This window comes from Camelus dromedarius, chromosome 13 (assembly GCF_036321535.1).
Source record: "Camelus dromedarius isolate mCamDro1 chromosome 13, mCamDro1.pat, whole genome shotgun sequence".
NCBI classification, from domain to species: domain Eukaryota; kingdom Metazoa; phylum Chordata; class Mammalia; order Artiodactyla; family Camelidae; genus Camelus; species Camelus dromedarius.
This window is the reverse complement of record NC_087448.1, coordinates 41,504,073-41,576,161: the sequence shown is the minus strand read 5'-3', so window position 1 is coordinate 41,576,161 and position 72,089 is coordinate 41,504,073. Positions and strand designations below refer to the sequence as shown.

General features: G+C 33.5%; 1 non-coding gene and 2 pseudogenes across 1 annotated transcript; 2 read left to right on the top strand and 1 right to left on the bottom strand.

Annotated features, from left to right (window-relative positions):
• The first annotated feature begins 31,757 nt into the window (after positions 1-31,757).
• Positions 31,758-32,633, top strand: LOC105086660 (repressor of RNA polymerase III transcription MAF1 homolog; annotated as a pseudogene).
• Positions 32,634-34,059: 1,426 nt separating this feature from the next.
• On the bottom strand, positions 34,060-65,665 carry LOC105086659 (vasculin-like; annotated as a pseudogene).
• LOC116157315 (U6 spliceosomal RNA) lies at positions 38,841-38,945 on the top strand. The gene has a single exon (XR_004141342.1). It is a non-coding gene; the product is annotated as a U6 spliceosomal RNA (small nuclear RNA).
• Positions 65,666-72,089: the final 6,424 nt, after the last annotated feature.

Sequence of the window (72,089 nt, the reverse complement as noted above, 5' to 3'; positions counted from 1 at the left end):
TTCATCTTTATCTTTAGTGATCTATGAGTTCTGAATAGGTTCTGCCTGTTTTAATTCACTGATTTCTACCTATTTCTACTTAGAAGTCAGTGAACATTTTGCATGAATTATTTTATTCACTTTATTGATATTATCTACTTTAAAATTATTCACATTTTTAAAGCTAGCAATGTATTGGTTATATAAACTATAGAATAGTAAATTTCTAGTGTATTACATCAAATAGATTGAATGTACATTATAAATGCATATATACATAAAAAACTAAAAATCAATTTAAATTCATTGTAAAATAAAAAAGTCACATCAGAAGTCAAATACCATTGGAATAATTCCATTCACAAGCCCTAATTTGCCAGTGCAGTCAAGAAAGAAATGAACACCCTATCCACCAACACACTGACACCAGACCTGGGTCCCCTGGCCCTGGCAGATCCCACACTGGGATTCAGATCCACCCACCATCAGGCATGAACCATCCTTCAGGACCTTCAGGTTCCTGCAGCCAGCCATGCCAGGACCTGCCCCCATCCACAAGCAGGTGGGCAGCCACCACATAAAGCAGAGCAACCTTCTAGTGTTCCAAGACTAGTCACTCTTACCACAACAGAAGGATCGGCATAACCTACATAAGTGTCTTCCCTAGAGTGTATAGTTCTGATACTCAGCTGGTAGTATGCTGCTTTGCCACATACGATGTCTCCTACATAAGTCTGCTTCTCCAAGATTGGGAAAGGTAACTGATCCACCCAATACATAGATATAAAAAAAGATGATTAGGTACAATAAGAAGGTAGAGGAATATGTTCCAAATAAAGGAACAAGAAAAAGCCCCAGAAGAAGAAATGAACAAAGTAGAGATAAGCAATCAACTAGATAAAGAGTTCAAGGTAATGATCATATAGATACTCACTGAACTATGGAGAAGAATGGATAAACAGTGAGATGTTTAACAAAGAGAAAATATAAAGATGAACCAAACAAAGCTGAAGAATAAAGCAACTGAAATTTTTTTAAAATACTCTGAAAAGAATCAACTGCAGATTAGATGATACAGAGGAGTGGAACAGCAAAATACAAGACAGAGTGGTGGAAATTATCAAAGTTGAAGAAAGAAAAAAAAGAATTTTAAAGCTTAAGAATAACTTAAGAAACAACTGGGACAACATCCAACATACTAATATTTGCATTAATTGAGTCTCAGAAGATGAGAAAACAAAAGTGTCACAGAACCTATTTGAACAAACAATAACTGGAAACTTCTCTAACCTAGGGATGGAAACCAGGCATTTGGGGCCAGTAAGTATAAAAAGTTTTAAACAAAATGAATCTAAAGAGGTCCACAATATGACAAATTATAAATAAAGTGACAAAAGTTAAAGATAAATAGATAAAAGCAGCAAGAGAAAAACAAATGACAGGGTATGTACAGGGTAATTCCCATAAGACTATGAGCTGACTTTTTAACAGAAACTTTGCAGGCCAGAAGGAAGTGGCATGATATATTCAAAGAGATTAATTCAAAACCTACAACAAAGAACACTCAACCCAAAAAGGTTATTATTCATATTTGAAGGAGAGATAAAGAGATTTACTGACAAACAAAAGAAAAAGTTATCAGAACCATTAAACTGGTTTTACAAGAAATGTTAACTGGATATCTCTAAGTGGAAAAGAAAAGGCCACAACAAGAAATATGAAAATGACAAAAGGAAAAAAATCTCTTTGGTAAAGACAATAGAGTAAAGGATCAACCACTTATAAAGCTATTAGAAAGGTTAAAAGACAATAAATAGTATAATCATCTATATCTACAGTAAGTAGTTAAAGAATATACAAAACAGAAAAATAAAATTATAATATCAAAAATATTAAATCTGGAGTGATTAGGAGTACAAATGCAGGGTTGTTACAATACATTTGAACTTAACAGATCACCAACTTAAAAGAATCCTATAAATGTATTGATTATTGTATAAGAAACACCTGGTAACCACAAACCAAAAATATAATACTGTATATAAAAATGAGAAACTATAATAAATACACACACAACAAAAGAGAAAGGAATCTAAACACAATGCCAAACATAGTCATCAAATCATGATAAGAGAGCAAAAGAAGAATGGAACAAAAAAGAATTACAAAAATCAACCAGAAAACTTTTCACAAAATGAAAATAAGTACATATTTATCAAGTATTACTTTAAACATAAATGTACAAAATGCTCCAATCAAAGACATACAGTGGCAGAATTGATTAAAAAAAAAAGATTCATCTATATGCTCTCTGCAAAATACTCACTTCTGATCTAAATGCACAAACCAATTGAGAGTGAGGGGATAGAGAAAGATATTTCATGCAAATAGAAATAAAAAGAAAGATGGATTAGCAATGCTTAGATGAACTAGTCTTTAAAACAAAGACTGTAACAAGAGACAATTAAGGAGAATACAAAACAAAGAGGATTCAATTCAATGAGAGGTTATGACAATTGTAAATATATATGCATCCAACATAGGAGCACCAAAATACATAATACATAAAGCAAATATTAACAAATATAAAGAAAAAAGTTGACAGGAACACAATAATAGTAGTGTACTTCAGAACCCCACTTACATCAATGGACAGATCACTGAGACAGAAAGTCAATCAGGAAACATTGACTTTAAATGACACAAGATCAGATGATCTTAATAGATATATAGACAGCATTTCATTCAAAATCAGAAGAATACACATTTTTATATTATGCATTAAACATTCTCCAGGATACATTACATACTAGGCCACAAAATAAGTTTCAATAAATTTAGGATGATTTTAAGTGCATTAAGCATATATTCTGACTACAGTGGTAGGAGACTGGAAATCAAATACAGTACAAAAAACTGCAAAAAATACAAACAAGTAGGGGCTAAAACACTATGCTACTCAACAATTAATGGGTAGCTGAAAACAAAATCAAAGAAGAAATCCAAAAATACCTAGAGACACATGAAAATGGATGCACAATTATTTAAAATTTATGGAATCAGTCTAAGAGGGGAGTTAATCATGATACAAACCTACCTTAGGAAACAAGAAAAATCTCAACTATTCAACCTAATCTGACAATTTATAGGAACCTATATAAAACCTGTAGGAACTCAAAAAGGAAGAACAATCAAAACCAAATTTAAGAAAGAAGGAAAGGTATAATTAAGAACAGAGCAGAAATAAATGAAATAGAGACCAAGAAAACAATCAAAAATATAAATGAAGAAATGGTTCTTTGAAAAGATAAGCAAAATTGACAAACTTTAGGACAGACTCATTAAGGAAAAAAAAAAAAAAAAAAAAAGAGAGAGGACCTAAATCACTAAAGTCAGAAATTAAAGAGTAGAAAAATAAAAGATCATAAAAGATTACTATGAATAATTATTCACCAATAAAATGGCCAACCTAGATGACATGGATATATTTCTAGAAATATACAATCTCCCAGGAAAGAATCAGGAAGAAATAGAAAATAGGATCAGATTACTGTAATGAAATTGAATCAGTAATCAGAAAATTCCATTATACGAAAGTCCAGGACCAAATGTCTTCACAGGAGAATTCTACCAAGCATTTAAAGAAGTGTTGACACCTATCCACAAACTGGTTCATAAAAACTAAAGAGGAATTAATGCATCTGAACTCATTCACCCTAATATTAAACCAGACAAAAACAACACAAAGAAAGAAAATTACAAGCCAATATCACTGATAAACATAGATGTAAAAATCCTCAAGAAAATATTAGCAAACCAAATCCAACATTACATTAAAATAATCATATAGCATTACCAAAAAGATGCAAGGATGATTCAATATCCACAAATCAATTAATATAATAAAACACATTAACAAATTAAAGAATAAAATGAATATAATCATCTTAATAGATGCAGTAAAAGCTTTTGACCAATTTCAACATTTATTTATGATAAAAATATCTCTCAACAAAGTGGGTACTGAGGTAACATATCTTAACATAATTAAGGCAATATATGACAAACCTACACATAACATCATAATCAATGGTGAAAATCTGAAAACTTTTTCTCTAAGACCAGGAACAAGACAAGGATGCCAACTCTTGCCACTTCTATTCAACATAGTATTGGAAGTTCTAGCCAAATGAATTAGGCAAGAAAAACAAATGAAAATAATTCAAATTGGAAAGAAAGAAGTAGAGCTGTCACTGTTTGCAGAAGGCAAAGTTAAAGACTTGTACTCAGAAAAGTATAATACATTGAGGAGAGAATTTGATGATGACACCAACAAATGGAAAGATATACTCTGCTCATGGATTGGAATAATTAATATTTTTAAAACAATCACACAGTCCAAGGCAATCTATAGATTCAATGCAATCCCTATCAAAATAACAATGACAGCTTTTATGTTACTAAAACAAATAGTGCTATAATTTGCAGGGAGAAAAAAGACCCTGAATATCCAAAACTAAGTTACAAAAGAAAAACAAAGCTGAAGGTATTCATGCACCCTGATTTCAAACTATACTACAAAGCTACAGTAATCAAAACAGTATGGTACAGACACAAAAACAGACATGTAGATCAATGGAATAAAAAAATAGCCCCAAAATAAACCCAGGCACACACAGTAAATCAATCTATGTCACAAGATATAAGAATAAACAATAAGGAGAAGACAGCATCTTCAAAAATGGTGCTTGGAAACCAGATAGTTGCATGCAAAATAATCAAACTGGACTACTTTCCCACAACATATACATAAATAAACTCAAAATGGATACTTAGATATAAGACATGAAACCATAAAACTCCTAGAAGAAAACACAGACAGTATACCTTTGACATCTGTCTTAGATTCTTTTTGGATCTGTCTCCTCTGGCAAGAGAAACAAAAGCAAAAATAACCAAATGGGACTACATTAAACTAAAAAGATTTTATACAGGAAAGGAAACTATTAACAAAATGAAAAGGCAGCCTACTGAATGGGATAAGATATTTGCAATGGATATATCCAATAAGAGGCCAATATCCCAAATATATAAAGAACACATACATCTCAACATCAAACAAACAAACAAACTAACTAATTAAGAAATGTGAAGAGGATCTGAATAGACTTTTTTTTCAAAGAATACATGCAGATGACCAGCAGACGTAAAAATATATTCAACATGGCTAATCATAATGGAAACACAAATCAAACCACAGTGAGATACTACCTCACACCTGTGAGAATGGCTACCGTTCTAAAGAAAACAAACAGCAAGTGTGGGTGATATTGTGAAGAAAGGAAGCTTCATGCACTCTTGGAAGGAATGTAAAATGGTGCAGCCACTATGGAAATCAATATGGAAGGGTCCCAAAAAATCAAAAGTAGAGCTGCCATACATTCATTTCTTGGTATAACCAAGGAACAAAAAAACAGAATTCAAAAAGATATGCACACTCCAATGTTTATTTCAGCATTACTTACAATAGCCAAGATATAGAAATAACCTAAGTGTTCATAGATAGATGAATGGATAAAGAAGATGTGGGATATAATGAAAACAGACTCATGGATACAGAGGACAAATGTGGTTGATATAAGAGCAGTGGATGGGGACATGGGCAAAAAAGGAAAGGGCATTAAGAGATAATCAACCTCCAGTTATATAATAGTCACAGAGTTGTAATATACAGCATAAGGAATATGGTAAATAATAATGTAATTACTTTGCATTGGGACAGATGGTCACTAGATTCATAGAGCTGATCATTTCCTAATGTATGCAAATGTCAAATCATTATGCAGTGCACATGAAACTAACATAATATTGTATATTGTCAACTGCATTTCAATATAAAAAATAGAAAACAAATATATAAGTAAATATCTTATTATGTAAATAGAAGTTTTGGTATTCAAAGATGTGAATGAAAGAATACAAAATAATTTTTAAAAATTGTATTTTTATTTATGTGTTATAGCAAAAATTATACAATATTTTGGTCAAATTATGGATTGATATAATTTTCATTTTATTTTCTCAATTAATTGCCATGCATTTGAAAAATAATATATTTTATTATATTAAAGCTAAAACAATGGTTAGACAATGGTTTCAATCTTACTTAGTCATAGAGTTTGTTAGTGTGTATATGTGTCTGTCTGTCTTCTAGAAGCACTGCTTTAAATTCTCTAATCTAATCTGTTTCTTATAATAATTTTGGAGGAGCTTGATGGCCTTTTCATATAAAGGTTATATTAACACTAAAAATGATTTAAAACCAGGAGTATGTGAGAAGAGCATTTTTTAAACATTGACTTTCAATGTGTGATGTGTTTATGACTTAAGAAAACCACTCCTGAGCGGTTCACATGGTGTGAGACATTGTTAAAAATCATACTTAGAAAATATTTTAAGCCCTTTAGTAAAAATTAAATTCTTGCTTCCTCTTCCATGTGATAAATCGCTGCTTGTCTAGAAGTTTAAAGCGAAAGGCATACTTAAATTAACAGGTATATGACCCTTGAAATTGGCAGTTGATAGTTTTTCTACTTACTATAATTATTTACAATGCCTAGACTTATTTAATCATGAAAACTTGTTTATATATATTTTCTTTTTAATATTTACTCTTGTAAGAGCTTCAGGGCAATGCATAATTATTTCCTGTAGAAACAATTAGATAGCTTATTTACTGTATTGCCCTAAATCATGTAAAATGTGTAAGTTAGAGACTTAATTTGTCATATTCTGGGAAATACATGTATATAACCCCTTAGATGACAATATGTGTTGTAGTAGCAATGATTGGCCATTTAAATATATATTATTAATTCTATGTTCTCTTTATTAGTTATGGCCTATCTTGATTTTAAAAATCAGTTTTTTATTTTTCAAATCTTGTTCCTGTAATTTAAGAAATTTATTTGTAGCCAATAGCAAATCACTGTGTTTGAAAAATTGGAGTAATTGTAACTTCTGTGGTTAAATTCTGTGACTAAACTCCAAAGACTACCATAGCTGGCAGAAACAATAATGTATGTGTTGTAAATGACAAATAGAATAAACTAACGGTGAAATCCTAATTGAATAAAATTACTCTTTGAACTAATTCACTTATATGTATTTCTTATATAATATCTAAACATAAAGGTGACATATTACTTACTTTCGTATCATATTATCTATTCATTATTTGTGATTGCCAAAATGATCCCAACGGCTAAGTGTGAATTTTTTTTTTCCAAAAATCTCCAACAACAATTAATCACCCTCATTGTAGTTTTGATTTGCATTTCTCTGATAATTAGTGATATTGAGCATTTTTTCATATGCCTATTGATCATTTGTATTTCTTCCTTGGAGAATTGTTTGTTTAGGTCTTCTGCCAATTTTTGGATTGCGTTATTTGTCTTTTTTTATTAAGTCATATGAGCTCCTTATATGTTCTGGAGATCAAACCTTTGTCAGTTTCATCATTTGCAAAAATTTTCTCCCATTCTGTAGGTTGTCTTTGTGTTTTACTTATGGTTTCCTTTGCTGTGCAGAAGCTTGTAAGTTTAATTAGGTCCCATGTGTTTATTCTTGCTTTTATTTCTATTACTTGGGTACACTGCCCTAGAGAACATTTTTGAGATGTCTGTCAGATAATGTTTTGCCTATATTTTCTTCTAGGAGTTTTATTGTATCTTGTCTTATGTTTAAGTCTTTGATCCATTTTGAGTTTACTTTTGTGTATGGTGTAAGGGAGTGTTCTAACTTCATTGATTTACATGCTGCCGTCCAATTTTTCCAACACCATTTGCTGAAGAGACTGTCTTGATTCCATTGTATATTCTTGCCTCCTTTGTCAAAGACTAGTTGACCAAAAGTTTGTGGGTTCATTTCTGGGCTCTCTATTCTATCCCGTTGGTCCATATGTCTGTTTTTGTACCAGTACCATGCTGTTTTGATTACTGTAGCTGTATAGTATTGTCTGAAGTCTGGAAGAGTTATTCCTCCAGCCTCTTTCTTTCTCTTCAGTAATGCTTTGGCAATTCTAGGTCTTTTGTGGTTGCATATAAATTTTATTATGGTTTGTTCTAGTTCTGTGAAATCTGTCCTGGGTAATTTGATAAGAATTGCATTAAATCTGTAGATTTCCTTGGGCAGTATGACAATTTTAACAGTATTGATTCTTCCAACCCAGGAGCATGGGATATCTTTCCTTTTTTTTTTTTTTTAAGTCTTCTTTAATTTCCTTAATCAGTGTTTTATAGTTTTCCATGTATAAGTCTTTAACCTCCTTGGTTAGATTTATTCCTAGGTATTTTATTACTTTGGGTGTATTTTAAAAGGGATTATTTCTTTACTTTCTTTTCCTGTTGATTCATCATTAGTGTAAAGAAATGCAACTGATTTTTGTACATTAATCTTGTTACCTGCTACCTTGCTGAATTCTTCGATTAGTTCTGGTAGTTATGAGATTCAGTTATTTAGAGGAAAAAATTAATGTTTAAAACTAAAAGATTGCAGAACATTTAATTACAACAGTACTGATTTTGAAAAAAATCTCAAAAATCAACAGTGACATTTAGGTATGCCTCTTTTTAAAATAAGATTTTGTTAAATATCTTTTAAATAAGATGTACTCTTTACAGCAGTAACTGAAGTATATTAATTTATAAAGTGATCTGCTACCTCCTTTAAATCTAAAAGAAATTTATCATAAATTCTAATAAAGTTGATAATCTTCATAACAAATTATATCAACTGGTATCTGTTTCCACAACCATACAAGCAAATAAGCCATGATTGACAATTCCAACATTAAATGCCTGGCAGTAGCCAAGATTTATTAGACAGTTTGGAGACAGCTAACAGAATGGGCCAAATAGTAAGGAGAGAAAAATCCAAAAGTTTAATGTTTCACTGGAAAAAATAGAACTGGTCAATAAGTACAAATTTAGGATTTTGGCCTAGATTCTCTGATTTCAAATTATGATTCCTTTCTCTAGAATACATAATTTGGTTTTAAGCTTCTTAAATTTTTTTTAAGTATAAAGTATGATAATAATAGCTTTTAATTGTATGGTACTATTGAGTTTCTTACAATTTAAATGTATTATTATTAATTTTCAAACCAACTCTGTAATGTATGTACTATTATTTTTATTTACAGAGGAAGAGAGGTTAAATTTATGTATTGGTTGTAATTGGCTAGGAATGTATCAAAATCTAGATCTATGCAAATACATGCTATGAAATTCTGTAATATCTTGTAATAATAATATATAAACAATATAACTTTTTGTGATATTTTGGTACAACATGAAAAATAAATTGTTTACATATTAACATCTCTGTAATATTCTAAGATCCTTAAAATTCTTGAGGTCATATATGGTATCTTATTTATATTTTACAACACCATCACCTAACATAATTTTTGTACATAAATTAACTTTGTGAGAATTTTGACATGAATTAAAAAGGAAAGAAAAAAGAAATAATCTTTTCAAGTTATTAAGAATATACTTATTGATATTTGACTATTGCATTTTGTTTCTCTGGGGATTCCTCAGTGTTCTACATAGAAAGAAAACTAATAGAATACACACACACACACACACACATTTTTTTTGTTGTTGTACTACTTATCTGGACATCCCTTAGCCCAGGTGACACATAAAATTAATCATCACAACTATGTGTGGTGTTGCACATTTAAAAATGCAGGATGTAAGAGATAATCATCTCTGATACTATGGAATCATTAATTTACTGTCCTGGAGAAATGGAAGATCTAATAAAAAATTAGAATAATATGCAAAGAAAGTAGGATTCAAGGAATACAATGGGGACTCAGATAAAGTGCTTACAATTTAGACTCAATGTGACGGCTAGAAATCTCTTCCTATAGAAGTTGTGTTGGTGAGTGAAACAACTTCTGTTATATTTTTAACAGATGGAGGTTTTGGGAGTTGGGTTAAATCCATATGTTGGAGTAAGTACCTTGGCTTAATCACAGAACATGAGGATCAATTATATACCTCTAAATCGTCAGCCATCCAACATATATTTTTGTCTGAAATTAGAAATAATGAGGGTAGTGATAATTCCACCAAAATTATTTCTTGCAAAATGCTCATATTAATTGTTCATCTTATTTAGTTATCATAATATTTTTATGAGGCAGAAGTAAAAGGTGCAATTCAACTTTATCACATGAACTAATTTTAAAAGATTGAACACTAAATTGTATGTATTTTATTTTATAATACTCTAATTTTGACAAAACGAAATGGCATTTATATTTCCATCTCAGTATAAACTTGTTAATAATGTTTATAAGTCATTTTGGTGTTCACTCATCTAATAAGAATCATACAGTAATTTCATATTTATTCCCCTTTACAAAAAATGCTTTTCACATAGCCAAGCATTTTCCTAGTGATATTCAGGTGGTTTCTTTATATTAAAAAACAATCCAATGGATTATGAGATAATCATGATAAAATAATTCTTGAAATCTTATTTTATTGGCCAGGTGTCATATTACATTCATGTATTTCTTGTAAAAATTGGAAGAGAATAGTCCTAGTGATTGTAGGCCATAAATGTACTTGACAGACAGAAGCAGTTTACCAATTGTGTTGGGGTGATTTGAAGAAATAATCTGAAAGAGAAGAATCCTACTAGAGTAAGAAGAAACACAGTCTTTGAAAAAGATTAATGAAACATAATTTATATATTTATGCCTATAAAAGAAGATTAAAAGCCACAGTGAAAAAAGTGATAAAATACAAGGAACTAAAATAGGAAATTCAAAGAAAGAAGTGAAAATGGAAAAGTTTAAATAAAATAATGTGTCTTCATTTGATACAGAATGAAGAAAAAATTAACATTGTTTACTTGAGCAAATACGGCATTTGTGCCTGACACTCTATAGGGTGAACTCCAATAAATCATTGCAAAACCCTTATAGAATTCTCTCCTTTTGAGTGTCCTGAAAACTGAAATTTGTTTCTAGCCAATAGGAGGTGAAAATGTGATGGGACTGTCACTTTTCTTATTAGGTTCATTACACATTGTGATTAGAAGGCTCTGTCTTAGAAGACTGGAAAAATTCTCCTGCTGACCTGGAAGAAGTAAGCTATAGGGTTTCAAGAAGCTCTATGAGACAGCTGCATGGCAGGGAACTGTGGGTGGCTTTAGGATCTGAGGGTGGTATCCAGTAAAAGCCAACAAGAGGTAGGCTTTCAGTCATACAACAAGGAAATAAATTTTGCCAACAATCTGAATGAGTTTAAAGGCATATTCTACCTCCAGATGTAAATGTAGCTTGGCTGAAACCTTATTTTCTACTTTGTGAAACCCTGAGTGGTAAACCTAGCAAAACCATGCCCAGACTTCTAAACCACAAAAAAAAACAAGGTAATTGTGTGTTGTTAAACTGTTAAGTTTATGATCATTTGTTACACAATAATTGAAAAATAATACTGCATTTATGTGTAAGTGACTAATATGTGAGGAAAGCAAGTCATTTGTCCACAGCCTATTTTCCTCTGCTGGCAATTACTGTTTAAAATAGAAATATCAAAGTAGTTTTCTTATTTCTGTTTAAAAGGTTGCAGTCTCAGTGAAGCTTGTCCTGATGAGTAGAATGTAAACATAGCAATAGAAGAGTAAATATTTGAAGTATTTACACCTCTTGATATTGTACTTGTTTCATTTTTAGTGTAGTATAGCAGATTTAACTGCCTGATGCGATTTAGCCATAATGAGAATTATGGAACTAAAAGGATGTACCACACTGAAATTCACCTCATTGGGATTCTTACTGACTTTATGCTTTTTGTTGAAGGACATATAAACTTTGTTAAATGTTTCTTTTTCCTACCTAAGAAACATTATTTACCTTTACTTGAAACTCAAACTAATGTTAACTATATGTAATTTAAAAATTCATTTTCCATCTCTTCACCAGGGAAAAGCTGAATTTAGTTTAAATTTTGATGCCTGCATTTAATTAGCACAAATATGCAAAATATTCTAAACAGGTTCCTTTTTTCAGGATTCATAGTATGTAAATGATCAATTCTGAATATATACTTCTCAAATATGTGTAGCAGAGTACTGATACAGAATTACAGGGAGTTTAAAAATGAATAGTATATAAAACTTCATCGTAGATGTTAACTGATCATTGACTTCAAATAAGAATCCCAGAAATATGAATGTATCCTCTGATACATTATTTTGAATAATGATAAGATTTTGATATTAAACTAAAAATCTAAAATAATACATTTGGAAAAATCAAATCTGAAGAAATAATCAAAATACACATGCAAACATATAAACATACACTCACAAATGGAATTGCTCTCCTACAAAACTCAGAACTCCAAATTGAATCCTCAGAAATACTTCCTTCCCAAACCACAGAATGTAAACTAAATAGCTGCTTTTTTATATTTCAGATAAAATACAAAATGCTTCTCACATTATATTCACTTGACAAACACTTACATAGCACTGACATTGGATCACACACAGTTATAAGTACCTCAACAAATAAGATCATTAATCCTTATGACAACTTTCTACTAATTTGGAACTTTTTTTTTTGAATTGTAGTTGATTTAAAATATTAGTTTCTGGTGTACATCATACTGATTCAGTTATACATATATGTACGTATATGTGTGTGTGTGTGTGTGTGTGTGTGTGTGTGTATTCTTTTTTGAATTATTTGTCATTATGGGTTATTCCAAGACACTGAATATAACTACCTGTGCTAAACAGTAAGGCCCTGTTTTTTTTAATCTATTTTATGTATAATAGTGTGTATCTGCAAACCCCAAACTTCTAACTTATCCCTCCTCTCACCCTTTCCCCTTGGTAATTATGAGTTTATTTTCTATGTCTATGAGACTGTTTCTGTTTTGTAAATAAGTTCAATTGTATCATTTTTCAGATCCCATATATAAACTGATGTCATATGATATTTGTCTTTATTTCTATGAGTTACTTCACTTGGTATGATAATCTCTAGGTTCTTCCATGTTGCTGCAAATGGCATTGTTTTACTTTTTTATGGTGGAGTAATATTCCATTGTATAAATATAACACAACGTCTTTATCCAATCATCTGTCAATGGACACTTAGGTTGCTTCCATATCTTGGCTATTTGTAAATAATGCCGCTATGAACATTGGTGTGCTTATACCTTTTTGAAATAGTTTCCTACAGATATATGCCCAAAACTGTGATTGCTGGATCATACGCTAAGTCTATGTTTAGCTTTTTAAGGAGTCTCCATATTTTTTCCATAGTGACTGCACCAAATTAAATTCCCACCAACAGTGTAAGATGGTTCATGTTTTTCCATTCCCTCTCCAACATTTATCATTTGTGGAATTTTTAATGATATAATTTTCATTTGCATTTCTCTGAGCATCATTTCATGTGCCTAAAGGCCATCTGTATGTCTTCACTGGAGGAATGTCTGTTTAGATCTGCCCATTTAAAAATTTTTTTTTATTGTTGTTATGGAGTTGTATGAGCTAATTGTATATTCTAGAAATTATGTCATTTTTAGTTGCATCATTTGCAAACATTTTCTCCCATTCCATAGGTTGTCTTTTCATTTTGTTTGTGCTTTCCTTTGCTGTGCACAAACTTTTAAGCTTAATTAGGTCCGATTTGTTTATTTTTCCTTTTTTATCTATTATCTTGATAGATGACTTAGTAGAACATTGCTACAATTTATATCAGATAATGGTTTGCCTATGTTTTCCTCTAGGAGATTTATAGTGTCCAATCTTATTTTTAAGTCTTTAAACCACTATAAATTTAATTTTGTGTATGGTGTGAGGGAGTGTCCTAAGTGCTTTGATTTACATATGGCTGTGCAGCTTTCCTAACACAGCACTTGCTGAAAAGACTGTCTTTTCCCCATTGTATATTATTGGTTCCTTTGTCAAAGATTAACAGATATGTGGGAAATTTTTTTAATTAAATGTAATTTTTATTGATTTTTAAAGAATCTGCCCATATTTATCAATGATCATAATGCAGTTGGAACTAAAGTTGGAAAAATCGTTCTCTTTAGCTTTGTCTGATTTTGGATTAGTATGCACTTAGTTTATTGGCAGAGTAGAAGGATTTGGTTAAGTGAAATCATGTGAAGAAATCTTACTCTTTACAAAAATAAACATTCTGAAAATAACTCATGAGCTGACTTTGAAGTTATTTCCTATATATACAATAACAATTAAGTGCTCTAAGTTGTGTGCATAATACAGCAACACACTTTTATCCATTAAGTTTCCTGCCTAGGATACTGCTCTTGTTAGTCTTCACTGTCACAAAACCTCATCATCCAGTCTTAAAAAGGAATCTCATTTTCTCAGAGTACAGTAGGATCTGGCTAGGATTTCCTTTGAATTATAGACAATTATAGGCAAGACCAGTTCTGAGTTCTTTTACCTTAGAAATCGGTGTCTGTTTTCACTACAAAGTCAGGATTCAGATAGACTATGAAACTGTCTGAGACATATTTAAGGTCACAGTAATTTCTCAGTAACATTCCATTTGCCATGATTAATTATGTCATAGAAACTTTCTGTATCAGTTCCTGTTGAAAATTTGAATGTAGCTTATTTGATGGCATCTCATATCTGGGACACTTTCAGTAACCATCTACATTTAACCTCCTCCCAAGGTCATTTATTCCATCTTATAGTCTCACTCCCATACTCTTTTGTGTTTCCTCTATTCTTAACCAAAGCATTTCATTCTGACCTTCACAGTCACTAAGTTATATTCTTACTTATCTTTGATTTGATATTGTTCTCCCATATCTAACAGGTCATAAGTAAAGCCTGGCATTCCCCAGTTATACTGATATAAGTTTCTTAATATATACTTAATATAATATATGCAATGCTCACATGAGTTTTCTCTATTGGGCAGATAAATTATTAATACTTACATAATAATTATGCCATCTTACCTTTCCTCAGATCTTATTCCAGGGGCAATTTGCTGAGAACCATGTTACCCTGCACATACTATGGTCTGTACTAGACATAAGGATCAAAGAAACAGAATGTTAACTACTTATATATATGCTTCATCCTTCCCCTCTTGAAAGAAAGAAGAAAAACCTTTGCTCCAAAGGAGAAGTCCCATGTTTGTGCTCTAATTGATAATGTAAATAAATATCTCCAGGGGAAAGATAAGTCTTGAGTATCAGCTCTACTCCCTTTGAAATGAAAGTGTATCTCTGAGAAGTAAATCTTTATGGAGTTTTCTTCCTGTTTAATCAGTCATAAAGTACATTCTGAGACTTATAATTTTTAGTTCTGGTCCCACGTGTCAGTAAATATCTTTCAGAAAGCCTTAACATGGCAGAAACACACATACAATTCACAATTCCACAACTTTTATTTTTCCTCCAGGCTTTGGAAGTAGAAATTCTTTATTAGGTCACCATTCCATGATTTTCCACTATAATTCAGAGATCATCAATCAACTTAAAGTGAACAATTTCTTCTTTGAGGCTCATAACAAATTTCTCTTTCTTAATCACTTTTTCACATCATTAGAAATATGTACTTTTAGTCTTATCATTTCCTACCTCTATTAAAATTGGGCATTCTATATGTAAAAAAACTTCCTATTCAAGTCTTAGAATAACCTTGAATTATTTCAATATGTATAGGTCTGACCTACACTGTCTTGTAACATTTTTATATATACATATATTCTTATATATATACATATATATAAAATCTTTCCTGGCACTCCACTTCAGCCCAATTCACTCACTTAGTGATAGGGATAGTTGGAAGAACTTATCATCATCTACAATTTTACCACCACTAAAATAATTTTGTGGCCTCAAATACTTATCTCTTCTATTTTTTCCACTTGATTAATCCCATTGGACATGATACTTTACCTCACTGATAATTTTATAACTTTATTACTCCTTGTTACTAATCTCTGTGCTCCTTGTTTTTATTATTTTTTCTATGACAAGTCATGCCATCATAGACATGATCTCCTAATTCTCTAGGAAATGCAGTTCTCTCACTTGTTCCTTGAATATTCCACATAATTTTCCAAAAACACAACTTTGGTTCAATGACATAATCTTTTTTTTTTTTTTCTTAAAGTGTCCATGGCTTAAACAGAATTTTTCCTGAGAGAACTGTTTGTTGCCATTATAAAATTGTAATCTACAATTACAACTGAATTCCAGAAAAGTCTCCAAATTTAGTTTTCATTCATTCTACCAAAGATTTATTTCAAATTAATAATCTTTTCCCCATAACTTTTACTTTGATATCTATACAATTACAGTGTGTATATACCCTTGCTTCCTCTATTATGGAAAATACTATAGTGCTTATGTTTCTACCTTATTGTGGAAAGTGATAATTTTTTTCTCTTCTTCAGGTGCACTGTTAGACTATTTTCTGAGCTTCTTAGTAGTTGTTTGTAACCTTATTGATCAAATTCTGTCCAATGGATATGGGCAAAAGATCTATGCTACATTCATATATGGTTCTTAAAATATTTCCCTTATGATTTCCCATATCTTTATTCCCTCATCTCTTACCTAGGTATAGGAAACTCTTAAAAGGACACCACATTTCTAGAGGATAGCAGAGCAACAAAATGGAAGGAAGCCTGGGTCCTTGAAATAATGTGTTTTGCCTCATGTATTATGGTGTAATAAAAGTGCCTCAAAATAACAAAAGTTTATTATATTTCATATTTAATGGATTGACTTGACAGTGATTTTGCTTTATATGGTATTACTTGAAGGACTGGCATGGCTAAACACTCCAAAATATCTTAATTCACTGACTGGTAGCTAGGACCTCAGATGGGCCTGCCGGCCAGGAGCCTCATTTCTCCTCCACAAAGGCCTTTGCACATGAGTACTTAGACTTTCTTTCAGCATTGGTGTTTGAGTTCCAAAAAGGAGAATTTCAAATGGTAAAGACAGAACATGCAGAACACTTAAGACCCTATCTCATAATTTAATGATACTTCTTATTTTATTAGTCAAAATAAATCACTGGGCAAGGCCAGATTCAAGGGAAGAGAAAAAAGCCTCACATTTCAATGAGGAAAGAGCAAAGGATTTTTAGGCATCTCTAACTGAACACAGCCCTCTCTGGTTAAAATTACTTATTCTTATTTATGCTCATCTCACATGTAAAGTATATTTAATTTTCTCCCAAATTTTAGTAGACTGTTTCCAATGTGAAGTTCATTTAAATGTTATTAGATGCAGATAAGGCTCTGTTGGGTTGTTCCATGAATGCAGTGAACCCAAACCTAAAGTGATATTGTATTTGTAACCTAAGAACCAAACTTACTAACAGATAACATTTATTATTATAATTAATGTAGAATTAATATAGAAGAGGTGACTTATCCCTCCTCCTTTGCTGGCAGATGTGCAACAGATTTTTCATCTTCTGCCTATTGATACTAATTAGTGCTACAGGAAACAATCAATTCAGAAAAAGTGATAGAAAGTGCTATATATGTATTTGTATTTGTATGTCTGATATGGAGTACTTTGATGAAAATTTCGATAAAGTTACCAGAAAAGACATCACCATCATGATAGATTTTGAGTAAAGAACTGAAGAAAATATGACAGCAAATCATGCAGTAATTTGTCAATGACAGAAGTTTAAGAGACTTTTTTAAGTCTCTTACAGTAATCTAGGAAAGGGACATAAGGGGTTCAAACTGGAGGATAACTTTTGAGGGGCCAAGACATGATAAAATTATGAATGTTTTTAAAAATGGTGCCAAGAACATTTCTGATAAATGGCTGGGCCAAGATAGAGAAAGGAGTCAACAAAGACTGACCTCAATAATTTTTGCCTGAGAAGAATAGGAGGAATAGGATTACCATTATCTGATTTGGAAGAATATCTGCAGAATAAAAAGGTTTAGGGAAAAATTCAAAATATGTTTTAGATAAGTTAATTTTACAATTCCTAATTGATCCCCAATGGAAATTGTCAACAAGAGTAAGAATTTGGACATTAGAGCCTAGAATTCTGGTTCAAATGTAAGTGACCACTGAAATAAGGTTAGGACTAAGATATGGCAAATGATTATTGCAATATGAAAGTCATTTGCATACTTGACAGTGCCATTTTAGTGGTTGTGTGGAGAGCTATTTTCCAAATCATACAACTTTTTTTTATCAATGACTGAAGTTGACAACTGTATTTACTCACCTCTGTTCTGCACATATATTTAACTTAGTGAAAATCATGTTCAATATATTTTCACAAAACCATTTAATATTCATTTTCTTGCTATTGGATATTGTGAAATACTAACATAAAACAAACACCCCTAAAAGGGTTCCCCTCAAAGTGTAAAGACATTGATTCTTCTTATACCCAAAAGTCAAGTTTATACTTGGGAGATGGTGCATTGTGTAGCAAAAGATTTTTAAAGATTTATTTAAAAATAAAGAAAAAATTGTACCCTTAAGAACAGGAGGTAGGCTGATCCAAGGGAGGAAAAGTGGTGTTTTTTCCCTCCCCTTTCTCTTATACCCTTGCTTTGAGGTGGTCTCTTGATTGATTGATGGTTCTTGTCCCTGGAATGCTTAGTCATGTTTGGCCCCTTTAGACATGTTCTTATCCATGGTGTACAAAGGAAAACCCATGGTGGGGGTGCTAAAGTGCAATGTTAATTATAATTCAATGAATATTCATTGTGTCCAGTTAAGTCCTTTCTGCTACTGTGCAGTCATGGTTGTCAGGTTTTAACCATTATGTTTTTTTTTAAACTTTTTTTTTTATTGAGTTATAGTCATTCTACAATTTTGTCAAATTCCAGTGTAGAGCACAATTTTTCAGTTATACATGAACATACATATATTCATTGTCACATTATGTTTGCTGGCACTTATTTAGAAGAAGTAAAGTATCTTTATGCTGGAGGTGAGCATAATATCATCTCCCAGAGAATTTCCTTCTCCTCCACTTATCTGCCTAGTGCCCCAGCTTATATAACTAACTAACAAAAGGGTAATGGAAATTAAAATATCTTTGAGTAATAGGTGGACTTAAAATACACTGCATTAAGGGCTACAATAGAGATATGCATAAAAGTTGGGTACAAAATTAAGATTGGGGTAAGGAGTCATGAGGAGATACATTAAGAGAAAATTTCCTATGTAAAGAGATGACTTGGTTGAGATCTCAAGGACAAAAAATTAATAGTCCAGACTGAGTGTGTTCAAAATCTTTGAGTTGAGATAGAGTATAACCCATTAAGGGACGTGAAGATAATTGCATGCAGATATAGCCTATCGTTTGTAACAAACCTGGTAGCAAGAATTAAGGAGGGAAAAAATAAACAGGGTGAAGATATTTAAGGCTATCCTTGTTAAACTAGTCAAAGGAGCTTGATTTTATCCTAAAAGAAACATATGCAACAGAAGTATTTTAAGCAGAAGAATGTCATATTGAGTTTAAATATAGACTCTTCTACAGGAATGCTTAAATGACAAAACATATTTTGTTTAGCTTGTGTTAAATGGCCCTATATACTGGCTTAAAGAATCCAAAATATAGATTATTTGAGGTATAGATAGATAGAAAGATAAATAGATAGATATACACCTATCTGTAAATCTATATAGGTATCCACCATGATTATAGTTAAAATAGTATCATTAATACTTAACACTGTACAACTTGGATACAAGGAAGGTCAAGAAAGAGTCAAGGATTGCTTAGCACAGTAACTCCAAATCTATCTCTCTGAAAGGTCACACTGAAATTTAAACTAAAGAATTTACATTGTTTTATAACAGAGAGAAGGATTGAACAAGGAATAGATTAGCCTTATTTTTAAGGGGTAGGTCTGCACTACTTTCTTACTTTTAGTTTTTATTTTATTGAGTTATAGTTGGTTTAAAATCTTGTCAATTTCCAGTGTAGAACACAATTTTCAGTTTTACATGAATATACATATATTCATAGTCACACACTTTTCCACCATGAGCTACCACAAGATATTGTATATATTCCCCTGTGCTATACAGTATAATCTTGTTTATCTATTCTATATATAACTATCCATATCTACAAATTTAGAACATCTAGTCTATCCCTTCCCAAACCCCTCCCCCTGAAAATCACAAGTTTATATTCTAAGTCTATCAGTCTGTTTCTGTTTTGTATTTATGTTCATTTGTCTTTTTCTTTTTTTTTTTTTTTAGATTCCATATATGAGCAACCTCATATGGTATTCTTCTTTCTCTTTCTGACTTAATTCACTTAGAATGACATTCTCCAGGGACATTCATGTTGCTACAAATGGCGTTAAGTTGTCATTATTTATGGCTTAATAGTATTCCATTGTATAAATATACCACCTCTTCTTTATCCAGTCATCTGTCAATGGACATTTAGGATTTTTCCATGTCTTGCCTATTGTAAATAGTGCTGCTATGAACATTGGGGTGCAGGTCTTTTTGACATAGGATTTCTTCTTGATATATGCCCAGGAGTGGGATTACTGGGTCACATGGTAAGTCTATTCCTAGTCTTTTGAGGAATCGCCATACTGTTTTCCACAGTGGCTGCACCAAACTGCATTCCCACCAACAGTGTAGGAAGGTTCTCTTTTCTCCACAGCCTCTCCAGCATTTGTCATTTGTGGATTTTTGAATGAAGGTCATTCTGACTGATGTGAGGCGATACCTCTTTGTAGTTTTGATTTGCATTTCCCTGATTATTAGTGATATTGGACATTTTTTCATGTGCCTATTGATCATTCATAATTCTTCCTTGGAATTCCTTGTTTAGGTCTTCTGCCCATTTTGGATTGGGTTGTTTGTTTTTTCTTTATTAAGTCATATGAGCTGCTTATCTATTCTGGAGATCAAGCCTCTGTCAGTTTCATCTTTTACAAAAATTTTCTCCCATTCTATAGATTGTCATTTTGTTTTGACTATAGTTTCCTTTGCTGTGAAAAAGCTTGTAAGTTTCATTAGGTCCCATGTGTTTATTCTTGCTTTTATTTCTATTGCTTCGCTAGATTGCCCTAGGAGAATATTTTTGAGATGTATATGAGGTGATGTTTTGCCTATGTTTTCTTCTTGGAGTTTTATTGTATCTTGTCTTATGTTTAAGTCTTTTATCCATTTTGAGTTTATTTTTGTGTATTCTGTAAGGGACTGTTCTAGCTTCATTGATTTATATGCTGCTGTCCAGTTTTCCCAACAACACTTGCTGAAGAAACTGTCTTTATTTCATTGTATATTCTTGCCTCCTTTGTCAAAGACTAGTTGACCAAAAGTTTGTGGGTTCATTTCTGGGCTCTCTATTTGGTTCCATTGGTCTGTATATCTATTTTAGTACCAATATCATGCTGTTTTGATTACTGTAGCTCTGCAGTATTGTTTGAAGACTGGGAGCATTATTCCTTCAGCCTCTTTCTTTTTCCTTATTAATGTCTTGGCAATTCTAGGTCTTTTGTGATTCCATATAATTTTTATTGTGATTTGTTCTAGTTCTGTGAAATCAGTCCTGGATAATTTGATAGGGACTGCATTAAATCTGTAGAATGCCTTGGGCAGTGTGAACATTTAACAATATTGATTCTTTCAATCTGGAGCATGGGATATCTTTCCATTTTTTAAAGTCTTCTTTAATTTTCTTAAACATTTATAGTTTTCTGTGTATAATTCTTTCATCTCCTTAGTTAGATTTATTCCTAGTCATTTTATTACTTTGGGTGCTATTTTAAAGAGGATTGTTTCTTTACCTCTTTTCCTGTGGACTCATCGTTAGTGTAAATAAATGCAGGTGATTTTTGTACATTAATCTTGTAACTTGCTACCCTGCTGAATACTTCAATTATTTCTAGAATATTGTGGGGACCTTTTAGGGTTTTCTATGCATAGTATCATGTCATCTGCATATAGGGACATTTTACCTCTTCTTTTCCAATTTGGATTCCTTTTATTTCTCTCTCTTGCCTGATTGCTGTGTCTAGAACTTCCAGGACTATGTTGAATAAAAGTGGTGAAAGTGGAGAGCCTTGTCTTGTCCTAGATTTTAGTGGGAAGCTTTCGAGTTTTTCACCGTTGAGTACTATGCTGGCTGTAGGTTTGTCATATATAGCTTTTATTATGTTGAGATATGTTCCCTCTATACACACTTTGGTGAGAGTTTTTACCATAAATGTGTGTTAAAACTTATCAAATGCTTTTTCTGCATCTTTTGAGATGATCATGTGATTTTTGTCCTTTCTTTTGTTGATGTGATGTATTACATTGATTGATTTACATATGTTGAAACATCCTTGTGTCCCTGGGATGAATCCTACTTGATTATGGTGTATAATCTTTTTTATGTGCTGTTGGATTCTATTTGATAATATTTTGGTAAGGATTTTTGCATCTATGTTCATCAGTGATATTGGTTTGTAATTCTTTTTTTTGGTAGTATCTTTGCCTGGTTTTGGTATCAGGGTGATGGTGGTTATGTAGAATGAGTTTGGGAGTATTCCCTCCTTTTCAATCTTCTGGAGGAGTTTGAGGACTGGTATGAGTTCTTATTTGTATGTTTGGTAGAATTCCCCAATGAAGCCGTCCAGTCCTGGACTTTTATTTCTAGGGTTTTTTTTTTTTACTGCTAATTTGATTTTATTTCTAGTGATTGGTTTGTTGAAGTGGTCAGTTTAGTTCTTCTTTATTCAGTCTTGGTAGACTGTATGTTTCCAAAAACTTGTCCATCTCCTCTAGGTTATCCATTTTGCTTCCATATATTCATTTTGTTTTTATTATATTCATAATGTTTTTGTATGATATTCTGTATTTCTGTTAATGATTGTAATTTCTCCATTTTCCTTTCTTATTTTGCTCATTTGTCCTCTCTCTTTTCTCTCCTTTGTGAGCTTGGCCAAAGGTTTTTGGATTTTATTTACTCTTTCATAAAACTAGTTCCTGGTTTGATTCATTTTTTCTATTTTTTTTATCTCTATTTCATTTATTTCCTGCCTGATCATTGTTATTTCCTTCTGCTGATTTTTTTTTTTTGCTCTTTTTTTTTTCTAATTCTTTTAGCTGGTGGGTTAGATTGTTTATTTGAGATTGTTCTTCTTTTTTGAGGAATGCCTGTATCACTATAAACTTCCCTCTTAGCCTTGTCTTTGCTGTGTCCCATAAATTTTGTTTGGTTGTGTTTTCATTGTCATTTGTCTAAATGAAATTTTTAATTTCACTTTGATTTCATCATTGACCTTTTTTTTTTTTTTTTTTTAGTAGCATGCCATTCAATCCCCATGCTGTCAGTTTCTTATCCTTTGTTTTTCTGTAGTTGATTTCTAGTTTCATGGCATTGTGGTTTGAAAAGATGCTTGAGATAATTTCTATCTTCTTAAAATTGTTAAGGCTTCTTTCGTGCCTAAGTACATGATCAATCCTAGAAAATGTTCCATGTGCACTTGAAAAAAAATGTATATTCTATTTTTGAGGGGTGTAATGTTCTGAAAATATATGCCAAATCTAAATTTTCTATTGTCTCATTTAATTTCTCTGTTGCCTTACATATTTTCTGTCTGGAAGATCTGTCCAGTGATGTTAATGCAGTGTTAAAGTCTCCCAAAATGATTGTATTCCCATAAATTTCCCCCTTTATCTCTGTTAGTAGTTACTTTATATACTTAAGTGATCCTATATTGGAAGCATATATATTAATGTGTGTAATATTCTCATCTTTTATTACTCCTTTAATCATTATAAAATGTCCTTCTTTATCTTTCTTTATGGCATTTGTTTTAAAGTCTATTTTTACTGAAATCAGTATTGCTACACCTGCTTTTTTGGCTTTTCCATTTGCATGGAATATCCTTTTCCATACTCTCACTCTCAATCTATATGTGTCCTTCTCCCTAAAGTGGGTTTCTTGTATGAAACATATTGAAGGTTATTGCTTTATTATCCAGTCTGCCACTTTACGTCTTTTGATTGGAACATTTAGTCCTTTGACATTTACAGTAATTAATGAAAGATGTGTGTTTATTGCCATTTTGAACTTGTATTTGCAGTTGATTTGGTATTTCCTCTTTGTTCCTTTCTTCTTCCTTTTGTGGTTTGATAATTTTCCTTTGTATTATCTTGGATTTTATTTAGTTTTTCTGACTCATCTGTAAGATTTTGGCTTGTCATTACCCTTTTTTGTCAGTCTATTAACCCATTACTATGACAGTTTGTATTAAACAGATAGTTCATCCTACAGAGAACAAAAAAATTTTAAAAGAGAGAGAAAAAAAAAAAAACACTCTGTATTTTCTTGCTTCCCTCTCCCACCCTTAATTATTTAGATGTCTTCTTTTACAATTTCATGTTTTTTCCATTTGTTTTTCATGGTAGTTGCCACCTTACCATTTATGGTTTTCTTGTTTCTGTAGCATCCTGCTTCTTTTCTTTTTAGAGTAGACCATTCTATATTTCTTTTAGTATGAGTTTAATGTTGCTAAACACTTCTAGTTTTTGCTTGTCTGTGAAGTTCTTTAGCTCTCCTTCTATTCTAAAGTATAACCTTGCTGGATAAAGTATCCTAGGCTGCATCTTTTCTTCATTCAGGACTTTGAATATATCTTGCCACTCCCTTCTGACCTCTAGTGTTTGTGTAGAGAAATCAGCTGAAAGCCTTATGGGGTTTCCCTGTAACTGACTATTTGTTTTTCTCTGCTGCCTTTAGGATCATTTCTTTATCATTAACCCTGGCCATCTTGGTTGTAATATGTCTTGGTATGGGTCTGTTTGGGTTCTTCCTGTTTGGAACACTTTGAGCTTCCTGTACTTGGATACCTTATTCAATCTTTAGTTTTGGGAAGTTTTCAGTCATGACTTCTTCAAATGCCTTTTCAATCCCCTTTGCTCTTTTTTCTTCTTTTGGAACCTCTGTTATGTGTACATTGGCATGCTTTATATTATCCCATAGGTCCTTTATATTGTTTTCATTTTTCTGTGGGTGGTTTCTCTTGTCCTGTCTTCTAGGTCACTTATATGTTCCTCTGCATTATCTAGCCTGCTTTGTACAGCCTTTAGATCAGCTCTCATCTCAGCAAATATGTTTTCCAATTTCACTTGGCTCCTCTTTATAGCTTCAATTTCATTTTTGACATATCCTATGTCTCTAAACACTATCTTTTTTAGTTCCTTCAGTACTTTGTTAACTCCTTTTTTGAAATCTTGATCTAATAGGCTATCAATGTCTATTTCATTGATCATTCTTTCAGGGAATTTCTCTTGTTCTTTAATTGGGAGAGTTCCTCTGCTTTTTCATCTTGCTCATATCTCTCTGGCACTGTGGCTTATGGAGTATTAGTTATCCATTTTGGTCCTTAAAGAGTTTATTCATTTTTCTATCTAAAGTGTAAGAACCAAGAAAAAAGAAAAACTGGATGTGTTCCTGTGGAGACTCCTAAAATATTTTATCCAGAAATCTTTCTTTCCTCACCCTGCTGTGGGAACTCAGCTTGCTGCTTCCAGAGCCCCTCCATTGGCTGCCCTGTTCTGTGCTTCTCCCAGGGCTGTCAGCAAGCAGATCACACCCCCTCCTGACACTGTGGTCATGTTCTGTGATCTTACACATGGGTTGGTGGGTCATGCCCCCTCCTGATGCCATGGTAATTCTGCATGGTAGTTCAGCGTGTCATTTCCCCTCTGGATACCGTGGTCAGATGTTGAGCTCATGCACGGTAGGCGGGCAGGTTGTGGCCCCTCCCAACAGCAGGGTCAGGTGCTGCACTGCTACATGGAAGGTTGGTGGGTCCCCTCCCAATGCCAGTAGCTCCCCTTCTCTGTGCAGCTGCCTGCTTTGCCTTGGGACCACACTCCTTAGGCTCAGGGAAGACAGCAGAACAGCACTCGCCTCTGCTCCCCTGCCAGATCTCAGCTCCTTTTTTGTTTGTCTTAGTGGGTTGAGTTCTCAGAGGTACCAGGGCAGAAAGATCCTATTTCCTTTGGGCTGTAAACAAGTCTGTCTTGGCTATGAGGCCACTAAGCTCCTAAGTACAGATTCAGGTTTTGCCTCTGCCCCCACTTGGGTGCTAAGCACCAGTGGATATGGTGACTGAAAGCTGGTTAGGTGGGTTTTTGGAGATGAAGTCTATGGCACCCTTCCCCCCATGGCACACCAGCTGTGTTGCTTTTTTTTTCTTTTTTTCATATTTTATGGAGGACTCAGGTGTTTCTACTCTGTAGACCCTCCCAGCCAAAGTGCACAGCACCCTGCAGTTTCCTGGAGTTGTCTCTATGCAGCTTGCCCCAGTCCTCTGCCTGGTTAGGGCAGCCTGTCCTATCCTCCACCTGCCTCTTTGCCTCTAGGGCTGGGGGTTGCAGAGACCCTCTGTGCCCATTTAACATAGTTCTGTCTGTCAAGGGCTGTTCCATACAAATATGAGGCTTTGAGGTTCCCCCTCCATCCCGCTGATCTCTCTATTGGAGGGGGAGAGACCCAGTGAATGAGTGATATTCCTCCTTTGCTGCTCCCTCCCCAAAGGACTGGTCAGGTATTGTTTTGCTTTTTCTTCTTTCTTTTCTCCTTTTCTCCTACCAGATTTGTTGTGTCTTTGTCTTTTGAAAAAGGGTTGTTCTGTCAGTGTTCAGCAGGTGCTCTGGTTGGCTGGGTGGGCCCGTGGATGTGAGTTTTGGTGTATTTGTGGGAAAGGGTGAGTTATGAGTGTCCTTCTACTCCACCATCTTGCCCGATCACCCTCGAGGCAGTACTTTTGAAATTGAAAACTTCTGTACATCAATATGGGACTATGGAACTTTGAAAAGAGCAAATTTAAAATTTAGCATTTCTTCAATATTTAAATATTTTAATGAATATAGATCAGTGTCATGAAGAAAAATTAATATTCTCATTATTCATTCACCTGAAAAATATTAAACAATCAAAAACATTAAATGAATAGATAAAATAGTATTTTTTAATGGTTCTTACTTTCTGGTACTTTGTGATATAATTTTCTCACTTTTAATGGATGGAGAGTGTTAGGACTCATGGATATAATTTAGTATATCTTTAAGTGTAATCTCTACTTCTAAAATTGAATATATTTTTCTCTTTCCCCTACTTCCATAGAGAAAAGAAAAAAAAAAGTCTATATATGCTAACATTTTAAGTAGGTATAATAAAAAGACTCAAGATAAATTTTTAGAAACTATAAAAGATATATTTGCTCTGTGCCAGAATCATTTTTCTAATAAATTAAAAAAGACATATGTTCCCCAATATTTATAATGGCACTATTTGCGATGGCCAAGACATAGAAGCAGCCTGAATGTCTATTGGCAGATGACTGCATAGGGATGATGTGGCACATATATACAATGGAACACTACTTAGCCATAAAAAAGAATAAAATAATGCCATTTGCAGCAATATGGATGGACCTGAATATTGTCATTGTAAGTGCAGTGGGCTGGAAAGAGAAAGAAAAATGCCGTATTATATCATTTCTATAAAGACTGTAAAAATAATAATAATAATAATAATAATAATAATAATAATAATAAAATAATAATAATAATAATAATGACACAAATGAACTAATTATTATTTTGATTTCTTGAATATGTGTAAGCATATTAGACTGTTTATGATTGGATTACTGCATTCTGTTGATTCTTACTTTGTAGTTGGCTTTATTCCTTTGATAAATATGTAAGTTTAAAAAGCCAAAGATCTAATCTGTTCTTAAAAACAATAATTAGTACATATATGAAAACTAAAAAACAGTGCAGTATATATATATGTATTTACATTCAATATAATGTGGATGTGCAGTTGAATTGTAATAATTCTACATAATGAAACTGAAAAAGAAAAAAAGAATCATTTTTCTAATTATTAGAAATATTTTGCAATTAAGAAATTAGTTTTGTGATAGTACTTTTGTCTTGGGCTATTCAGATACCAGGTAAATATATTTAAGGAATTTTTGAATCAGCCATCTACACTGGAATAGGTTTTATTTTATAGATTCTAAGTTCCTTATAAAGCTAGGTCTATGGAAAATGATGATTTATTTGAATGGTACATAGATGCCTTAACAAATTGTTGACAGATATACCAGGTGCTCTTGGAAGTCTGTAGGGAAAGTGTTTTTGGTAAAACTGCTTAAAATCCCACAGTGTTGGAATCATCATACCAACTTCATGTTTGCTTAACACTGCCCTCGCCAGATCCAAAAGCCTCACATCCACTCTAGAACACAAACAAATCTCAAAAACTTTCTTTTCTGGGAAGTTTAATTATCTTAATTATGAATGATACCAAATAGGAATATAAAGAAGAAAATTTTAAGTGCCATCCCATATCTGTTGCCTAAATTTAGAATTTTATAACTACAATGTTGTCAAGATATAATTCTCCTTCTATGACTGTTTCTCTCCACCTGTCTCCTTTCTAATATTTTCAAACACTAACAGGGCAAGAATCAAAATTAAACTTACCTTATGGGTAAGTCAGATAGTTAATTACCACCAATGACCTAGTCATTAGCAAAATAAACCTGGATAATCAAAATGATACAAATAAGGAAAGCATTTTTTGCCTAGTTTTTGCTTGTGTTTTGAGTACCCAGTACCTGCTAATGGTAACAAAACCTCTCAATCCTGATCCAGTCCCCACCCCAACATCACCACCAAGTATGAGTTACTCTCAGCATGTGTAAAATTGCCTGTGTATCTTTCCTTCTACATCAGAAAGAAAAGCAGGAGTCTTTGTACAGGAATCTTATCTTCCACATTCAGTGCACACTGAATTAAAGAATGAATGTTAAGTAAACTGTTGATCATTTTATAGAAAAGAAAGTATCTCATAATTTCCCTTCTTGTTATTCCAAATCATAATTGATGATTTTGGTAACATTTTTGAAAATTAAATGTATAGCAAGAAATTGATAACTGAATGGAGTTATAACAATGTTGCTTTGCTGTAATTCATTTAAAAATATTATGATCCATATGCTGCTAATTTACCACAGATTTCCAGATTTTTGCTTTATTTATGCATTTTAGAGGTTCTCACATAGATTTCTTAATTAATGAAAAATTCTTTGACATCAACAAAATACTTGATAAGCATGACAGACCAGCTGTAAAAAGAATCCTTATTTCTTTACTGTATCTTGTCATGGATCCTGGCTTGTGTGTGTATGTGTGTATACACCTGTGTGTGTGTGTGAGTTCAAAACAAAGAAAAAACTTTTACTTTAGTAACTCCAAAGTTTTTATAGACACCAATAATTTAGAATAAAAACATTGTGTAGAAGTTCCTCCTGTGGCATTTGCTAAGTATACATATTTGACCAAGACTCTGCTCTGTTTTAGTGGAAAAATGACTCTTAAAAAGCATAGTTTTTAACAAACAAATAAAATAAAACAAAACACCTCATAGATATGTAAACGAGATTAGTAGTTACCAGAAAAGTGTTGGGGGGAGTGGGAAATAGGTGAAGTATAAACTGCACTGTGATAGATGGTAACTAGACTTATTGTAGTGATCACTCTGTACTGTATACAGATGCTGAACTACATTTCTGTACACCTGAAACTTATATAGTAATAATAATAATAATAACAATAAAACAGGGTTGTTAAGAGGATTAAATGAGAAAATATATATGAAAGGCTAAATGCCTGACACAGATAGGTTTCCAAATTGAGATATGTTTAAAACAAACAGACAAACAAAAATAAAAATGATGACCTTTTGATATAAATTAGTATTTAGGGGCAAGTGTACCGGAAATTCTCATCTAAAAAGTCACATTTTATGACAGGAATTGGAACACTACAGACTACTCAATTATCTCTCCATTCTCCCACACAGCTATGTTTCAGTCTTTCTAGTCTATTATCTCCCATCATACTAAATTTGTGATCTATATCACAGAGAAAATAAGTCTTCAGGTATTTTACTTTCTTTTTAGCTTGCAAATCCATTCACAAATCTTTATTTTGACACTCATTTAATTTAGGTGACCACTGTATATCACTGGAATCAATGTAATAGTCTGTTAACTATGCCCCTAGCCTATTCTCTCCAAATTCCAGCCCCTCAAAAATCCAAGCTTTGTACTGTAATCAAAGTAGTATTTCAAAATATAAACCTGATTCTATCATTCTAATCTTAAAATATTTTCATAGTTTTTCAGTGTCCTACAGATACAGCCCAATCTTTTAGCATAGCATACAAAGTATTTCATGAATTATTCCTGACCCTTTCTTCATCTTTTACCATCTTCTCTGTGGTGAGGTAACACATTCAATTAACTAGTGTATGGTTGCTAGAATTGTTATATCTTTTTGTTTCCTCACCCCAGCATGTATCTATCCCTTTCACTCCTTTTCATACACCAAATTCTTACTTCTGCTAGTCTCCATTTCCAAAACTGGATTCAGTATCCCTCTTATTTATTCCCAAAGTATCATCTATACTTCTAGAGTGTGTACAATGGCCTATTTTCTTTTCCCTATCTTCCAACAGATGATAGAGGTTTTGAAGGGAATCAGCATTTGACTCACATTTGGAGCTCAGTAAATATTTTTCAAATTAGTATTGAGTTTGAGTTATATTTTCTTACACAGAAATTTGTCATTGTGAACTACTATGTCTTTAGTTCTTGAGAAAAATCTGCTAGTACAGAATCATATTCTGAATAATTTTGTTAATAAGGTTTCTGTTTGCTTCAACACAAATAGGAAAGAAAGCATGACTTAACACTTGTATTTTTCAAAATACATTTCTTGTAGAAATATCAAATTCCTTACAATTCATATGACAATAATTTAATTTAGGACTATCTGAATCAATGATAAGCACAGGTGGATTTTAAAATGAAAAAAACAAATGTTGACCTATCAATTCCTCATGAATTCATACATAGATTGAGGAAAATGGACTGCTTGAAAAAATAACTATTGTCTGTGAGATAGTCCAGTGGATTGTTTACAAGCATACTGCAGAAAAAACATCGCTTATGTAAGTTCTCTATATAATTGGAGTACTGTTATAAAAACTCTAGCAGCTGCATAGCAATTTTTATTAGGTTCTTGATCTCTTTTAATATACAAGTGATTTTGTTTTGTAATATTACTTTTGGCTACGGTATCTAAAATTTGACATTTTGGTTTTTGCTAGATTTCAGATTAAATTTATACATACTTATTGTATATATGTGAGTGTATGTAAAATTATGTATATGCAGTTTATATTTATATATCATAAATACTAATTTCAAAAATTAATTTTAAATAATTTAGTGAACAGTCTAACAATCCAACAATAAAATAAGTGTACCACAAAATAAATTGACAAAGGATAAAACATACATTGTCAAGAATAAATATTAACCCTTCTGTGGCAGTTGGTGGGCAGGTCGGTCACGATAGTCGGGCACTGATTAGAGGTGAGGCTATGTGGTGGTGGCAGCCAGGATGGGCCAGCAGGGTTAGGAGTAACAGGACGTCGCTGCAGAGCTTCTTCCCCTAGATACAGAGTGGCCAGAGCGGAGGCCGCAACACTGCCATCCAGTCCTGAGGAGCCTGCGCTGCTCGGGACCCGCATGCCTTCTCACCCGCACCAACGCCAATGACCTGATTCTGCCAGCTGGCCAGGCCTGACTGAGCGCTGAGCAAGCAGGCAATACTAGACCCTTGAAGCACAAGACCCTACCCCAAGAACATGAAGCTGTTGGAGAACTCCAGCTTCGAGGCCATCAACTCGCAGCTGACAGCGAAGACCGGAGATGCGCACATCATCGGCAGGATTGAGAGCTACTCATGCAAGATGGCAGGAGATGACAAGCACATGTACAAGCACTTCTGTCAGGAGGGTGAGCCACACATGCTGGAGGCACTGTCCCACCTGAGACCTTGGTCCTCAGCCCCAGCAGGCTGAGTAAGAGCCAAGGTGACAAGGACGAGGCCCCCCTCAGTGACAAGCGCAGCTGCAAGACCCTCTTCTACCTAACTGCCATGCTCAATTTGTCCTTCTGGCCAGACTATGACTTCAGCACAGCTCCAAGCCACGACTTTAGCCAGGAGCCCTGCCTCAGGTGGGTGGTGAACGCAGTCAACTGCAGTCTGTTCTCAGCCATATGAGAGGCGTTCAAGGCCCTGAAGCCACCGCTGTGAACGCAGTCGATGAGGAGATCTGCCTGACGGAATGTGACATCTACAGCTACAACCCAGACTTAGATTCAGACTCCTTTGGGGAAGATGGCAGCCACTGGTCCTTCAACTACGTCAACAAGTGCCTGAAATGGATTGTTTTCTTCTAGTGCTGCTCAATTATCTGTGGGTCCACCTACACTTCCTCGGAGGCAGGCAACGAACTGGACATGGAGCTAGGGAGGAGGAAGAGAAGGAAGACAGCAGTGGTGGAGGCAGCGAGGGGACCAGCACCATGGAAGAGGACAGTGTCCTGGTGATCCATATGTGAAGAAGAGGAACAGAGACCCCAGCTTCACCCAGCTTCAAAGACTGCCTGGACCTTCTCACCTGAGAGGCCCCAGGGCCTCCACAGCTGCTGGCCAGATCCTGACGCTGCCACAGTACCAGCACTGCCCAAGGTCGCGCCTGCCTAGCCCTTTGGCTCTAGCCTGTGGATGTCTGCTCACTCCCATGGACTCCTGCCACCTGCATTATGGCTGGACTGGACAACACAGGCTTGGTGAGAAGAGCCAGTGCCCTGCCCAGATGAACTGACATAGGCAGGGATTTTATTTTTATATTTTGTTCTGGGTCAGGCCTGGGCCTGCACACTCCAGCCCAAAGGGCCAGAGACCCAGCAGGAGGTTCCCAGTGGTCATCTGCCCACTTGTACCCCCCTTTTTGCCAATTGGGCAATGTGTGCTGAGTGTCACTTTGCTGCAGCTTGTTTGTTTCCAATAAGTTTCTGTGACTTAGGGAAAAAAAGAATAAATATGAAGATATTCAAAAAACTACAAAATTTTACATTTATAATTATGTCAATCAGGACATAGTTTAGCAGGAAGAAATAGATAATACAACCAATAGTGACCTAAAAATATAGGCATCATATCCTCACTTATGCAAGAAATTCAAAAGAAGTTGAATTCTTCAATCAGTTCTCTAGTTCAAAAGTCAGACTCAATTATTTCCTTTGTGATAACATGATCTTGTCTAGCTGCAGACAATATATTCATTTCAGGAACAGAATAAACTGGTAAGAATAGAATGGTGGCATCTGATTATTTAAGTGAGAAAATGAAATCCTCTTGAGGGTCCGCAGATGTCCTGAAGTATTTCGTTGACAATAATTGTTTCTCAGGCAATAGTTAGATGGAAAGGAGATAAGGAAAGAAAGTATTTGAATTTCCATGCTTATATATAAAAAATAGGCACTGGAGAGAGGAAAGCAAATGTATAATATTATATTCATCTCTATATGATTGAATGATTGCAAATTATATGCCTTGTTTAACACTTCTAGAAAAGGGGAATTATCTGGTTTGTATAAGCAGGGATGGGGACAAGAGCACCATTTAAGTATTTCTTGTCATTGTCTATTGTGTACTTTTTTCAAAGGAACACGTGTTCTGTGTCCTTTTCTGAAACCATATACATAAACCTTGGTAAGAATTGTAGGTCTCTGCTAAAGTCATGGTTGGCCTTATTAATGTAACAATGGTTTTCTTCCATCTAGCAAATTTTCTCACTTTTTTAATAAAAGATGTCTTTCACCTTTCAGCATAATTGCACTATTTTGACCCCCTTTATAGTCTGATCTAGATTTTGCCTCATAGAGCATATTAACATATCTTGGTGAATTGAAAGGTGATTGATAGAGACTATTGATCTTATGAGGCAAATGGAGAGCACATACAGAAGGTAGCACATATAGTAGACCTGCTGGGGCACTACTCACTAGGGTAACAGGATGAGGAACAGGTCACCCTGCCCCAACCCAATGGCCATTCTACTCTGGGGTTGCTCACAGCAACCAGAAGGACTGGATATCAGGATCGAGGATCTGAGGAGGTTTTAAGCTACATGAGTCTAGGGAAGCACTTATCTCCTCCTTGATATGACCACGAGTTGGTATGCTGTACTGTAACTCACTGCCAGCTTTGTATTTATGGTTAGTGGTAGTAATTCGTCTTCCTTTAGCATGACAGAGGGCCTGAAATAATAATAAGCCCATTGAAGATTCACCATATCAACAATTGTTGCTAAGGAAGCAACATGATGTGATTGAGGGCCAAGGATCCAAGTCCTGCAGTTGATCATGATCAGTTGCCCAAGTATTGATGAAGAACTCATTCCAGTGGAGTATAAAATAAGACCAGTCTTCTTCTGAAAAGTCAGGCTGCAGGGACTCAACTAATTCAGGAGAAAATAGTAAAACAATGTAAATGTAATATTTTGAAATGTCAGTTTAAAAACAACGTTTTAACTGGTTTTATTTATACATCTCAATTAGAAGTCCTGGTAAGAATTAGAGTCTCTGTGTTAGTTGCTCAAAATGTGATATTCTCTGACAAAGTTTTAAAAATGTATTGTCAAATTGCATAAAAATTGGATCGCTGGCTTCTGTAAAAGTTGGCAGTTTTTATAATGATGCTAGTATAATGGAGAAGTTAAATAACTTCTATGCTATACTGACAAAGATTCAAAGAGGAAGTAACACTATTTGATGAAACACTAATTTAGAAGTAAAGCCATTTTATTTTACTAAGAAAAATACATATATTTAATTTTAGTATGAATTTCACTATTAATTAGAAAATAAGTTACAAAATGATCAATATCATAAATCTGCAATTACTAAATACTTTTACTTTGAAAATGTTATTAAAACAGTTGTTGTCCTGTAATTTAGTTTCTAATCATGCCTATGTCATTCTTAATTCTAATCTCCAATTATACCTTGAATTTTACCAAAAAGTAATTAAATCTATTTTTACATATACATTTGAAGCAGAACTATATTTTAGTGACAAACCCTGAAGGAACATAATTTTAGTACCTTAGCATAAATCAAAACTGCCACAGAAGCAGCACTGATTATTATTTCAGATATTTAATAACTAAAATTTTAGTTCAGGAATGAATGGACTTTAAAAAAAACAGATAATTCCTTTTTAAAAAGCAGTATTTTATTTTTGCATCTTATTAACTCTTAATTCCTTGGAAATATCCTTCCATGAGAAGCCAGACATAATTAGGAATTGGAGAGAGGTAAAATTTATAAGGACAAATATATTTATTCTTACAGAAAATATCCAAACATATCATAAAACAGCTATCTTTTCACCAAAATCTAGTTCAGGTGACCAGATTTCTAGACCGATGGTCACCCAGGATGGGTGAGCCAGGACCTCAAGCCATTATTCTTGGTGCCCACTGACATGAAAGAACTATAGACATGAATCCACTAGGCCCCCATCCTTGCTGTTATGTATGAAGAATTGGCCCTTTCCTATCTTATGTCATGACTTTCATCTGTTCTTTGAATTCTATTTTTAACTTAGTTCTGGAAAATTTATGTTATCAATCACATTCATCTTTCTTATGCATTCCATCAGGCTCTCTACACTATCTGTTCCACTGACCTTCAAATACTCATTACTCTTCAAATTTATGTGAAAAATAAAAGTAAAATTCTACCTTCATACATGTGACTACAAGTTCTTGTCCAGAATCATCTCATTTTTTCCTTTCAACTTAATAACCACACTTTTTGCAAAAGTTATGCAAAAGTTCTCCCTCCATTTTTTCTTCTCTCAGGATGCACAAACTTCTTTCAGTAGCTCAAGTGTACCATGCTTCCTCATTCACAGGACTTTTGCTCTTACTAATTTTTCCCTTTGTAATGCTTCCCATTGCACATTGCCCATATCTTATCAAATTACCCAGTAAACAGACTAGGCAAAATGTAGAGCTTTTCAGGCCATAGGTAAAAAAAAATATTCACTGGAGATTGTCACTGGAAAAGTGGGTTATTATCTTTTCTAGCTTTCAGAAAAGTGAACATGAATTTTACTTTTATAAACTAAAAAGTTTAAACATCAACAAAAACAGTAATAGCAATAATAAAATGCATTGTGTGAATAGAGGGCAAAAATGATTAGTATACCAAGATTTTTGAATCCTGTGACCCTGTCTGCTGAGAATGGATGTAACCCTTCCTAGCTAGCAGTTTTTCAGAAGAGCATACAAAGCGAATAAACAAAAAAGGTAATAAATAATATCCAGTAATGTGGAAGGAACCCTTTCTTTTTTACTCTTTGCTAATAATTGTTATCTCAGTTTCCAATTCAAAGACACGTTTTTCCTCAAAGTCTCAAAGTCAATGCAGAGGTAGCTAATCTCAGACACCATAATTGAAAACAGAGAGGAGAATATAAGTTTACCAGGTTTAACTGTTACCAGGAAGAGGGGAACAAAGATTACCTTGGTTCTTAGTCACCTGAAAAAAAAAAAAAAAAAGAATTTCTAATGGGAGACAGAATGATATAAACAGCAGATTTCATTAGTGAAATAAAAAGATAGTACAATATAGTACACCCTTGAGAATTGGGGGCTAGCCAATTCAAGAGAGAAAAAAATTACACCACTCTTTTGTCTTTCCTGTTTTTAATACCCTCGCTTAGGGACATTTTTGTGATTGATTGATTGATTGATTCATGGCTCAGGTTCTTTGTGTGCTCAGGCTGATTGACATCTCATGTTCCTAGTGCTCAGGCTTGCCTATCTCTTTAATGTATGTTTTTACTCATGATGCATAAAGATATACCTATGGGAGGGGTTCAAAATTTAATGTTAATTAATTATAATGAGCATTGGGTCAACTTAAGCCAGGTTCTTCTCTCTACTGTGCAGCCACAGCATTCAGTTCTAGTCAGCTTTTTTGCTGGCCTTAATTTAGAGAAAGTAAATGTTTTTTTGGAGCTCCTTATCCTGAGTGCAGGTGTACTGCTATTTTCTGGGTTGCTCACTCCCCCTTCCTCTCCTCTTGCCTGGTGCTCATTTCTATCTAACTGCCTAACATTATTAGAGATATAAAGCATACTAGGAATTCTCCTAAGAATAATGTCCCCTTTGGCCACAACTTTGACTCAGAATAATCACTAAAAGGAATGTACTAGAGCACCATAATGTCTACAGTAAATCTGTCTGGCTGTTCCCATGCCCTCAGGAATCCATCTAACTTTCTTTCAAATTCATTCTGTTTGGAAATGAGAAAAAAATGCATGGTAATGCTACTTCCTCTGGTACAGCTAGTGCATAATGATGTTACCAAGTTTATCTTTCTATGGTAACATAACCTATGATGACTTTTGGATAATTAAATTTATTTTCAGTAGGATACTATATGGAGGCATTTAATCTTGGCCTATGTGATTTGCTGTCTTCCATATATGCTGCAGTTGGCAAAATAGATTACTTTTGACATGCTAGTAAAGGACATCCCATGTGATTTGCTATACCATATTAAGTGATGTTATTGTATGACACAAACATCAAGTAACACCTTCTGTCAAAACACCCCAAGTGTTTGAAGCTAAACAAATGAACACTAGCAACATACAAGTTTTGTTTGGAGAGAATAGGTTACTGCTTCATGCAGAGAAGAATTCAAGGGCAAAGCATGGTAAAGTGAAAGTAAGTCTATTTCGAGAGATATACATTCCATAGACAGAGTGCAGTATGTCTCACTGAGAAGGTAAAATGGCTTAGGAGATACACACTCCATAAACAGAGTGTGGGCCACCTGAGAAGCAGAGAGCTATAGAGTGAGAGTGACAGAGCAAGAGTGAGAGTGACCACAAGGTGTGGGGTTGTTAGGTTTTATAGGCTTGGTAATTTCATATGCTAATGAGCAGGATTATTCCAACTACTTTGGGGAAGAAGTGAGTATTTCCAGGAAATGCCCCACCTACCCACTGTTTGACCTTTTATGGTCAGCCTGGGAACTGTCATGGTCCCTGTGGGTGTGCCATAAGGCTCAAGGTCTACTGGAAGTTGAATCTTCCACCATCTTGGTTCTAACAAGTTTGTCCTGTCCTCAATGGCTGTGTCATTCATTCAATGGTTGTGCCCTTCCCCTTTTCCTCCCACTTCAGTTTTAAATAGATCTCTCAAAATTTTTGAGCATTAATTTGTGTTTTCTCTTCAAGTAAGTTGTTTTGTATGCATTTGATATTAAATTTGAAGAACTTAAATGCTCCATATATATTTGCTTTTATTGTGCAATTAAAAAAAAAACTTTATTTTTTTTCTTTTGAGCATTGATGATTACCATAAAATCTTACCAGTTTTTTGTGGTAATTCTTAATGTTCCCATGATAGCTATTTTTAAAATATACACCAACAAATTATAAGAACAATAACAAATATAACTTCAAGTTATATAATTCTTAAGCTCACTCAACAAATAATTTTATTTGGTTATAGAAAAATTATAAACTATTTCTTGTGTCTCTTTTTACAGAGAAACAACAAAAAGCATATAGGTGGGAATTCATATTAGAACAAATAAGCATTCAAAACTAAATTCAGATTATATGTAATACAATCCTACCATCTACTGACTACATAAGAACTGAAAGCTTCTCAATGATGATAAATGAATGAATCACTTTGTAATCACTATTTAAATTTTAAATGGGATAAAGCAATATTCTATATTTTGGCCAATTTAGAAAATTATATCTTGAAAGATACATACCAAATTACTGGTGGTGACTATTATTAAGATTTGAGAAAGGAATGCTTACTTCAACAGCATATGTACTAAAAATTGGAATGATACAGAAATTAGTATGGCTCCCATGTAAGGATGGCATGAAAATTCATGAAGCATTCCATTTAAGAAATTAGGGAGGAAAGACTGCTTTTATATTGACATAATTTGGGAATAAAAAATATTTCAAAATAAATATAATATGGCCAACCATGATGTAATTTCCCTTTATGTCATTAAGTGTAGTCATTAATTAAAATGTATTGCACACTTTAATATTTATTTTTTGAGCATCTGGATTCTAAATGTAATTATAAGAATGGATTATGAGACAAAATTGTTTCAGATTTTTAGCTTTTTTCAGATTTTAAGTTTTCACTTTTTAAAGGACCATCTTTTAAATGATAACATTTCTCTAGAAATGCATATGAGTGCTAAAAGCAAGTGGAGACAGAAAAAAATCTTTCCTTAAAAGTATAAGGCAAATTCTAAAAGGATTAAACAAGCCAAAGACATAAAATCAAGGAAATGCCATCTCTAATAATTGGTCATTCTTTGGTCATTCTCTCTCTTTTTTTTTTTTAATAATACCTCAAGATAGTCTTTGATATAAAAAACAGACAAATGTTAAAAGTTTTAATCTTTATTTTTTTGTAGAATGTAAGAGTGGGAATTAAGTAATGTTTAAAATTAAGAATTTAAAAATTAGAGGGTTTATTAACTAGCTTATAGGACCATAATTTTATGAGAAATATAAATGTAGTCTGTATATTAAAAAACAATCTTGTCTTATATTTATTCTATACATAATCACTTTTTGTGATTTTTTTTCAGTTTCATGTAACCAGATAGATTTCATAATTAGTCTCATAAGTAAGTAGTAAATCCAATAAATGTAAATATTTCAAGACTATCCAACTACCTTCCAAAATAACAAAAAGTACAATAAATAATATTTGTAAAGGAAAAATCAGGAATATTTTTTTTGTCCTTAATAATATTGTTAAGCTCTTATTAAAATAACTTTTGCCACTCACTGACTTTACATAGAATTCATGATCAGGGCTTAGGAGAACAAGAAGGTGCTAGAATAATATACAGAGGAATATACTCCTATAAACACCATGACAGTTTTTAGCTTGTAAAACTTCTGTAGTAAGCTTAATGCTAAAGAGAAATCCATCTGCACCTTGTGGAATTAATTAGAAATTGACTTAGAGTAGCAATAAATGCTTACTTGCAATTATTTTTTAGGGGCTAAGTGTGAAATATATGTTAAAAGATTCCACTGAAAATAGCTAACTCAATTGGTTTTTAGCTTCAGATTTGAAGTTCTTAATGATAATATGTTAACAACACAGAAAACATCTAAGTTAAATAGGATCTAATGCTCACTGATTTCACTAAGTGCCCCATGACATGAATTTGCAGTGTAATTTATCATAAGATACAGATAAGAAGCAGAAGTGGGTAAACTGACAGGTTTAACTGATTATACCAAATAAAAATACAATAAATATATTCACTTCCAGAATATGCAGGAGTTAAGATATACATTTTATTTTAAATTAAATCACAATAAAAGATTACAGTAAACAAGATTCAATGCCATTGCAGTTTGATGAGTTTAATTCTCATTCCAAATTAACTCAGGTCAAAGGTGAGGAATATTTTATCTTTGTATTTTATGTTTTACTACTATTTGGAAAAGATGGTGTTTTTTAAAGTCAGTTGAATTGAACAAAGCTAGAAATAGTATTTTTCCTATTTTTTAAAGGAAATATATGACTTCTTGGGATAAGACAACTTTCATAGGTATTTTATATGTACAATTTTTAGCACCCATAAGATAGTATTTTGTGCTAATTTGATACCAGTTAGAGCAGAAATCAAAATTGGGTGTGGAACACAATTCCTAGTATTTTGTGTAAGTTTCTCAAATTTTTTAACTTTAGTTAGTCATAAAGACAGTAATTCTCTATTGATGGTTATATAGATATGTGATACATATATCATGATGCTCAATAAATGTATTCCTCTTCATTGAAAACAGTTTATATTTCTAGTAGTCAATTACATTTTCTCTGTTCAGTATAAAAATATGCAGGTAACTCAATTATCTCAGAAAAATGGCTAACACAAAATATTATAGTCATAGTAATATTACTTATACATTTAAGGTTAAAGTAATAAAATTCAAGGCCCCTCAGTGGGAGGTAATTAATTAAACTGTTCACAGGGGTCATATGTTTCTATAAAATATGCATATCAAATTCATTGGTTTACAGTACAGGAAATTTATATATTTTGTATATATTGCATAAGCTTTAAGCCTTACAAAACTGAGACCTGCTTTTGGGTAAATAATAGACAAAAATATTGTTGAACTACTGATTTTTTTTTTCATTTTCAGGTGAAGTTATAGATTCTTGGATTTCAAGGAAGTTGAAGGAATCATTTATATAAGCCATACTTTATGACTAAGCCTTTTTAAAAATAATTAATGTGTTCACATTGCTCATAAATTTCTATAGGGCAAAAACTGATAATACAGTTAAATTGTAGACAGTGTATTTTTTTTTAATTTAAATAGCTGACTGGATTACCACCTACCAGTTGATTAATGAATAATAAAATTATGTGAAAAAATGATTCCAGTTATTTCTGCCATCTTTGTAACCAGACATGACAAATAAAGCAGTGCAAGTTTATAAGCAAGTATTGAATAATACCATTGGTTTTACTTGGTGACTTAATATCCTGTTTAGACAACAAAAGTACAATATAGATAATAGTTTAAAATATGTTCATTTCATGTATACATTGTGAGTATTTTATTAAAATTTTTCATAGAACTAAAATGTTGATATATTGATTTATTCAGTGTGTTAATCCATAAATAATTTATTGAACGTGTACTTTGTTCACAATTCTATACTAAAATCTGTGAGGAAAAACAAAATTTTCAGTCTCTAAGTGGCCTGCAATTTAATTGAAAAGATAAAACATGAGTGATTCTTCAATTAATCAAAATAATTTTCTATTTTTTCAAAAAGAATCAAAAACAAAACCTCCAGGGAAATAAATTGTATACTAAAAACTCAGAAAGCATTAAAACCTGAAAAATCCTATTCTAAATGTTTTTCTTTCCACTCTGTGGACATACTATAAATATTTAAAGCTGGTGATCATTAAAAACAGCCAGATGCCATATTAGTCTATTGTAATTTTTTAGGAGAACTGAATGCTTGTATTAGAAATGGCAGATAGCTAGATATGAGCAGAGAAAGGGGGTGCAGGCCAAAAGGTAGGAATTGGGCAGAATGGAGAGACATAGGCCAAATGTAGGAAATCATGCATCATGTAAGCATCAGGAATCCCTGGGCAGAGAAAAAAAAGCAGAAATATCTGGGTTGACAAATGGTCACACCTTTTGGGTTGATAAGTGGCCTGGAGGCTACCAAAGATAGGTGGGAAAAGGCAGGGATCTCCAGTGTCCAAATGTAACCTTTTGCTCATATACCCTTATTTCAATAAAATTAGCCTAGTAGAATAGAAATACCCATCATGCACCCATGACATGGCACTTCTGATCCAGACTAAATAAGAACAAAAATCCCTCCTTCCTTTGGGAAGCTGGAGTTGGGGTGATAATCAGCAAATAAGACCCCAAACCCTTCCTTCCCCAATTAATATTCTGCCCATTCATTTTTACAATCTATGTAACCAACTTGCCAAAGAAACTCAGAGCAGCCACTCACTTGAGCCTGCTCACTCTCCCCTTGAGAGTATACTATTTATCCCTTAATAAATCCTCACTTTACTTTCCTAACCTCCCTGTCTCATCTCTGAATTCTTTCTGGGACAGGACAAGAACCTGGACACCAGTAACATCTACTGGCAACACTTTAACTAGAATGATTTTTCCCTCCTACCCAGTATTTTAGGATGTGTAAGTAGACATAAAAGATATGAAAGGGCTTGATAAATCTAGGTATAAAAGTTAAAGATACAATTGGACCCTCACAAACAGTAGTTTAAATAAAGAAGACATTTATTTTTAATTTAACAGAAAGTCTGGGGTTAAGCCCTACTAGGTTTGGTGAATCCATTAAAGGATATCATCCTGGTACTTGACTTCACCATTCAAACTTTCATCCTCGTGTTTATATACTCATGGCTACAGAATGGTTGACTCCAGTCTCATGTTCCCATTCAATCCAGGAAGCAGAAAGAAGGGTCACATGCTTTATTATTGCAAGCATTCAACTTTTTATAATAGCTTTTTGCGTGGGATACTGGGAAGCTTTATAAATGATTTTGGGGAAAAATGAGACACATATTCCTCTTCAATCCACTTTGAGTACACTCATTGTGAAATAAATTATAATTTGGCTTATTCATCACTGAAACCAAACTACTTATAATCTTGCTTTCCTCTGCTGTAGAGTGTGGAAAGTTAAATACTTCTCCTCTAGCAAATTTCCAGCTAGATATAGCTTTTAAAATGGTGTTGGACATTGAATTGTATGCATTCATTTGCTTTCCTTCTAGATAAAAAGTTGATGTGCTAGCATGTGTAACCTCTTCTCACATGCTCTATTTTATAATTATTATTAGTTTTGTATATATTATTTGATTACTTTGTCCTATACATTTTCAGAGAGAAATATCATTGCAAGTGATAATAGCTTTCAGATTATTTCATATAATTTCAGTTACAAATATATTTTTTATAATAAATTGATGCCTTATATGGTGGTTACTGAAAATGAATGTGCAAAATGGTTTTAATAGGAAAAGGATTCCAGAATAAATAAAAATATTCTGAGCATCTATATCTAGTTTATTCAATTACCAATTATAGATCAAAATGAATATACAAACATACTGAAAGATCAGATAGCATTTTTAAATGTTCTTTAATAATGATCTTGTGACCAGTTAAGTGTGTATACCTAGCTTAGGGAAAATCTATTTTATCCTGGGGTAGTTAATTTATTTAAAATACCTTAGGTTGAAATTGGAGCTTAATATATTTAAAAGATTTTAGTCCATAAATGTTCTTGTTATTTAATAGGCTCAAGCATCTTTGGTTCTAGTGTTCTTGATTACTCAACATTGTAGCTAACATTTAAATTGTACAAATGTTATACCAGGTATTGTTCTATGTGCAGTACTTATATAAACTCATTTAATTCTCCTAACAATTGTGTGAAGTAGTAACCATTATTTTCCCCATTTTATAAATTAGGAAACTGAGGCACAGGAAAGTTAAGAAAATTTCCCAAAGCCACATAGTAATTGGCAGGCTGGAGTTAAACTGAGGAAATCTGCTCCATGATCAATGTTCATACTCTACAATTCTGCTGATCTATAACAGGAAAGATGGTATTTTAAAAAAAGAAAATATTTTAATGCCTTATTAATTACTTTTATCTGGACTGTATGAATAACACTTTTTAGGCATTTATCATATTTATAGAAGAAATTTTTGTAACACTTTGCTAATGTCTAGAATTTAGGAAAAGCTTTATTCAGATTGTTGCCTTAAACATTTACTGGTACATATATATCCCATATTTATAATATTCATAATTTATAAATAAGTAAATATGTTTTGCCAATGGGAAACAGGAGTAAGCAAGTTATATGTCTTGCTTTTCTATTGCTAATCCCTTTGTGAAACTTCAGTAAACTGCAGTAAAACCAACATACGGTAAATTTAATACAGTGGGAGAGAATAAAACATTTGCCACAAAAATATCCATCACTGTCTCCATAGACTCAATGGCTTCTGCAAGCTGGTAATAAGGAGATATAAATGATTTGACTCTGCCAATTTCTAGTTGTTCAGTGAGTGTAAAATATAGGGATTATAAAATGTTCCTCTGCCACATATTTTAGTGGTGATTGGAGTATTTAGTGAAATATGGGATTTTATTCTTAGCATTTTAAGTTAATAGCAATAACTGTAAAACTAATATTGTTCTTTCCAGTAATTGCCATCATCCATCATACTGCTGAGTAATACAGAAGCAAATATGTGCTACTCTACTTCAATGCAGGTTCCTAGGGAAAACTACAATATTGTTACTAATTTTCTTCTACTTAGACCATTAGTTAAATAAATTATATAGTAATAAAATCATATATTTAAAGGTAAGCACAAAACTAAGAGTGTAATACCAATTTTATGTTTTATAGCAACCTTGCCACCGACACTCTGAACTGTTATTCTGAGAGTTTCAAGTTCTTATGAATACAGTTGAACTCTTTGCAAAATAGTGGGTAATGATAAGGCTTTATCCAAATTATAGCTTCTTAATGTACACTGTATTTTTCAAAAGAGGAAATGAAAAATGCAGACTGTGGAATAGATTGTTTTTCTCAGAACTCTTATTCCCAAAGCAAAGACATTTAAAAAGTCTTAATAAAATTATTTTATTTGAGTGTACAACTATTACATAATTTTCTACTCTTTTAAAGTGGCCAGATAGAGTCATGACTAAAGAGGGAAATGAAATAAAAACATGTTTCTTTTTCTTGTTAATATTTATGTTTATAGCAAGTTATTAAGTAAACATTTTTGTCTCTAAGTGCTGCTTCTTTCCCACTAGAGCTAGTAATAAGTGACGTTGTTAATGTGCAGTTTAAAAATAGCTCACCAGTCATATCAAATGCCAATTTCAACATTCATTTGAATTTTTCAAAGTATCTTGAATGTTAAGTCTCATTTCATAATGACTTAAAGGTGAAAGGGCAGGTTGCTATGAAAAAGTAATTCAGTTTTCTCAGAAAAGATCAGTTGAGTAAGTTTAAGATCAAAGATAAATTAATATAAAGAGTTAGGGTAATAAAAACCATAGTCAATCAGGATTGGACTCAGAAAATAGCCAGACAAGGGGTCCTAGGTTATGAACAAATAAGAGGTTATTATTTTTTTTTCTAACTGGCTTTTATCACTGTTTCCTTTTGTGTAAACAGTAAATTTTAAAAATAAGCCAAACCAGTTCTGGTAGGCACAGCACAGGATGTGTTCCCCACTCTCAGCACAGTCAATGCTAGTCAAAGTAGTTGTAGTGAGTGCTCTAGTCTGGGTCTTTGAGATCCTATATTTGAAACCCAGTTTGTTACTATGAACTTAGTGGTTCTGAATCTAAGAATTGAAGTGCTCTATTAAACTGTGAAGGGTGGCACATTTGGCTAAAGGCACTTGGAAAAAAGTAAATATAAGCAAGGTATTCTAATCTAATCTTTTCATTATGAAAATGAGATAAAAACTCCAGTGTGAAAGATGCCCTCCCTAAACTAGGAAAAAAAGAAACATTCTTTGAAAGGGAGCCACTCACAGATGAGATAATTGTGTACAAAATAATTGTACAACACTTATTTTAAAATATTCTTGTTAAAATAATTCCTATCTTATTTTAGCATTCCTCATTTAGTTTAGTTACTTTTCCACAATTGCTTCTTTGTGTTCAACATATTATAAAGCATTTAGGTTTTACCATTTCTTTAGGTCTTCATTTCCTTATAAAAGCTTCCATATCATTTAAAGCATATATTACTTTCTATGTTTTTCTCCTGTTAATCTGTTGTCTTATTTCAACTTAATTCTCTGAGCCAGTTGATAAGAGGATATAGGTTTCCTATGTCAAGAGAATAACAGGCAAGAAAATAAGTTATGATCCTGGAAGGAGTAACTAATATGAGATTGTTGTAGTTTAATGTGATCAAGAAAAAATGTATCTGGAACTCAGGTAATCCTCTTGAACTTATCTTGGAACTTCTCTGCTCAATTGAAAAATAAATAAACATACAGCAGTCACAACCTGAGAGGCTATGGTGATCAGAGTTCTAGGTGTCACAGAAATGGGAATTCTGGATCTCTCTCCCCAATCAAGGGAAGCAAAAGCAAAAATAAACAAATGAAACTACATTTAACTAAAAAGCTTTTCCACACAGAAGGAAACTATTAACAAACAAAAATGAAAAGACAGCTTACTGGATAGGAAAAGATATTGGTGAAGATAATTGATAATTATTATCCAAAATATAAAATGAATTTACACAAATCAACACACACACACACACACACATAAAACAACCCAGTTGAAAAATGGGCAGAGGGTCTGAATAGACATTTTTGCAAAGGATATGTACATATAGCCAACACACACATTAAAAGACTGTCAACATCACTAATCATCAGGGAAAAGCAAATCAAACCACCTCACACCTCTTACAATGGTTATTATCAAAAAGACATCAAAACATTGTTAGCAAACATGTGAAGAAGAGGAAGCCTCTTTGCTAATCATTATGGAGGTTACTAAGAAAACTAAAAACAAATAAAATAAAAAATAATAACACAGAGATTCAAAAAGTCTTAAAAGAATATTACAGTTATATGCCCAAAAAATGGACAACTTAGGAGTAATGGACAAATTTCTAGAATCATACAACCTTCTAAAACTGAATCAAGAAGAAAAAACAATGTGAACAAACCAGTTACTGGTAGTGAAATTGAATTTGGAATCAAAACATTACCAGGAAGTGAAAGTCCAGGGCCAACTGGCTTCATAGGGGAATCCCACCAATCATAAAAAAGAACTAATGCCCATCTTTCTCAAACAATTCAAAAAAAAAAAAAAACTGAAGAAGAGAGAACACTCCCAAATTTATTATGTGAAGCCACCATTATTACACTGATATCAAAACCAGAAAAAAACACCAAAAAAAAAAAAGGGAAAAATACAGGCCAATATCCTTGATAATATAAATGCAAAAATCCTCAACAAAACATTAGCAAATCAAATCCAACAATATATAAAAAGGATCATACACTGTGATCAAGTTGGATTTACTCTAGTGTCACAAGGATAGTTCACAAATCAATCAATGTGATACACCACATTAACAAAAGGAAGGATATACATCACATAATTATCTCAATATATGCAGAATAAGCTTTTGACAGAATTCAACATCCATTCATAATTTAAATAAAAGCTCTCACTAAACGGGCATTAAGGGAATATATTTGAATATAATAAAGGTCATTTATGATATATCCACAGCCAACATAGTATTCAGTGGTGAAAATCTGAAAGCCTTTTCTCTAAATTCAGGAAGAAGACAAAAAGTCTAAAAAGAAAAAAGTGTTGGAGAGGATGTGGAGAAAAGGGAATCTTTGTATACTGTTGGTTGGAATGTAAATTGTCACAGTCTCTGTGGAAAAAAGTATGGAAATACCAAACTTACCTTGATCATCATTTTGTAATGCATAGAATAATCAAGTCACTATGTTGTACACTTGTAACTAACATAGCTTAAATATACTTCAAAAATGCTGTAAGGTGTTAACTGTAGGAGTTGCACTGGGTGCATCATCCAGATCCTCCCTTTTTAAAATAAAGGCATTGATTCCCCAGGGCCAGCAGCATGACATGCTGACGGTTCACGGCAGAATATTTCCCCAGCAGTTACCCCAGTCTAAGGTACTTCTTTGATCAAAGACATGGTCCCTTCAGTGAGCAGCTGTAAAAATGGTTGATCTATATAAAGAGGTACAAATTATGTCTCCCTTTCTTTCATTTAAATCTGAAGTGGTCTCTGGGAGACCAGCTGATGCCAACTGAGAAGAATTATTTGAAAAAAAAATAGAACTCAACTTCTCTATTTGCCCTTTCCTGTCCTTCTCAGTGGGTTCTTTCTGAGAACACTATCCATTCAACTTATCTACACAAATTTCCATCTTAGTGTTTGTTTCCCAAATCTACAACCTGTTGGAATAATGCTGTGAGAATGAAATAGTACACCATAATATCTGAAGTTTTTAAAGTTTTCAGTGTAAGATGTTGATGTAGGAAGATACTGAATTTATCTACTCCTAAAGATACACTGAATCTACAGTTATATGTGAAATAATTTCTTCTAGAAAAAACCGTAAGACTATTAGGTAGTTAGATAAGTGGAGGCACAAGGCAGATAGGTGGAAAAGAGGGAGGATGGTCCAAAAGATGGAAGTATGTCCCACCTCCAGCATAAAAAGACTTTACTTCTTCTAAATAAGTGCCCACAAGAAACCAGTTAAAACCCTACAGCTATGACTGTGAGGTAGCAGAAAGGACTTGACCGGGCATCACCCAATGTTCACTGTGTTATAATTAACATTGTAATTTAGGGTCCCCCATGGGTTTTTCTGCATACATCATGGTAAGGACATATGCAAAAGAGACCAAATGTGACTAAGCATTCCAAAGATAAGAGCTGTCAATTGACTAAAAAAAAAACCTCTAAGTGAGGATATAAAAGAAAGAGAAGACAAAAGCCACCAATTTTCCTTCCTTGAATCAGCCCACCTCTCATTCCTGGAGGTGTACTTTTCCTTTCTTAAATAAATCTTTTAAAAATATTTTTGCTACACAATGATTTCCATCTTCCATATATAAATCTTATCTTTCAGGCAAAACAAGAACTGGCATCTTTACCTTTTGGGGTAACAAGACTAATTAAGAAACTCCAGTAAACTGGATAAATACAAAACAAACAAACAAACAAACACATTATCAAAGCTGATTGAAGAAGCTGAGTCTCATCATAAACCCCATTCCCAAAGTAGTGACCTATAATCAGAAGGAAACTGAAAACCCTGAGCTTCTCCCTGAGGAATGAAAGGTATAAATACTACATCAGGCACCCCAAATTTTAAGATCTCCACCTGAGAGACTAGCCCACAAAAATTGTAACTTTCAAAAACAATGGGGTTTGATGTCCACAAGACCCACATGGCTATAGTGAGAAACAGTTAAAGGAACATTGTGTGGACTTACCCACCCCAAGGTTCAGTGCAGCAGAAGCCAATTTAAAGGTGCCCAGACTTTCTGTGAAAGAGGCTCATTTTCTTATTTAAAGTGATGGCCTTAAATTGAGGGACTTACTGAAATACTCTCCAGGGACAGAGGCTGTCAAGCACCTTTTTATTCTCTCTCTGACTTGCTCCTGCTGACAAGTGCCATCTTTGCATTTCCCTTGTGCTGATTTCCAGAGCTCCAGTATCTTCTGGAGGGATATTTTACTAGCATTGATGACGAATCTTTTGCAGCTGACACCCAGGGGATGCCCCCTCATTAGCCTAGCTCTGTTGGCCAGCAGGGCTTGTGATTCTGGATCTTATGGAACTGTAACAATCTGAGATAGTTCCTAGCTTGCTGCTATCCCTACAGATAACAGACTGTAACACACTCCTCTGTGAAACCGGCGTATTTCCTTATCCTGGAGTTTCCATCTAAGGGGAGGCCTTCTGTTATGGTACATAATTAGGGGCCTACTGAGCTGTTCTCAGGGAATAAAGGATGGTGGATGTCATTTTAGAAATCTCCCTCTACCTCACTCCAGCACACTAGTATCTCCTACAGAGGATCTTATACCACCCAAATTGAGTGGCTGCTGTCTATGTGAGATAGGAGGCAAAGGGACAGGGCACAGCCATTCAAGGAATGGTGCAGCAATTAAGATTAAACTGGTAGAAGATTCAACTTGCATTAGGCCTTGAGGCATAAGATGGTGAGATATTTTATTTCTAGTAGAACTTGAGCTTCATTATATGCCCATTGTAATATATTAACATGGTGAATGACATGCCCAAAGGCACCATAACAGTTCTGAGGCTAACCATAAAAGGTCAAAGAGTGGGCAATGGCCACCTTCCTGGGAATCCCAGCCACTTCCCCAGGGTAGTTAAAATGGTCTGCCCACTTGTTAGCATATGAAGCTACAGAGCACATAAAAACAGGCAACATGGGGATTTGTGGCTGCCTCTCACTCCTTCATTTTCAGAGATGGCCCACACACTATCTGTGGAGTCTGTAACTACTTTTACTCTAATCTGAGCACCCAATACCTTGTGGCCTTTCTCTTGCCTTTTGAAACAGCCTACACTCTATGCAGTATGTATCTCTCTAAATAAATCTACCTTTACTCAACTGTGGCTTGCTCTTGAATTATTTCCTGCATAAAGGTAAGGATCCACAATTGATGGGGCACATGCCCAGGGACTCAACTGAGACCTGGCTTTTCTCACACCCCAGATCCATTTTTCCTGCATCAAGTGGACATCTCTAGATTACTGGCTTTGGTGATCAATGAGGTGTGTGTTCCTGGGTCCCATGGAATTGTAACAAAAAGGGAGTTCTTGGCTGGCTACCATCATCAGGGTACACAAGAGTATACACTCTTTCTCTGAAAGAGGCCTATTAGCTTATCTTCATAGCTGTGGCCTGAGGAGCAGGCTTCTACTTAAACACATAATCAAAAGCCTACTGTAACCCTCTCCAGAAACCTTGAAAGTCAGGCACAATATTCACATTATTCCTCGACTGCCTCAAAAGTGCCATTATCTCCCAGGGAAGAGCTTGTTCACAAGTGTATTTGCCCAGGATTTTATATCTGGTTCCCTGACTTATGTGGCTGCTGCCTAAGGAAAGCCCATTCTTCACCTGTTTTGGTGGCCAATGGGGCTTGCACCTCTGGGTCCCTTAGTACTGTAAATAACAGAGAAACAGATTTTGACTGGCAACAGTCCCCAGGGAACAGTGCAAACAGCAGGCTGAAACACCTCATTCTTTCTGTGAAAGACGAATATTTGCTTGCCTAGATATTTGACCTAAGATGAAGGCATCTGGTTTGACATAGATCTAGAGGCCTTCTGAAGGTTTCCCAAGGATGTAGGCTGGTAGGTACTATCTTTTTGCTCGCTCTCTCTCTGTTTCACTCTAGGTTGCTGGTTTCTCCCAAGGAAGAATCTTTAACACTCATTTGGCAAGGCAATTACTGGAACTCTTTTCCAGGGGACAAGTCTACATTATCTAATTCTGGCCAGTGGAATTTAGGCTTATGGTCTCATGGGATTACACATACTTATATATTTTTAAGAGCTGCTGCCTGAGGGGTTCTGGCTTTCATTCAGCTTGAATCTAGGTGTTGACTGAGATTCTCCCCTCTGGGACACTGACAGCTCTTGACATACTCTCAACTCCTGGGAACCACTAAAAATAAAATAAGCTACCTAGACAATAACAACATTCTGAAAACAATCAAAAGTTAGGGTAGAATTGAACTATAAGTTTATCTCCTATATGAGGTCATCCCTCAAGACTAAGAGGTAACTCTTTTATCTTAATACACATAACCAAACCATATAATTAAGGAAAGTAAGAAACAGAGGGATATGTTTTTAAAAAGGTAAAACCTCAAAAAATTCTCCATGAAACAAAGGCAAGTGATATTTCTGATAAAGAGTTCAAGTTATTGGTCATAAAGATGATTACCAATCTTGGAAGAAAAAACAAGAAGGTATAAACACATGTGAAAATGTCAGCAAAGATAAAGAAAATAAGAAATTGCAAAATAGAAGTCACAGCTGAAGAACACAAAAACTGAACTGAAAAATACACTACACAGGTTCAACAGACTATATTAAACAGACCAAAGAATCAGTGAAATCAAAGACAAGGCAATGGAAATCATCCAATTAACAGCAAAAATAGGCAGCAGGAGGGGATAAGGGACTTATGGGACATCATTGGGCAAATCAGCATTTGCATTATAGGAGTTCTAAAAGGAGAAGAGAGAAGAAAGGGGCTTTTTAAAAAAATTATATGGCTACAAACTCCTCTAATCAGAAATTAGACTTGAACATAAGATACAAAACAATAGAATTCTTAGACGAAAACATTGGCAGTAAGCTCCTTGACGTCAGTCTGGGTGATGATATTTTTTATGATTTGACACCACAAGTAAAGACAATAAAGCAAAAGTCAGCAATTGAGACTACGTCAAAGTAAAATATTTCTGCACAGGAAAGAAAACCATCAACAAAATGAAAAGGCAACCTACAAAATAGAAAGAACTTGCAAATTGTAACTAAGTTAATATCCAAAATATATAAAGAATTCATCTATCTCAATAGCAAAAAGAAATCCAATTTAGAAAATGGGTGGAATAGCTGAATAAACATTTTTCCTAAGACAAAGAAATAGTCAAAAGATATTAAAAAGTATTTAACATCACTAATCACCAGGGAAATGCAAATCAAAACCACAATAAGATATTACCTCACATCTGTTAAAATGGCTATTGTCAAAGAGTCAAGGAATACCAAGTGCTGGTGTGAATGTGGAGAAAAGGGAACCCCTGTGCACTGTTGGTGCCATAAAAAGGGAAATCTTGCCATTTGTGACAACATGGGTAGATTCTGAGGGCATTACGCTCAGTTAAATAAGTCAGGAAAAGAAAGCAAATGCTGTACAATCTCATGTACATGAAGAATGTAAACAAACAAACGAAGCTCATAATACAAAGAACAGATTGGTCATTGTTAGAGGTGGAGGCAGTGTGAGGAAAATGTGCTATGGGGATCAAAAGGTACAAACTTCTAGTTATAAAATAAATGTCATGGAATATAATGTACAGCATGGTGACTACACTTAACGATATGGTACTGCATGTTTGAAAATTCCTAAGAGAGTAGATATGAAAATTCTTATCACAAGTAAAGAAATATTTATAATTATGATGTGATGGATATTAACTAGACATTTCAAAAACCACATTCTTTATATAAAAATGCATAGTAGTGGATTCATTCCAATTAACTGCCTATGATATTTCCAAAGAATGTATAGAGTAACTCCAAGACTTAGTTAAGTATTTAGTGTATTTACATTCATTTGATTTTACTTTGATTTGAAAAGTCCATCATGTGAAAGTAGAGACATTTAGTTGAATGACATTTCATACAAGGACATGTCAATTTTTGACCTTTTGTATTGAAAATATCTTAACACTCTGTGGGCTTTTGAGAAGAAGAATAGCTACAGTATTAAAAAATTCTAATATATCTTGCTCTGTTATATTTGAATTGCCATGCTTACTACTGACAAAATATTTTATGAGAAAACAAACAGAATAACTCATAAAAGCCAATTATATATATGAATGACATCTACTATATAGAATAGTAAAAATATAAATTAAACATGTGCCATATTTTAGCATATTTTAATTTGTGCAGATTTATTTTTTCAATTTGACAATATTGTATGCATTTTAGAGACATAATGGTTTAATTCTTATTTTTAAACTCACAGTTATATTATTCATTGTTACTATAATTTATGAAATATAAGTTGAATGTTCCCACTTAGGGAATCGTAGTGTTTGTAGAGACAGAAAATTTAAATCAGAACAATTAGATCTTACTTGAATTATTCAAAGCATATGAATCCATATTTACATAGAAATTACTTAAAATTCCTTTCTAGGAAATTAGTATTCTTAAAGAAAATATCCACACTCTAAAATGGTTAGTCTGTATGTTCCTTTCAGAAACAGTTCATTTAAAAGAAAATGAATAGATACATTGTCAACAAACAATTTTAAATTATTTATTCAAAATCTATCATGTTTCTACCAAGATTTCCATAATTTAAAAGTTGGATATATGTCTATAATCTTCCTACTCTGGACCCAAGATGCACTTACTGAAATACTGACAACATAGAAAATGCACAATTAGAATACTACCACACAATTAGAATACTACCATCATGGAACTGGTATTCTCATATAGCTAAAACAGTTAAGGACTATAAGTGAAATATAATAGTCACAAGATAGGTGAAATATCCCCAAAAGACTGACCATCCAGATTCTATATTTCTTAATGTTTGGTAACAACTGAAATACACACAAGCCAGTCTTCTCAGTCATTTCTAGTTCAGGTGCTTTTTACTGTGTTATATGGTACCAAATTTCCAATCCTTGCTACTGTTCATATGGACCTAGATTGCAGGAACTTATTACAAATTCTGTGTTACTCCTTAATATAAAGTTAAGCTGGAAAGAGTTGCTATTTTAATAATCAAAATACATTATATAATAACAATTTAGAATTTAAAATCAGGTGAAATAAAGAATATATATTGATTTAATAAATTTTTAGTACCTTTCATCTTTATAATATTTACTCATATAATAGTGAATAGTAGACTGTAAATCTTAGTTATATACATCATTATCCATGATACTTATTTTTCATCACACTATTAAAAGTATTACCTAGAGTTATACAATGATAATTTTGAATGTTTTAAGTTTATGGAAAACAGCTAAAGTGTATAAGAGAAAAATAGAGAAAAGGGGAAAAATCTGAACTGTTTTGTGACAGTGAAATGATTGCAGAAAAATAGAGAATAAAGTTATAAATTTATGAATAAATTGAAAGAAGCATATCATTCTGAAGAAATATGAGGGAAACCTTTAAGTGCAGTGTATTCAGTGTGCAAGGTGTAAGCCACAGAACAATTGTTAGAACTGATGAGGTCTGGCCTTTCAAAGCATTCAATATCAGAGTGAGAACACTGCTGTTATCTTTTAAAAAGACAATGGAGTTGGACAATTCCATTGTTGATAGTACACTTTTCCTCAAAAAATATGCAACAAAACATTTGTTCAGAAGGCATAAAAAATTACTACTTAGATTGTCTATATAAATCTAAATGTCTATCAATTACATCTTTTGGGGGGAATTCATAATTTTAACTTTTCTTTTTGTACCTTTAAATCAGGTCTTAATTCTTAATTTTTTTAGGTCTTAATTTTTGACAGTAGTACTCAAATTGACAAGATGCCCAATATCTGAAAAAAAGATTGCCATATTTGTGTTATTACTTTATTTTCTAGGTAAGTTTGAAATATAATACAGGCTCCTTCAACCCTAGTGATTGACAGATTTGTAAAGGTGTGTGTTTCAGTGTGGGGAAGAGGAATTATCATTTGTTTCTACAAAGGTAAGTTTGTCACTTACTATGTCAGTGAGCAGCAGCTCTTCTTTGAGTTACCCAAATTGTCCAATTTTAGTAGGAAAAGAATTGCAGAGCCTGTGGGTCCATCATGAACACAGCTGGGAAGAATGAATTGGCCATAGTTCAGCGTGGCATTTGCATAGAGAAATTCTTGTAGTTGCATTTGTTTCAGAGAGAAAAAAGTTCATTTAATTGTTGCAGGGAATGACAATTTTGTTGTATATTTTCACTTCCTGACTATTTTAGAACACTAAGTCCTTCAGATAAAAAAATGGAAAAATCACTGAAATAAAAAATATAATAATAAGCATGAACAATTAAATCAATCAGTATGATGTTATGAACTGCTTCATATGGGAATAAAGGGAATCATATGTGCTATCAAGTTCCTTCATACTCAAAAATTCCCATTCAGGTCTCATTTCTGAATTATTGGAGGTAATAATGCATGTCTTCATTTAATGAATGTAGCGCTAAATAATATGTGTAATCAATTAAGCACTGAAAGAATTACATAGTAAAGAAAATAAAAATATATTTTTTAAAGAGCTGGAAACTGATTTTTTATTTATTATTTTATGTAAATATTTGTGAAGGACAAATTATCAAACAAATATGTTCATTTTAAATGCTGTACTGAAATAACAGTCTTTATACGCAACACATGATTAGTCAGGGGCACTACAAAACAGCACTTCTCAAACATTTTACATGGTACATAATATAATAAAAACTTGATCATATTTCATTAAAAAAGTCTCTCTTTTTCATATGTATGATTCTATAAGCTAAAGGGAAATAAAGTTTGTTTTGCACTGATGTCCTTTACTCTCTTACTTTTGAGATCATTACATTCTGGTCAGCTCTATGTACATTATTCTGTGGAAGGATCAATTTTATATCTCTGGGTCAAAAGAAAGCTTTCTGATTCAAATGTTTCCTTTTAATATATTTTTATTGAAGTACAGTCAGCTTACAATGTGTACATTTCTGGTGTGCAGCAAAATACTTTAGTCATATAGGAACATGCATATATTCATTTTCATATTTTTTGACCATAAGTTACTACAAGATACTGAATATAGTTCCCTGTGCTATACAGTATAGAATTGTTTATCTATTTTATGTATAGCAGTTAGTATCTGCAAATCTTGAATTCCCAGTTTATCCTTCCCTACCCCATTCCTCCCCTGGTAACCATAAGTTTGTTTTTTATGTCTGTGAGTCTGTTTCTCTTTTGCAAGTTTGTTTGTCCTTTTTTTTTTTAACATTTCACATACAAGTGATATCATATTTTATTTTTCTCTTTCTGGTTTACTTCGCTTAGAATGGCATTCTCCAGTTCCATTCATGCTGCTGCAAGTAGCATTATTTTACTGTTTTTAATGGCTGAGTAGTATTCCATTGTATAATTATACCACAACTTCTTTATCTAGTCATGTGTTGATGTACTTTAAGTTGTTTCCATGTCTTGGCTATTGTAAATAGTGTTGCTATGAACATTGGAGTGCAGGTTTCTTTTTGAATTAGGGTGCTGGGTCATGTGGTAAGTCTATTTTCAGTCTTTTGAGAAATCTCCATACTGTTCTCCACAATGGTTGCACCAAATGCATTCCCACCAACAGTGTAGGAGGGTTCCCTTTTCTCCACACCCTCTCCAGAATTTATTGTTTGTAGACTTTTGACTTGTGTTTTCCTGTCTTCTAAGTCACTTATTCATTCCTCTGCATTGTCTAGTCTGCTTTTGACTGCCTTTATCTCAGCTTTATCTCAGTCTTTGAGATTTCTGTTTTTAATCGGCTCCTCTTTATAATTTCAATTTCCTTTTCAAAGTATTCTCTGTCTGTTTTCATAGTCTCTTTTATTTCCTTCAGTGCTTTGATCACTCCTTTTTATAAAGTTATGATCTAGTAGACTATCAAGGTCTCTTTTACTGATTGTCCTTTCTGGGGATTTCTCTTATTTTGTTAATTGGGAGTAGCTCTTCTGCTTCTTCATTTTACTTATATCTCTTTAGCATTATGGACTATGGAGTATCAATCATCTACTGTGGTTTTGAAGAGTTTTTTTTTTTTTTTAAAGGATACTTTCCTGTGTAAACTTTGTGCCATAATAATATTGTTCCAAGGTGTGTTTTCAGTATGGATGGTTGCTATGCCTTTTTTCCATGTGTGATGGCTGTTACCCCTTTGATTGGGGTTGTAGCCAAAGTTGTGGTGACTAGAGATTGCCGTGGTTGTTGAGCGGGGTCTCCTTTTCATTCTGTGGTTGTCACAGCCCTGAAAGGGACTGGGCCCTTTTCCCTTTTGTTGAAATGGAGGCTTCCAGACCCATTTCTGTGCTTTGGCGCATAGTAGGTGGGGTTAGAGTGCTTTAAGTACTCTTCATTGACTCTGCCCTTGTCCCCTCTTTAGCTATGGAAATGTCATAGTGCTGCTCTGGTGTCCCCAGGTTCTCTGCCCTCAGAGCTACTAGTGCATTTCTGTTGACTTCTGGGTCTCACACCTGGATCATGGTGCCCTATCAGGTCAACACCTTCCCCAGTACCAATCACTGCTCCTGCATATGCTATGCTGTGCAAACTCCACTGGCTTGTCCAGAGTCCCACAGGTCACCCCATCAGGTCAGTACAATTCTCAGCCCAGTGTCTGATCACTGTAGGTGGGCTCACAGAAAATGGCCACTCCAGCCCTCACCCTTGCTCTGTGCCAGAACTCCACTCCATGCTCATTTATCTTAGAGGCACAGGTCCAGCCTATGAAATTACAGAGCCCCTTGGTATGCATTCAAGTTTCAACCTCACCTCTGACTAGGAGATGGGAATATGGTGGCTATGGTCAAGCCCTACCCATCTTCACCCAAGAATGAGCCAGCAATGGTGCCACAAGTTCTGTGGAGACAAAGGCTAGGGCCCAGCTCTTTTGTGTCCCTCCCCTCAATGTGCACTCACAGTATTGCCTTCTTTCTTTATTTCTTTCTTTTTTAAATGAGGTACCCAGGCTATTCTGTTCTGTATACACTCCCAGCCATGGTGCACTGTGTACTCCAATCTCCTGAGGTTGCCTGTGTACAGTAGGCCCCAGTCCTCCACCTGGCTCAGACAGCCATCCAGGCCTATCCCTGCTGGCTGGCATCTAGCACTGGGTGTAGCTCAGGGAACTTTTGTGCCCATTTCACTTAGTTCTTTTATTCAAGGGCTGCTCTGCACAGATCTGAGCCTCAGAGGTTCCCTCTCTGTCCCCACTGACCTCTCCATGCAGACAGGGAGTTCCAGATTAAGAATGCTAATTTATCTCTACTCAACTAGTTGATTACTCTAAAGAATACTAAGAAACTTTATTATTTTCCTAAATAATAGTTCATTTCCTGATATCACTTTTTTTTAACATTTTTTATTGAGTTATAATCATTTTACAATGTTGTGTCAAATTCCAGTGTAGAGCACAACTGATATCACTTGATGAGGTTGTTTGTTGTTTTTGAGTGCCATTATGATTTCATGGGTTTTAACATTTTATGTGTTTAAATCCAACATTTTTTATCCCTGTTGATGCTTAAACGTAGCCAAATTTATCTCATGAAAACTTATTTAATTTGATTCCTGAATCCTGTTGACATGACTCTTGTAAATTTTCAGTTTCTTTCCATAAAATCTTTCTTTTGATATGAGAGAATGTTCCCAAATTATTTTGTACACTTTCTTCTCATGTCTGAAATCCAAGAATTGCTAAGTTAATCAGATGAGAAATGATATTTAGGGGTTACAGTGTGGACCTTAGTGGTGCTTTTTCCCTTTGGTTTTGTCAGTGCTTCTAGGCCTCTTCAAGGAAGAGAACTAGGAAATACGTATTAAGTCTAAAATGCATGATTAGTTCAAATGTAAAATTTTAATTCATAACTGTATATGTAATCATTATCTTTTTCTTCCCATATTAAATAGACACCAACATAATTACTCATCTGCATCTCAGAAAAATAGTTTTACATGACTACTAGCAATGTGACTCTATAATTTGTCTTAACCTCCCTTTCTTACACATTTAAGACAATCTTGCCAAGAACCACAGCCTAATAATTTTATTTCAAAGTCACTTGAATTTTTTCCTATATTTGTGGTTATTCTATTAATAAAATACATTTGTGTAACTTTTCTTTTATAAAGATGTTACTCTTGGAAATTTTAATTTTCTTTTAAAACTTTGGAAAATGAACTGTATTGTTTTAAAGACAATTTTATAAAATATAGTACATCCAAGGAATCTACATTTTTATACTAAAGCCTTTATTTAAGTACATGTGTATACATACACACACTATAGCTTTCAAAATAAATTTTTACTCAGACACCTGTGTGGATACAAAATATCTAAGAAAAAAATCCATAGACTAGAATCATCTCATTAGTTACTCTTTTAGAGAACAGATAATGCTCTCTAATGTATCTTAACATATATGTGAATCAGAAATTGTCACAATATTTTCAAAAGCTATCATAACCAAATGAAGAATCTTTGTGCTTTAACAAGGAATCTCCTCATTAGGTAATTGTTAATCTATCTCCTTATGTTATATTAGGTTTTAAATATATATTCTAAACATCTAATCAATTTGCAATTGATTTGTTAGATCTTTGAGTTAGCTTTTTTTTTTTTTTCTATCATGAATACTAGAGCATTTTAAACTAACATGTACTTCTTTTTCCTATTAAAAGAGGTTTTTCTTTAAAAATAGGAGATTTATTTTGGGTCTCTGTGGGAATGTATATACTGGGAAAAAAAGAAATTTCTTCTAGTATCTAAAATATTATTTTAAATATGAAAAGCAGTTGGAGTTAGAATTAATTAATGATCTGGCCTTTAATTTTTAACAGTTTTTAAAATACCAATCAATGTTTTCAAGTTCTTAGAGGTTTCAATTATTTTTAAAATTAGAAACAGCTGAATATCAAACTATTGATCTTTGATATTTAAAACAAATAAATGTGAAGTATTAGAAGAGAACTTCTTTTTTTCCCAGAGTTATGTGATCTTGTACTGACTTCATGATATTTAGCCATAAGTTTAAATTAAAATCTAAGTATCCTGAAGACTCAAAATATTTTAAGATACAGATCATGAGTAAAGAGTATGGAATGCTTTTACCACCTTCCCCATTTAGACAATATTAGTTTGATAAGAAGAATTAATTCACTAAACAATTTGTTTATTAGATCTAGTAGAAAGACAATTCTGATAGAGGTACAGAAAACCTTGAATAGCCAAAAATATAGAAAATTTCGCAAGTCCCTAAACAACAAGTTTTATAATTTATCACTGGACTAAAGTAATCTATCAGCAAACTGGAAATGTAGAACTTTTAAGACTGAGAACCAAAAAGATAATAATAATGGTAAATAAGTTGCATTTATTTTAAGACTATAATATCTTACTATTTTATCAGTATGTTATCAAAAACTAATTCTGTCTTATCTTGGTATGTCAGTCCCAATCTGAGAACATATACTTTTCCACCCAAGTCTGAAAAACTAAATACTGTACTCTTTTGGAAACTATATAGAAATAAATTTCTATGTAAATACATGAAGATTCATATAAATAAATAATTAGTGAAAATAAAACTCTTATTTATATACTTATAAGTTCATAAAACATCCAAAACTGATGTCTTGCAGTGACTAAAGATGAGTTTCTAGTACACTTAACTCTTCTATTCAATAGGTAAAACACAGATAGAAATATTTTATAGTAAAATGTAATCTCACAGTAATAAAAAGTAATCATTCTTTTGATATAGCCCTGATTTACATAAGATAAAAAAGATAAAGTTTATCATAAAGGCTGCTATATAAAATTGTATAAAAATGAAAAATTAATATCTGAATTGTACAATTTTTAAAGATTTTTTATGATTTGAAAATATTATTTATTAGCTTGAAATATTATTTTGTCTATTTCTCTCTCTATATATATTTAGATAGGTATCTTTTAACTTATAGAAAAATTGATGCCATGGGCTAAACACATGACCTTAATCAATAAGTTTCACTTCATGGTTCTTAGCAGAAGCTTGGATACTGAAAGATACCACTTTTCCTGAGTTTAGCCTGTTCACCATCTCAAAGAGATAGGAGTTGTCATCTAGCTGAATGTGGCTCAAGAATAAACAGACTGCTATGCTGCTTTTCTGTTCAACAGCCTCATCACAAATGACAGGTTCAACTTAGTGCAGACTTTTGTGCTTGTCAGAATAGAAATCTACAAAAACTTAGACAAATACCATAATGAAAGCAGAGATAGAATCTGTAAAGTTCATAGACAGTGCTTTGGATAAAAGAAGTCACAATTTACTGCCTTTTGACATCTTCCTACAAATTGACCATGAAAGTTGTTTCCATGGTGATTTTACATTGAGCCATGACCTCTTATTCTCTTAGCATTTTGGGTCAATCTTTCAATTTAATATAAACTTTGAGATATGTGTTATTATGGATAATGTGGTATTTAGTTTGCAGGGTTTTATTAAACTCATTTTGATAATCCAAGTTAAAGAAATGGGGGCAAGAAATAGCTTAGTTGTTTTCAGTGTTAAAAAAGAAATATTAAAGAATTTGATATTTTATACTTAGTTCATTCAAAATAGCTGTGAGACCTTGAAAATGTCAAGTCATCTATCTGGAATCAGGTTTCTATTTCACTGACAGTATGTTTTATTATATCTGTAACATCTGCAACAAATCTTCCAAATTAAAAATTATGAAGTGTTATGACATGAATAGTTTTTCTTTTTCAAACATGCTTGTTATATATGTTTGTTGACTTAAATTCCCTTGAATAACAGAAACTCACATGCTGAAATATTTGATAACAGTCATCAGACAAATAAACAGCAATTTGGTCACTTGCATTAGAATAAGAAATAGGCCATAATATCAAAGGATAAATTGATTCAAACCCCATCACCATGTGTGCCTGAGAAAGTTGAAAGATAGTCAAATGCAGGATTAATATGAAAGAATGTATCTGAGGCCAAAGCTAAAATAATAGCACAGAAAGTAAAATAAACAAAATGGAAATAAATCAACAATTAGATAACTGAAAAATGGCATGGTTTCTGACAATGTAGATGAGATGATGCACTCTGAATGCTGTATTAAACTTAGGATAATAGAGTCCAGAAAGTCATTTTATAAGGTTTTGAAGAATAGAGATTTGCATATTATATTTGAAATTGAAGCATAGAATTGAATTGTATGAGTTCATTTTGTTCTTGTTCCCCTCTCCCATCTTTTATGATTTTGATATTTTTATTTTTATTTACATTTTCATGTTTATTCTCCTGCAATTCACTGTAGTTCTTGCATTTCCAATTATGGTTTTCTCATTTCTATAGCTTCCTGGTTCTTTTCGATTTAGAGTAAAGTAATCCTCCATTAAGGGAGCACATATTTAATCATTTTCACTATCTTCTTGACAGTCCATCTCCTTTAACAACCTTTTCTGAGCTAGATGGCTCTCATCTGCATGTTCCTCTTCTACTCTGTCCCTTTTCAAAACTTTCAAAAATTTACTCTTCTTATCAGTGTGCATGCATGTCAATTTGGTTAGGCAAGGCTGCTGATTAAGTTTGTCAACAGATGAAGAGGAATTTGAGTGATTACACTCTTTAATTGAAATTGTTGATGGGCTAAAATTCTTGGCAGTTGATTTAAAAGTATTGAAGTCACTAACACCATACATAGACTCATGAGGGAAAGAAGTCCCAACTTTATTTTCTTTAGTTTGGCTTTTCCATTGTGTAGGTTTTGCAGGTAGAGCAACAGGTTTAGGGACTAAGCCTTTATAAACACTTGGACCAGCCCCATTCTTAACTGCCTGTGATAGAAAATTTCTTACTACTGGAAATCCAGATAGCTGTAAGTCTTTCATATTACTTTTCTTAATGACCAGCATTCTTTGAGTTCTAGATTCAGGATTCAGGAGATATTCTTGAAAGAAGTAGCACTGGAAAAGCTCTACTGAAGTCCATCCTAAAATTCTCATGTCTTCCACAGGAAAATGGCTATTTTAAATATTGCAATGAGGAAAATAATATTTGGGAACCCAGGGTGTAAACTGAGAAAGGAACAGAGAAGTGTAATACAATGAAAGTTTCAACATATTCCTATGGAAAGTACTGGGAATTTAACAATTAACCAAGCCACAATTGACCATTTTTTCTGATACAAACACACTTTTTAGTTCACCTAAGACACAATAAAGAGCACATCTTCCTTTGAAAGATCTTTTCAACTATTGCTCAAAATCCTTAGATCAACCCCCATATATCTGCAGCTAGAGATTTGTTCTGATTTGTTTCTCTCTCATATTCAGGATTTAAAGGCAGAAAATACTCAGCCTCAAACTGTTTGAGTTCTCTCTCATCTTCTTTACTCCCATTTCATTGTCAGATATGTTGTTTGCATGTAGTCCTTGGCTTTTTCCAGAATGGAAAATACTGTTATGAGAATAGGAACTTCCACCATGGTATCTCCCTTGATGATTTATGTTTTCAGTACCATTTATTCCATGTGTAAACCATTCTTTTATTTTTTTCCTTTCCTTCCAAAGTTACCTCCATCAGGACATCCAATACCATAATCAAAGCCATCTGAAGAGTTGTGTCATTGATTAGTCACATCATAATGATTTTCTGTCCCTGAAACATTTTCAGAATACTTTTCAAAATTCAGTGATGACTCTGTTGATGATGGTGGGGTAGGAAAATTAAATGAGTCTGGAGCAAAGTCATGCTGTGCCGCTTAGGTCCGGTCTCTCCAACTCAATGAAACAAGACTTCAACACTTCATGGCAAGTCCAAATTCCAACAGGACTGAACAAGAAGGTGTTGGGTTTTACTCTGTAATCTTTGTTTTCCAGGTTTTTTAAAAAATGTTGTATCCTCTGAAATAATATCCAAGTTCTCTGAAGATACTCAGTCTATGACTATTTGACATAGAGTTATTTCAATGAGTTACCCATACTTCTGTTTTAAAGTTCTATTTCCAGAATTAGCCAAGTTCCTTGAATTTAAAATTTTAAAGTCTTCTTTATTACTTCATGTACTTGCTACTATTATACTTATCAACTCCAGTTGAAATATCCAATTTATAAGCCAAAAAGCAAAAACAAAAAGAACATTTCACGTCTGAAAAGCATTTCTAAACATCAGCATAAACCGAGATACATAGCCATCTCAGTACTACCATGGGGCTGGGAAACTACAACATCATAAACTTTGATGTAAATAAAACATAAAAGGGAAAATTATATATTCATTCAATGTCTTCATTTAGATAAGTTGTCACAATTTGATGTGAAAAGGGCTGATGTCAAAAATTCCTAAAACTTTTGATAAAAATAAAAATAAACTGCCATGAAACTTCAGCAATATTTAAATAGTAATTTGAAACTGCTGAAACTACTTAGTACACCAATCAAACATATCTTACAGTTCTGGCTGAAGAACACCAACCATAAGGGAGGGGTAGGGGAACAAAAAATACTACCAGCTGAAATACTTTACCCAGTTATATATCTGTCTGAAACAAAATACTGAAGAAATGCCTGGTTTTCTTTTTAAGTAGTTTGTAGAATTGTTCATTACTATCAATTCACTTCAGAGATGATTCTTGTCAAGTTTAATAAACTTCTGGGGCAAAATTATCCAAAAACTCTGTAATTCCAAAATTGCCACTTGAAATATCCCAGGATCTTTTACACAAAACTTACAACATGACCTTCATATCTGAATAATTCAATCACCTTCTGCCACACCAGAGGTGCCTCTGGCCTGGAGGTGCCACTGTGCTCAGTCCCAGGAGGAGGTTTTTGATAATTTGAATAACCCCCTTTTATGGCTTTTCCCTCCTCCACAACCAGTCTTGGTCCCCAAATGGTGCTGACCTGATGGGCAATGTTCTGGGCTAAGTCCCTTGAGATCATCACCAAACACACATTTTTGATGGTTGTTATTCTCCCATTTTCATAGACTCCTTTCTATCTAATATGGTCAAGAACAATTACATTTATCTTGTTCTATGACAGTTCTTAAATCTCTTTGATCCTATTTTGCTTTGATTATATTTTGCTAAAAATACCTTGAATTTATAATGATAAACTTTACCTGAATCCTATTTCCCCAGTAAACAGTGATGATTAACATCCACAACATTTATTTTCTAAAATTTTCCTGGTAAGAAATAGCTTACTGCAAAGAACTCTCTTTTCCCATATGACTTAGATGAGACTCATGGATGACCATCTTATTTACCTGTGTTATGGCAGGGTACAGACTCTCTGAGTTCCCATTCACTGTCTTATAAATAATTAGCTAAATAGTTTGTCTCCACTTGCTGAAATTAGCCAGACACTGTGAGACAGAATATATGAAACAGACAATTGTAATACCACATATAAAATTACCACATATAAAATAAATCTCTGACCAACAATCTGTAGCAATGAGTCTAGGAAGACAGTCTGCCAACTGCAGTAACTAGCCTAGGAAAACAATTCATTATGTATAACTCAGATTTATGGGAAATCAGACTATCTCTCACAAAATAGTCCAGAAAGCCAAACAATATCCCCTGTTACAATTGGTCCTACACAGCCAGAACTTGATTAATAACTGAAAGTTTCCCTATATAGAACCAAAGAGAGAAAGCCAAATATGCACCCAAAACCCATGACATGTAATGCCTCGTTTCTAGTTATTCTGATTACAGCATTCCAATGCCAGTAGTCTGAAATCAGGGCCTAACTGAAGCCTTCTTTTTTTTCCACAGTAAGATTTTACAATTACCCTATCTACCCTTGTGCCTCTGTCAAATGCAAGTGATTGATAGTGACTGAATCAGTTGCAATGGCAAGCTCTGAATAACCTTTTTTCTGTTCTTATTTGGGTGGTCTTTGTTAACTTTACAAAATAGAGATAAAATTTTCCTACCTGACTCAGATTTCCCCTGTTTAAAAAACAATTTAAACTGTAAAAGCACCCCACCTATAACTTTCTGTTCAAGTAATTCCTATAAAAGTCTAAAGCAGGGGAAGGGCCAAGAAGTTGGAATAGGAGGCTCACAGCTCACCCTTTCCCATAAATGCACCAAAACTGATATCCACTGACCCACCCATCCAATCAGAACACTTGTTGAAATTTGACAGAACATTGCCTTCTTCAAAAGATAAAATATGCCACAAATCTGGTAGGAGAAAGGGAAAAATGAAGGAAGAAAAAGGAAAATGTGCCAGATCAGTCCCTTAGGGAGGGAGCTGCAAAGGAGGAATTGTACTTGTTTGCTGGGTCTCTCCCTCTCCAATGGAGAGGTCAGCAGGATGGACGGGGAGCCTCTGAGGCTTAGATGTGTATGGAATGGGACTTGACCAATAGAACTAACATAAATGGACACAAAATGTCCACATGACCCCAGCCCTCAAAGCAAAAGAGCAGGTGTGGGACAGGACAGACTGCCTGAGCTGGGCACAGGACTCAGGACAACTGTACAGAGGCAACCAAGAGGGATTGCAGTGTGCTGTACACCATTGCTGGGAGGATATACAGATCAGAACATGGTTCCCTCGTTAAAAAAAAAAACAAAGCAAAGCAACATTACTGGTGTGCCTTTAGGGAAGGGAGCCCTAGCCTTTGTCTCTGCAGACCCCCAACACCATTACTAGCATGTTCTTGGGAGATGAGAGGTGGGGCTCAACCAAAGCTACCATATCCTCTGCTGCTGGGCAACCAGGTAGAGGTGGGGTCAAAACCTGAATCCATACCTAAGGGCTCCACAAATCCATAGGTGGGACTGAGATTTGTTTATGGCCCCAGGCAGATGGGAACATTCTGCCCTGGTGCTTCTGTGAACTTGCACCTCTAGACAAATGAACAAGGAATAGAGTTCTGCCACAGAGCAGCGGTGAAGGCTGGTGTGGCTGTTTTCTCCAAGGCTGCCTATGGAGCACAGAGGAGAGTCAGAGTGGGGAGCTGCAACTGAGGAGGGGCACAACCCGTCTGCATACAGTGCACTACTGTAGCACTGTAGTGTGCTGTCAGAGGGGGTGCAACTTGCCTGCCTACCTGCACTGGGAGCAGCACAGATCAGGGGCATGACTAGAGCGCCTCTGGAAACAGCAAGTGGAGTTCACATAAAAGGGTAAAGGGAGAAATAATGACCATCACAAAACAAAAAGGAGGCACTGTTCAATAGCCAGGGTAGGCTCGGGCTACCAGGTTACTGATGACAACCAAAACCAAAGGGATAACAGGAAAAAGGCACAGAAGGAAGACTTGGTAACCACCCATACTTAAGAAGAACCTCTCAACAAAATTGTTAAGAACACACAGCCTCCATGGGGACACATCCACGTTTCTTTCTTTTCTTTTCTTTTTTTTCACTTTTTTGCTTTTTACTTTTAAAAAATTTCTAAGTTTCTATTTACTACTCCCTTTAAAATTTTTCATTTAAAATATTTTTATTATGATGATTTTTTAAAATGTGTCTAAATTTCATTTCTATTCCTCTTTGTTTTGTTCTTCTGTTAAGGATTATACTGTTTTCAAGTTTTTCTTTTTCTTTTAGTTTTATTTAATTTCTCTTTATTTGATTTTTGTTTCTCTTTGCTTTGTTCTTCTGTTATTGATTATATATGGTTTTCAAGTATTTTTTCTACTTTTCAGTTTTTTAAAATTCATCTCAACTTGATTTTTATTTCTTTCTGAAATGTTCTTCTGTTAGTGGTTATACTGTTTTCAAAATTTTTTCTTCTTTTAAATTTTTTAAAATTTTATTTACCCTTCCACTTTAAATAAATAAATAAATCATTAAGGACTAGAGTAGATAACTAATACTTGAAAAACCATAGTGCCAGAGAGATATAAGTAAAATGAAGCAGAGGAACCACTCCCAATTAAAAAAAAACAAGTGAAATCCCCTGAAAGAACAATCAATAAAATAAACATTGATAGTCTACTAGATCATGATTTCAAAAGGAGTGACCAAAGTACTGAAGGAACTAAAAGAGAATGTGTATATATAGAGAGAATATGTCAAAAAAGAAACTGAAACTATGAAGAGGAGTCAATAAAAAATTTTTTAAAAACTCATTTGCTGAGATGAGAACTGAGCTAAAGGCTGTAAAAAAGTAGGCTAGATAATGCAGATGAACAAATGAATGACTTACAGGCAGGACAACAGAAATCATCCAATCAGAATAGCTGAGAGGAAAACAAATAAAAACCAATGAAAATAAAATAAGAGACCTGTGGGATAATATAAAGTGTTCCAACCTATGCATAATAAGGGTCCCAGAAAGAGAAGAAAGAGGAAAAGTGATTGAAAAGGTATTTGAAGAAATCATGACAGAAAATTTCCCAAACCTAAAGAAGAAATCAGATATCCATTTACATGAAGCACAGAGGGTCCCAAACAAGAAGAATACACACAAACAAATATCAAGGCATATTATAATCAAGATGGACAGAGTGAAGGATAAAGAAATGATTCTAACGGCAGCAAGAGAAAAACAAAGAATTGGTTACAAGGGAATCCCCATAAGGCTTTCAGCTGATTTCTCTACATAAACACTACAGGCCAGAAGGAAGTGGCAAGATATATTCAAAGCCCTGAATGAAAAAATAAAGATGCAAACTAGGATAATTTATCCAGCAAGGCTATCCTTTAGAACAGAAGGAAAGATAAAAAACTTCACAGAGAAGTAAAATCTAAAAGAATTTAGCAACACTAAATCTATGCTAAAGAAATATTGAAAGATCTACTCTAAATAGAAAAGAAACAGGATGCTACAGAAAGAAGAAAACCATAATTGGAAAGGTGATATGTAAAATGAATTACAACAGAATAAACATTAAATTGTAAAACAGGATATCTAAATCATTAAAGGTGGGAAAGGGGAGCAAGAAAATAGTTTATTTTCATTTGTCTTTCTTTAATTATTTGTTCTCGTTAGGATGAGTTTGTGCATATATTACTATCTTTTTAAAACAGACATACTATCTGTTTAAAACAGACAGATATAGTAATGGGTTACATAGAAGAAGGAGGGTAATCACCAACCAAAACTTACAATAGAATCATAAATACTGAAAAGAAACCAAGATAATACAAATAAAAATGATCAATCCGCAAAAAGAAATAGAAAGAAACAAAGAGAAAATACCAAATCAACTGCAAAACTAAATTGAAAATGACAATAAACACAAGTCTATGAATAATTACTGTAAATGTCAATGGACTAAATGCTCCTATCCAAAGATACAGAGTGGCAGAATGAATAATGAAACAAGAACCTACCACATGCTGCAATCAAGAGACCCACAGTAGGGAGAAGGTCAAACTTAGATTGAGAGTGAGAGGATGGAAAAAGATATTTCATACAAATGATAATGACAAGAAAGCAGGAGTAGAAATACTGATTTCAAACAAAATAGTCTTTAAAACAAAGGACATAAAGAAAGATAAAAGGAACATTTTACAATGATTAAAGGAGCAATACAAGATGAGGATATTACACTCATTAACATATATGCACACAATATAGGAGTATCTAAATACATAAAGAAAATACTAACAAACATAAAGGGAGAAACTGATGAGAATACAATCATTCTAGGAGACTTTAACACCCCATTAACATCACTGGACTGATCTTCTAGACAGAAAACCAATAAGGAGACAAAGAAATTAAATGATACAATAGAACAATTAGACTGGTTGATATTTTCAGAATATTACAGCACTCAAAAATAGAATATATATTCTTTTCAAGTGCACATGGAACATTTTCTAGGATAGATTCTCTACTTGGGCACAAAAGAAGCCTCAAAAATTTTAAGAGCATGGAAATTGTCTCAAGCATCTTTTTTTACCACAATACCATGAAACTAGAAATTAACTACAGAAAAACAAAGGAGAAAAAAAGACAGCATGGAGATTAAGTGACATGCTACTAAAAAACCAATGGGTCAATGATGAAATCAAAGAAGAAATTCAAAAATAATTTGAGACCAATGAAAATGAAAACACAATCACACAGAATTTATGGGATGCCACAAAGGCAATGTTAAGAGGGAAGTTTATAGCAATACAGGCCTTCTTCAAAAAAGAAGAATCTCAAATTAACAACTAACCTTCCAGGTAAAGGAATTAGAAAAGGAAGAGAAAAAAAAAAAAGTCAACAGAAAGAAGGAAATAATAAAGATCAATGAGAAAATAAATAAAATAGAGATAAAAATAGAAAAACACAATCAAACCAAGAACTGTTTTTTGAAAGACTAAACAAAAATGACAAACTTCTGGCCAAGTTCATGAAGAAGAGAAAAGAGAGAGTGCAAAAAACAAAATAAGAAAGGAAAATGGAGAAATTACAACAGATACCACAGAAATACAAAAGAGCATATGAGAATACTATGAACAACAATATGGAAAAAAAATGGATAACCCAGAAAAATGGACAAGCCTCTGGAAATATACAGTCCACCAAGACAATCAAGAAGAAATTAACTACTTGAACAAACTGATCACTAGAAATGAAATTGAATTAGCATTAAAAAAAAAAAAACAAAAAAAAACCTCCCTACAAACAAAAGTCCAGGACCAGATGGCTTCCCTGGGGAATTCTACCAAACATACAAAGAAGAACCCTTACCAGTCCTTCTCAAACTCTTCCAGAAGATTAAAAAGGAGAAAATACTCCCAATCACATTCTATGAAGCCACCATCACCCTGATACCAGAACCAGAGAAAAACACTACCAAAAAAGAAAATTACAGACCAATATCACTGATGAACATAGATGCAAAATCTTCACCAAAATATTAGCAAATAGAACCCAACAACACATTAAAAAGTTCGTACACAATGATCAAGTTGGGCTTATCCCAGGAACAAAAGGATGGTTCAACATATGCAAATCAATCAGTGTAATACACCATATCAAGAAAAAAAATGACAAAAACCTCATGATTCTATCAATAGATGTAGAAAAAGCACTTGATAAAATTCAACACCCATTTTTGATAAAAACCCTCACCAAAGTGGGTAGTGGGAACAAATCTGAACATAATAAAAGCTATTTATGAAAAATCTACAGCCAGCATAGTCCTTATCAGTGAAAAATTGAAAATCTTCTTAAAAAAATCTGGGAAAAGACACGATTTTCCACTCTCATCACTTCTATTCAACATAGTCATGGAACTCCTAGGCACAACAATCAGGCAAGAAAAAGAAATAAAAGGGATCCAAATTGGAAAAGAAGAGGTAAAATTATCACTCTATGCAGCGGATATGATATTCTATATAGAAAACCCTAAAAGTTTCACACAAAAACTACTAGAACTAATGAAAGAATT